A 72089-nucleotide genomic window follows, 5' to 3' on the forward strand; every position below is an offset into this window, starting at 1 on the left:
TATATTCCTAGTTCCAAAGGTATTGAGTCTACATTTGATGCTAAATTCCACTCAAGAAAAAGAGCAAGAAATCAAAGGCCAATCAATCAAGAAGTGAAGAAGAAGAAGAACGTTCTGACAATAATCTTGAATTTATAGGAGCCCTACTTGCAAGAAAATATTCCAAAGTTAGAGGAAAGTACAAAGATAAAATCCCTCTAATTTTCTTTCCTTATGAAGAAGTTGGTCATATTGTTGCTAGATGCCCAAACAAAGAAATCAAGGATGAAAAAAAATAATAAGTAAAAAGGCAAAAAGGAATTCAAGAACTACAAGGACAAAGGTAAGAAATCTTGTTTTATGGCTAAAGATTCTGATAACAGTGAAGATGAAATGGTATATATTGTTGTAAAAGATGAATCTAATGATGAAGGAGATAAGATGGCACTTATCTCTTATATTATCAAAAATGATACATGGATTATTGACAGTGGTTGCTCACATCATATGACTCGAGACAAAACAAAGTTTGAGTACATGGAATATTATGATGGTGCTAGTGTGAGATTTAGAAATAATGAACCTTGTTGCATAAAATGATTAGGATGTATTTCATTAACCAATGAACTTACATGTGATAATGCTTACTAGGTTGAAGGACTAAAACATAATGTACTTAGTATGGCATAGTTGAACACCATTGGATTCAAGCTAGAATTTATGAATGGGAAGGCCAAACTATTGGGTGGAAAAGGAAATCTGATTAGATCTAACGAACAAACAAAAGGCAACCTATTCTATCTTGATCTCAATGGAAGTTCATATTTTATTGCTGAAATAGAAGAAAGTTTCTTATGGCACAAAAGATTATGTCATATAAAATTTGATAACCTAGTCAAGATAAGCAAACACAAAAGAGTAAGAGGTATTCCTAGCTTGAGGAAACATGATGTGGGTCTATGCAAAAATTGTCAAATTGGTAAGATGGGAAAGACTAGTTTCAAAAGCAAGAACTATCAGTCTAAAGAAGTATTAGAGATTGTGCATATAGACTTATGTGGACCTATTGGAATAGAGAGTTATAGTGGAGAAAAAAAATTCATTCTTTTTATTGATGACTATTCTAGAATGATGACGGTAATGTATCTAAAAGAAAAATCAGAAGCTTTTCAAAAATTCAAGGGGTATTTTGCAAGAGTAGAAAAAGAAACTAGAAAGAAATTAAAATGTTTCAAATTAGATAGAGGTGGTGAATTCATCTCCAATGAATTCTGCATAGAAAAATAAATTAAAAAACAAGTATCAAATCCTAGTATACCTCAGCAGAATGCTATAGCTGAAAGAAGGAACAGATCAATCATAAATTGTGCAAGAACATTGATGATAGAAAAGAATGTTACAATCAAATACTAGAAGGAAGCTATCAGCACTATAGTTCATACTTTAAATAGAGTACAACTGAAGAAAGACAAAAATCAAACTCCTTATGAACTATGGTATGGCTAGAGGATTATAGAAGATTTTTTTACTATGAACCTGATACCCTGCTAAATCTATCTGAAAGAAAGGAGGCTTCACCTCCCAAATCCCCAAAATCTCCAACAGTTATCGAGTTGTAGATAGTGCAACCCAAGTCATAGTCTGAAGGACCTGCGTCATAGTCAAAGGCTACCGAGCTAGAGCAAACCAAGTCTGATGGACCTAAGTCATAGACAATGGGACCTAAGCTTGATATTGAAGTTCATAATGAAATTAGTGAAACTCTTTCCAAATCCAAAGAACCTATGTTAGCAAAATATGTCAAAAGACATCATGCACCTGATCAAATCATTAGAGACAAATCATATGGAACAATGACAAGAAGCAAATTGAAAGGTACATGTTTACTTGCTAAATTTGAACCTAGAAATTATAAAGATGCTTTAGATTTTGAAAGTTGGATTGAAGAAATGAATGAAGAAATAAAATAGGTAGAGAAGAATAAAACTTGGACTCTTGTTCCTAGACCCAGGGATAAAAAAATAATTGGCACAAAGTAGGTATTCAAAAAAAAGCTGAATGAAGATGGAAAAGTTTCCAAAAACAAAGCAGGGTTGGAATGTAAAGGTTTTTTTCAAGAAGAAGGTATTGACGATGGTGAAACTTTTTCTCTTGTTGCAAGATTAGAAGGTGTTAGAACTTTACTAGCATGTGCATCTCATAGAGGATTTAAAGTTTATCAAATGGATGTAAAATCTACATTCTTGAATGGAATTCTTGCTGAGGAAGTCTACATTGAACAGCTTGAAGGTTTTGTATATCATAGCAAAAAGAACATGCTCTAAAAGTTACACAGGACATTATATGGTCTCAAGCAAGCTCCCAGAGCTTGGTATGAAAGAATTCATTACTACTTGATACAAATTGGTTTTCATAGAACTAATGATAATAGTAGTCTGTATATCAAAGAAGGACTAGAAAAAAAATTGTGTTGGTAGAAATATTTTGGCAAAACAATATTACCACATTTTCTTCATGCTTAATTGATTTAGCAAGAATATCATCAACATAATCTTCAAGAATCTTATGTATGTAATCATGAAATATTAGAGTCATGGCATGTTGATAGGTTTCACTTCTATTCTTTAATCCAGAGTCATCATAACCCAACAAAAGGTTCTCCAAGGTGTTATAAAGGAGGTCTTGTATTGATCTTAAAGTTAAGAATAAATATTTGATCATAACCATAAAATCCATCCATAAAAGATAAAAAAGAATGTCTAGTAGTAGAAGTCACTATCATGTTAATATTAGATGAAGGAAAAACATCTTTCAAAGAAGCTTTGTTCATATCTTGAAAGTCATTACACATGTGAATCTTATTTTCTCCCTTGGAAACAACATGTTTGATATCCAAGGAGAATAATCAATAGAATGAATGAAACTAGCCTCTATTAATTTTACAATATCTACTTTAACAAGAAGAGTGATACTTGGATTCATCTTTCAAATTTTTTGTTTAATTAGAATTTATTTCAAGAACAATGTTATATGTTACAAACTTAGGATCTATGCCAAGCATATCACCATAAGACCATACTAAATAATATTTAAATGCCTTCAATAGATCACTCAATTTTTTTCATTTTTCATGAGTCAAGAATTTTCTAATTTTAATCACTTTTTTAGAATCCACTGAATCCATCCAAACATCAATAATTTTTCTTATGAGTAAATTACTTTTCATAGGATCTTCAAGAGGATGTGTTGTCATAGTTTGTATCTTCTCCAAAATAACCTTTGGTATTTAAACAATATGGAATTCACTTCTTGTGATGAAAAGAAGGAACATTATCATAAAATTCTATTAAATCCATAAGAGCTTCATCATCAAGGAAAAGATTCATTTCCATTCTCTTATCAAAATTGAAAAGATCAGGACTAATCAATTTGAGAGATCCACCATAAATGTGATTAACATTCAAAGGGAGAAATGAAGGTTGCTTGTAAGGATTAAATCCCAATGTAAATGTATATTTATGAAAACCACTATCTAGATGAGCTTTTATTCCTTGTTCAAATTTCCCACAACTTTTTCCATTAAATCCATATTTTTGTAACAAAGTGTACCCCAGACTAATAACAATTAGCCATGTTTTCAAGAGTTAAAGATTCTTCATAAGTCTCTATTTCATAAAAATCAAGCTTAATGGTTCCCATAGTTTCTTAATGAATTTGTTTCTCAATTCACTTATAAGTGGACAAGATATTTTTTTTCTAGGTTCATCTTGTTTTTTCATTAAAAAATAAATTAGATACCTTATATTCTCCAATAAATGTATGATTAAAGTCCAAAGTCCCCAAATCATCCTCAAAAAGAGAAGAATAAGGGTTTCATTCTTAGTCATTTCTTTCTTAGTTTCTATTTTCACATAATCTTTTGTAGAAGAAGTTTGAGTGTATTCAACATTTAAGAAAGGGTTAGGTGCATCATCTGTATGAAGAGTATACATGACATTGTTATGAACAAAATGCACCCTCTTATGAAGTGTAGAAGGAACAACATCCATAGCATGCAGCCAAAGTCTTCCTAAAAGAAAGTTATAATTTTGCAAACCATGCAAGACATAAATCCACAAATAGGCACATAATCAGGTTGAATAGTTGAAAGATAGGATTTTATATATTTTAACATATCCATGCCATAAACATTCAAGCCTAAACCATTACCAATTAAAGTTTTATTTATGATGTTTATATTAATAGACACAGCATTAATAAGAGAACTGTATTTGTTCTAAATCCCTAGAGGAGGAAGATCATCTTTAGTGAAGACAATAGGAGGAACAAGTGGCATAGTATACATACAATCCAAAAAGGAATTATTTGTATTTGTATTAGGTGATGGAACTAGAAGAGTAGATAAAACCTTTTGCAAAGCTTCATGGGAGGTAGGTGAAGTTAGCAGCAATTCCTATAGAGAAATCTTAGAAGGAATAACTCACATTTGCTCCACCAAATCATAATCTTTGAAAGAAGTAGTTGGTAATCAAGGTGGTTGAGGAAACATAGGTTGAAAAGGTGTTAAAGATAGTAGGTTTAGGATTATTTTGAGTGTGATAAGCATGAGAAATAGAATCTTGATAAATAAAATAATTCAAAGGGCTTGTAGGTTTCCCCTTAACAACAAGATTAGGAGATTCCTTAACACTCATTAAAGGCCTTCAATAACATATATGAGGTGCATCAATAGAACATACAGTTGTAGAAAAGTGAAACCATGCACATAAATTATCAAAAAAAGTACTTTAAGATGACATGGAAGAGTGAGAAAGTAGATTATGGGATGCCATATCCAACCCATACTCCTTAGAAAAATGATCCTTATCTAAGGCATCATTTCTAAGACTATCATCAAGGTATTCATAAAGAAAAACAAATATCTTGAATGAAAATTGCATGCAATGTAATATAGATATATAGATAGATAGATAGGTAGGTAGGTAGATAGATAGATATGTATATGTATGTGTATATATATGTGTGTGTATCTATATCTTTATATATGCGTATGTATATGTGTATGTGTATATGTGTGTGTGTGTGTATGTATATATATATATATATATATATATATATATATATAAGTATATATATATATATATATATATATATATATATATATATATATATATATATAAGTATATATATGTGTGTGTATTTATATATATATTTATGCATTTATATATCTATGTGTGTAGATATATCTATATATATGTGTGTGTATATATGTATATATACATGTATATATATGTATATATACATGTATATATATGTCTGTGTATGTATATATAGGTATATGTGTGTGTATGCATATATATAGATATATGTATATATATAATTATATATGTATGTGTGTTTGTGTGTCTATATGTATATATATGTATGTATATGTATCATTGGAAATATAAGAGGAGTAATTGAGAGGGGAGGGGTGAATCAGTTACCACTAAAATAATTTCAAATCCCTTAGATGTCAATACAAACTTCCTTTTAACTCACAACTCGATTAGAACTAGATATTCACTATAACTCAATTAACAAAGCAATCTTGAGATAATGATGTGTATTGACCTTTAGTAACTTGGCTACAGAAAGATAAAGCAATAAGAAAACAACATGAACACATGAGACACCAATATTTGACATGGAAACACAATTTGGGAAAACCACCAATGCAACTAGTTATAACTTTGCACTCTTCTAAAGTGAGCCTTGTTAGGAGCCAGCCCTGTTAAAGGTTACAAAACACATTGTTAGGTGTGACCCTATTAGACGATTTATATCACCCTATTAGGAGTCGCCTTGTTAGAGGTCCTAATAAACTTCAATCTATGAATGTCACCTTGTTAGAAGATTTACAAAAAATAAGTGTTAAGTCAACTTTGTTAAGAGATTTCTTCACTACTATAATTGTTAGAGATTAACAATGATTGACCTGATTGACAAAGCAATTGAAAATTTGAAAATTTAGATCAATGTTCTAACTTATCCTTTGGATCCTCCCTGATCAAAATATTCTGTGCAGATCCTTGGATAATCTTCTCTAAATCAAATATCCTTCTTTATTCGCATCTTATCTTCTTCTTCACTTTCTCATTATTCAATCCACATCTTGACCTTTCATATATATGAAACCCAATATCAAGTTGGCTTGAATACCATTTCAAATATTGAGTCAGCTTGGATAAACTAACTAATAAATAAAACTAATCTATTGTAGGTCAACTAAAACTAAAAACTCAGTCACTCGGTCACCATTGAGTTCCTAGGTAACTAACCTAACTCAATTCATGTTGAACTCCTTTGGTAACTGACTTGATTTAGTTTACATATAAATCCCTAAAATTTTCTTTTTTTGAATTTATGCTCGGCTAATACTAGAGTCTTTTGAAGTTGGTTCCAACTAGCAATTCTCAGTTAGAGTATAACATTTGTCTAAGATCAATGACAATATACAATTGAATAATTGTTATAAAAAATCTCCCTCTTTGGCATAGATGGAAATGATTTAAATAAGATTTTATAATATCCTTAGTTTCATTTTGGTTCTCCATCCATCAATGAGAACTCCCTCTAAGATTCTCCCTCTACCATCTTATCTTTAGACTCCATCAAATCAAGTTCTCCCTCTTGCAGATTGTCGCCTCTGATTCTTCTCTAATTACATCAATATCTCCCTTAATGAATATATGACATCATCTAATTCTTCTAATTAATGTATGACATGATTCTCTCCCTCTTTTACATCGAATGTCAAAGACTTGACATAGTGATTTAACAATGTACCTAATGTACTAATTCATATGTAATGCACTCTGACTTCTTTGCATCAACTTGATGGATTTTCAATGTAGTTTGGTTGATGCATAAATAATCTATACATTAGTGAGCATCAAATAGGGGAATGGCCCCTATCTTTCCTCATAGATACAAAAATGCATCCTTAGGTAATGGTTTGGTAAATATGTTAGCAACCTACTCCTTTGTGTTAACATATTATAATCTATCCTCTATATCTTGAACTAATTCTCTGATAAAATGATACTTGATTGCAATGTGTTTTTTCTTGGTGTGTATCACTGGATTTTTAGATATATTTATTGCACTTCTTTTATCACAATAGATAATGATTAGATTATTGATTTCTTCCTTCATTCTTAATAACAATTGCTTGATCCACATTATGTTAGAGCAATTAACTATTGCAGCAACATATCATGATTATGTTGTAGACTGAGAGATGCAATAAGAAAATAACATGAACACATGAGACACCAAGATTTAATGTGGAAAGCCAATTTGGAAAAACCACCAATGCAAGTAGTTACAACTTTTCACTCTTCTGAAGTGAGCCCTGTTAAGAGTCAACCTTGTTAAAGGTTACAAAACACACTATTACATGTGACCCTATTAAAGGATTTGTATCACCCTATTAGAAGTGGCCTTGTTAGAGGTCTTAAGCCACTTCAATATAGAAATAAAACCTTGTTAAAAGATTTACAAAAAATGGTTGTTAAGCCAACTCTGTTAAGAGATTTCTTCACTGCTACAATTGTTAGAGAGTAACAATGATTGACCTGATTGAGGAAGCAACTGAATTGCAGATTTAGGTTACTATTCTAACTTATCCTTTGGATCCTCCTTGATTAGAATATTCTTTGTAGCTCCTTGGATAATATTCTCTAAATAAAATATCCTTCTTTGTTCACATCTTATCTTCTTCTCCACTTTCTCATTCTTTAATCCACATCTTGACCTTTCATATATATGAATCCCAATGTCAAGTCATCTTGAGTAGCCTTTCAAATAAACAAATAACATCCATTGAGTCAGCTTGCATAAACCAACTAATAAATAAAAATAATATGTTAAAGGTCAACTAAAATTTAAAAATGGGTCACTCAATTACCACTGATTTCCCTGGTAACCAACCTGACTCAGTTTACACTAAACTCCTTTGGTAATTGACCTAACTTAATTTACATGGGAATCCTTGAAATTTTCTCCCTGTAAAATTATTATCGACTGATACTAGAGTCTTCTAAACTCAGTTCCAACTGGAAGTGCTCAGTTAAAGTATAATATTTGTGTAACATCAATGACAATATACAACTGAACATTTGTTATCAACAATATATATGTGTATATGTGTGTGTGTATGTATATCTGTGTATATATAATTTATATATGCATACATATATACATACATATGTGTGTGTATGTGTATATATAGTATATATACACACATATCTGTGTGTATGTGTATGTGTATGTATATGTATATACATATTTGTATTTTTTAAATAAGGAACATGTAAGACAAATGGAAATAGAAATAGAAATAGATATCAAAAGTGGAAATGTTATAGGAAGGGTTTACCAAAAATGTGTACGAAGAAATGTGAATCAAGGAAACTAATCCTAAGTTCATCACATAACCACACACACCTCAAGAAGTATTGAGTCCAAGGAAATAGATACTTTCAAACCAATCCTCAGTGGTGTCAAACCTTAGTAGGTTAATGAAATCCAAGGGATAAAGGAGCATCAATGCAAGATAAGATCTAACAATTATGAACATAGGGAAAAGAATTCCACTTTCTCTTTAGATATTAATTAATTAATTCTAGATCTATGAAAGATACACATTGTAAAATAAAACTAATGCTAAATTCATAAAGAGAGAAAGGGGTACTTATCTTGAAGATTGAAACCTTGATTTCTATGTATTATGCTACTATTAGAACAAAGTAGAACTGGATTTGGGCCTGAAATTGTGAGGTGGGAAAAACTCAAAAATATTTTAGTGGTTGTGAGGGGAAAACTAGGCCAATCAAGGGCGAAATGGGTCATCAAGGGTGCAATATGCCACTGATGGACAGTGAGTGACATTGATTCTGATTTCATAGTTTTGGTAAATGATGAAAAGGGTATTCTGATTCACCACTGGATTTTCCTTCCAAGATCTATTGATATCTAAATTTTGGTATGTCAAGTGGATATGTAGGGGTTTTCTTTATTCAAGCCCCCATTTTGGTGATTTCCAACTCCATAGATAGCGGATTCGTAAAATGTAATGTGTGTGATGCTTGTTTATGATCTTTGAGTGTGTAATGCAAGGATCCAAATAATTAGATTAGAAACCCTATCATGAGGTATTGTACTTGAATGTGGATGAAATAATAATGCATAGATCTATAGATAACCTAGAAATCATACCAAGTCCTCAAGACTAAAGTAATCAAATCCATACTAATGATTGGTATTTTCTATTCCATGATTGAATCTTGAATGTTTGAATGATAGAATATGAGGAGGAAGATGAAGAGATAGCTTTCTTCAATGGATTTTTCTAAGCTTCCCTACTTCAACCTTGCAAATATACTTTAACAAATTGGGATGTCCATAATGGCTTGTCTACATGAGAAATGCTTTCTTGATCTTGCTAGAGTGTAAGTGTGTTTTCTTTCTTGATTGTCCACATAGATCACCCATGACAAATGAAGAAATTATGTGAATTTATAGAGGATTTAGATTTAAATTTCCTACTATAGACTGACTGTGACTAGATCAAGGGCACATTGTGCACCTAATTGGCTCATCAAGAGTATACTACACCCCTAATTGTTTAGTGTGTACTTTTACCTTGATAATTAGGTGCAAAAACCATCGAGACTATCTCAAGATGCCAATATAGGTACCAGAATCTAGAAATTAGGTCCAGATTCTGAGGAAATCTTATTTCATTGCAAAAAGGATTTATGTTTGTTAAAGTGAAATAATAGGGGAGGAACTAAGTAAATAGATCCTACCTCAAGTTTTGAATTGTAAAGTAAGAATACTAAGGAGGCCTTATTAGGTCCTAACTAGATTCCATTTAAGAAGACAATAAGAGAGAGATATGGATGAATCTTAAATGAAAGTTTATCATTAAATTACATTGAATATGTGTTGAACGGTCATAAATTGAAGTGACTAAAAATTAGGATGTTACACCATTACAATTATTTATTCCTTGACGAAGTATCTTATGTGTCCATCAAGATCATATTTCTTTCCTTCAGCTCTATCTACACTATAGTTTTTATTCAAATAGTCCTATAATTATTCAATCATAACTGAGCCAATTTAAAAGCCTAAAAATATAACAATATGTGGCATGAATATGCCTTTCTTTCTTGGAAAATTATACTCTTTCTTAAACCACAACATCTTCCAAATGAAATTTAGACTTTAGTCAATTTTCTTAGACACAAAACATGGTCTCTTGTGGGGTCTTTGTTTAAACTCATAAACCCTTATCAAAGTACAATTATATTTGTAATTTATATTGACCAAATTATATGTAAAAAAAACTTATTAGGGTGGTCATCCATCAGTATCATAATGCCTATCACATGAGAAGGAACTCTTCTAATTATTCACCATGGAGATATTATTATCCACTCTACAAATGAATTATGGAAAATCTTATTGCTATAATCTCTACTATTTTTGTCCCATGTCCTAAGCCATAGTTTAATTGGGTGACTTGTTCCACTTCCTCCTATTATAATTAGCTTCATTTAATGTTAGAAGATATTACAATTTCAAAATTAAAAAACATGGCATAAAAAGGGAGTATTTTTTAAAACTCTTTTCTAGTTTTCCACTCCACAAATAAGGTATTTTTTAGTGGAAAATATTTATAATTTTGCAAATTTTAGAAAAAAATTTGCTAGTAATTTGGCTAATAATTTAAGATTTAATGCAACCTAAATCACCAATTTTTTATTAAATATAGTTCTAAAATATTTAAAGTCACTTAATAATTTATTTTATTAAAAAAAATTAACCTCAGAGATTTACCACAATATTCGATACATGATTAGATTTGATTCACCTAAATATTATATATTATCAAAGAAATTAAAATTAATTCACCAATAATTATCATAATTATTAGTTACTTTAGGGATATATTGCCAATATTTAGTTTTCACTATTGATTTAAAATATAATGTGATTATCCTCAAAATTTCCATGAGATAAAAAATGTTCAATTTTTATTTGTAATATTCCATGAAAATTAGCAAACTTCCTATTATTATTGAGATTCGCCAATATTTTCTACTCAAAAATTATGATTCCAAAATAATTGCCAAAGTAAATAATATTTAAAATTTAAAAAATTGAGAGATTCGTCAATAAAAATAATTTGATTTTTCAAAATAATGAAATATTCACCAATAATTTATATCTTTTTCATCCCAAACTATTACTTGTCAATTCTCAATGCTCTCTCTTCTACAATTTTGCAAATTCAAAAGATTATCAGAGATTTTCTATGGAAAGGAAATTTGTCAGATGAAAAGAAGCTTCCTCTTGTTTCTTTGCTTGAAATGTTTCATGATAAGGCATCTGGGGGTGTGGGGTTGCATGATATTGCTACTAGAAATAAGGCTTTTGGGGGCAAGCTTGTGTGGCAAATGTATACAAAATCTCATGCAAAATGGTGTTCAATCATGCAAGGAAAATACTTAGATTCTCCAAGTCCTCCCAAAATTTTTACTGTGTCTAATCCTCCTTTAGGTTCAACCATATGGAATTTTATGATCTCTTCAAAGGATATTGTTTGTAATTATGTTACTTGGGAAATTCACAGTGGAGAGAAAGTAAAGTTTTGGGAAGACTCATGGAATGAATTTCCCCCTCTATGTAGACAAGAAAAGTTGGATGAAGCACACCAAGTCCTAAAAGCTGAGTGGGGCTCCTCTTTTTGGGACTATGTTTTAGCTATTGAAATTCATTCAAGAAGGGTTCTCTGGAAAGAACCTCCAACACATCTTCTTAGTCAGCCAAGTCTCCTTTCCTTGAGGGACTCTCCTACTAAAAGAATTGTTTTTCTTTCTAATAGGGAAGATATAGTTATATGGGCCCCGTCCAAAGGTGGTGATTATTCAATCAAGGAAGTTTATTATGGTCTTCAACAAGCATATAATTCAAGCAAGAAGTGTAGAGATTTTTCCTTTTGTTGGAACTCCACTATGTTGCCTAAGGCTGGATGTTTTGCTTGGCTAGCCCTTAGAAAAAGAATACTCACCAGTGAATGGTTGTCCAAGCTAGGTATTGCGAAATCTTTTATTTGTAAATTATGCAACAATGAGCTAGAATCTATAGATCATCTTCTTCTCCAGTGTCCCTTTGCTTATGAGTGTTGGGTTTTTGTGTTGAACAAGCTTCAAATGTCTTTACCTTTGCCAAACAGTCTTTGGGACCTATTTCAATCTTGGCCAGTTCTATTCTCAAGATCTCTATTTTCTAGTATTTGGAAGTGCATCCTAGCTACTATGGTGTGGGCCATCTAGCGGGAACGTAAAAAGATCATTTTTCGCAATGAAAAATCAAACCTAGAATCTATTCTAGATGGGATTGAGAATGCAATTTCAGAAAGCGTAAATGCAAATATGTTCAATTATATGAATAATATTTCAATTTCTACTTGGGATTACCTTCTTCTAAAACTCTGGAAACAAACTAAGTTACCTCCAGGTTTCTCTGCAAACTAGAATTATAATCATCAATCTAATCGGCTTCATGTAAAATGGTCTCCCCCCTCTAGAAATTTTCTAAAGTTAAATTTTGATGGTTGCTCTCGTGGGAACCCTGGTAAGTTAGGCTTGGGTGCTTGTATTAGAAATTGGCAAGGTGAAGTAGTTGCAATCAAAGTAGATGTTTTACCAGTTGGTGCTAGCAACCTTGCAGAAGCTCAAGCCCTATTGGTAGGTCTAATTTTGGCAAAGAGATGTAATGTTTCCACCATCCATATTGAAGGTGATTCTCAGGTAATTATAAACTCTTGTCTCTCACGATCTTCTCATACCTGGAAACTAGTCTATATCCTTCAACAATGCTGGGATTTAATTGATTCTTTTCAAGCTACTTGTTTCTCTCATAATTTGATAGAAGGCAATAAACTAGCTGACTGTCTAGCTAATCTTGGTTGTGAAGGCTCCATATTTGAATCTTATCATTCAGAGATTATTTTTTCAAAATTCCCATGCTTAGCAAAGTGCCATATTTGGGACACAAAGAAGATGAATGAAGCTTAATAGAAACTAGTACTATATTTGATCGACACATGGCTATTAGCTTGCACATTCTTTGTGCATGTTCACAAATGCTCCAATTTGACAGGACGTTCAAAGCTCTCTTGATTTTAGTTAAATCTTTCAGAAGGAGAGGTTTTAATGGCATAATTGGACCCTGATCATTGTTGAGTATTGATATATATCATATTTTGGGTACTCTTGCTTAGTGCAAAGAAATTGTATTTTGTTGTAGGTATGCCTAGTATGACATATCAGTTTTTAACACTTTTGTATTTCGGCAATGATTTAGAGTTTTCTTGCTAGTTCTTTCTCTGATGAGCCCTTGAACTAGTTTATTAATAAATATATTATATAAATGCTATGTCACTTTTTGATTTTTTGATTTTTTTAAAATTATATCTTTTTCTAGAGAGCGGTTTCTTAAAGTTTACCCTGTCCACAAATTTCTTATGAAGAATTTCTCAAATTTAGTAGCTATATCAAATTCAAAGCATGGATTTGAATTTTGAGTCTTCATTGACATTACATCAAGTCAAGAGAGATCTTTTCTCTAGTATCTTCACCAAACACCTATGCCCACCCATGGTAAGTATTTTAAAATAAACTCACAAAACTATTTGTGTGATATAATGACCCTTATTATCCCCCTACAAGTCTACTAGAATTTTTCATTCTCATAAAGTAAGAACCCTCTTCATAGCCTATACTCTTCAATACTATTTCATATTCAAAGAGGAATTACTCTCTATCGACCTTCATTGGGGCTTGTTTATTTAGTCCAAAATATTCTTGGATGCATGACTTGGTGATGACCACTAAAGGGTTTCCATCTATCAATCTCATAATTCTATTGTCAGGCTTATAACCTTTTGCCAATATTTTTATGAGCTTGTATCAAAAAAATATTGGGCACTATTAATTTACCCAAGTCTAATCTCCATGGTTATATCCTAGGCCCTTTCCTTAGCTTATTCTCATAGAAAACAATGATCTATCTATAATTGGAAACTGTAACTCGCTACATTCTTTTCATATGTCTGAAAGTATATTTTTATTGCCAATCTTCATCAAATTAGGTAACAAATTCAACAATGTCTATTTTGAAGGGATCTTGGGTGGACCCTAAACTATGGGTTCTTCTTTCCTCTTGCTAAGAGTCATCTTATTTTCTAATTACGATGCCATTTCACCAAAGAATAGAAAGAAATTAAACTTACTAGTTATCCTCTAGATATAGTATTACAAGAATCTATAGCTCCCCACCTTATATTTACTCATTTGTGCTTCCCTTCCAACCACCTACAATATTACTTCACTCCTTTGTAAGTAAAAACTATTCAACGAAATGATCATGTGATTATTTTAGAAAGTATCATCATTTAAATGTATATATTCCTCCAAGTATGTCAATGAAATGATCATGTGATTATTTTAGAAAGCATCATCATTTAAATGTATATATTCCTTCAAGTATGTGAAATTTAATTCAATGTGGTTGGACATCATATTATTTAATGGATTAATGACAATGCATTCGATTATTCTTTTTATAAACCCACTTTTTTTCATTTTCCACACTACCCTTATTTTCACTAGTGAAATAGTAATGAGTCTTAAGATGTCTCTATTTTGAAAATCATCTTATTTTCAACCTATGAAACAAAAACAATGTTATTTTCTAATTCATTTTGTTAAGGATTAAGATTGTTTGTTAAAGATTAAGATTGTCTAGAAGAATGCAGAGAAGAGCCTTTCTAGAGCCTTCCATTGTACAGTCCAAATTAGATGTAGAACATTCGAGGATATAGAATACTCTAGAAAAGGAGTTTCTAGATTTCTTGTATTACATGTATAAATATGTGATGGGCACTTACAAGTTGTGCATTGTTAGAAGACATTTGAAGGTTTGTTGTATGTAAGCAAGCTAGATTAATATATTGTTGTTTATCAGTTATCTATCTCTATTTTTTTTTCTTTGTTTTTCCTTGATTTCTACATTACAATAGTTATTACTTTGGTTTTTATGTTATTTATAGCATGTTTTAACACATTCCTCTCCCTTTTTGTAACATTGTAATGGTTTCTTCATTTTTCTATACCCTTATTCTTCATACTATTAAATAGTGAATCATTGGCTAGACTTTTCTCTGAACTATATTAAAGACAAATTTACTTTCTAGAACTAAATTTTATTTCCTTCAATTCAACATTTTTCAAACTACTACTCAATTTCCACTCTAAACCAATATAATAGGTCAAAGGTCACACTCTTAGATTTGCCCCAACAATACTAATATAACCAATCTTCCATATATTGATGTACTAAATATTAAATTTCTACCATTCTATTAGATACATCTAAACTCTTATATATCTATCTATTTCTTCTCTAGGGGTTACTTCAGACAACCCTATTATGATTATTTACAATAGATTTTATTAGTTCCTTACACATTCCACCATTTTCTTTCTAAAAGATTGGATGGAAATAAAAAAACACATTTACAATCTTACAATTGAAAAACCATCAAAATTTTATCAATAAAATTAAATAAATGCATGCATCTTGTTATTATATCCAATGTTTAAAATACGTTTTTCATATTTAGGTTGGCTAGTTAGATTGGTTAGAATAATGCCCATATTTTTTATTTTTTAGTACTGCCTTATTGAAATATATAGACTTATATGTGGAAGTTTTACTTCTGAATTTTTCATTTTTATCATTGTACCTTGGTAAAAAAACATTTTCTAATGATTATTTTTATCTGTTGAGTTTGTTATTCATTCCCTTTTAACTTTTTTTTAATTTGCTATACATTCCCTTTTAATTTGTTTTTTCCTTCAAAGGTACGAATAGAAAAATATGTGTTAAGGGAAAAACTAGTAGCAATGACAGACATGACTCAATTTAATGGAGTTTTAGAGTAGCTGAATGAGTCCAACATAGGCAAAGTGTGAGCAGATCTAGAGGCATCAGAGGGTACAACTCAGCTCATAATTAAAGGTATTCTAAGATAGTTTGATTCTTTGTAGAAACTTGAGTTTAGAAAATGCTTTGCTGATTTATTTCAATGGAATTTAAATTAATTTGAAAGATTTTCTCTCTATCATACTTAGATCCCTACAATAGACGCATTTATAATTTTTACAAAAATTATGCTTATCGTGATGATGTCTGTCAATACACACTTAATTGAAAGGTTATATAAGGAAGCGAAGTCCCTTAAAGCCTCAAGGAGGTCAAACCCCTTGTCAAGTGCAAAGTTGCAGTGGATTACATAGGACCCCTCCACAAGACACAGCCAGTGCAAAGCTGGACTGGTAAGAGCACATGCAATTACAAGGGTTGAAACATCAATGAAGACTTATCCATATAAACAAAACTCTATATATGTGTTTGATGGAATAAATCTATTGTCTTATTCTATTTTCTCAGGGTTAACTGTCCACATTTTCCAAGTCTATGTTGTGTTCAATCCGTACTCATGGAAAGTTATTTCATTCCAGCTTAAAATATAATCATATCTACAAATTTTGTTAGCTTTATTTTTCTAAAATTAATGAATTGAATGCTATAAAAATATATGAATTTAGTTAGCAAGTTAGAATTAGAAAATTAAATGTTGTAAAAAAAATTAATAATTGTTTTAATCCTTTAAGAGACTATTTTATAGTTTCTAAGTTTTATAATGTTTTCAGAATTATGTAACAGTCATATTTAATAGTATATTTTCTTTTTTTTAATGTGTAAAATTCTTTTGTATCCTACATATTTGAATGCATGTATGTATTCTAATAATTTTGTAATTAACACATTAAGTTATTATAAGTCTATTATGTAGAATCACCTCTTAATAATCACTAACATACATAAAGACAAATACTCGTGAAAGAAGGAATTGTGATATCATCAATAAATGTCATATTAGCTACATACTCATATATGATTGGCAATCAGGTAAGTACGTGAACATCATTGGTTATAAGTCATAAGATAACTTCATGGAAAAAGAGGAAAATACAAGATATATACTTATCAGTGAATGTCACTGATAGAGAATAGAAGGAAGTTGTGTAATGAAAGATAAGAAAAATACATGAATTAATATTAGCAAAATGAGTTTGATCCACTTCCGCAAAAACAGATATGATCCCTTCCAATAGAAACTATCCGATATACTTTGTAGCAGAAAATATCTCATAAAGTGGCTCTTGTTTCATGGAAATGGTAGAGGTAAACACTTTTATATGAATACTAGATTAGTAACTGACAAGTATCAATGCCCGCCAAAAAAAACATTCACTTCGTACTCATGTCATTGAAAATACAGCAAACATTAATCAGGAAAATGCGTTTAGGTACTAATATATAACAGGCTTCTCCGCCTATACGTTGCAGCTGGCCTTTGAAGGATACAATTAAGAGATGAGTGAGAAGACAAAATATTTGCACACATAAACCCTCTGGATAATGACTAAATATTGCATGACTACAGCTCCAGTGACAATCCATACGTCACACAACACAGAAAGCAAAATCTAAGAGTGTGGACAAACCAAATTTTATCTTATTGCAATATAGGAAGAAAACAGACGTTCGATTTCAAAAGAGTGCATGCAGGGATATGATTCGAAGAGACAAAAGAAGAAAACCAAAAGAAATTGATTTCAAACAAGGCAGAAAGTGACATGCAGAAGCCACTAGTAATCAAAAGTTGAGAATTTTCTGCCAAATGTTAGGCATATTTGAAGCCAGTTTATTGGGCAAACGAGGAATTTGAGGCAGACTTCACGGATTATTAAAGTTTGGGACTGTTACGCTTGGAAATGATTGAAATTGTAGGGCAGAAGTTAAACTCCTGCAGTGGCACTAAAGAGCCTGAGCAAACCATAAGTCACCAACATCCCAAACCATCCACCAATCAGCACTCTCACAGTCCCTTCCACAATAGAAGACCGCCCAAAGTGAGCCCCAATAGCGCCAAACTCGAAACACCAGCCAGAACGCAAACCCTAATAATATAATCACTGATAAAAGCCGTAGAAATCAAGGGCAGAAATGCTCCCACTGCAAACGCAAGGGCGGATGCGCAAGCCGCCTGAATTGGGCTTGGAAGCCCCTCTTTTTCTTCCCTTGAAATCACCAACGGAGACATTGTGTTCATTCTCACGCTTCCCATTTCGTTTAGGATTTTTAGGGCTTGTTTTTCTCTCTTTAGGTTGGCCAATTCGACGTCCCGTTGCGTTTGTACCGAGACGTACTCGCCAGTGGCCATGCTACATGGGCCCGCCACCAGCGCCGCCAGTCCAGACATCACCGTTGTCTTTGCATCTGTTTTGACGGCGCCGACACCCATCATCAGCGAAGCTGTGGTGACCAAGCCGTCATTTGCTCCAATAATGGCGGCGCGAAGCCACTGAGCTCTGTTATGATAATCGAAGTTTTTCTCATCTTCAACCTTTGAAGGACTAGAAATCATGTTAATGAAAACACTTGAATTTTGTGGCTTTCTAAGTGGAGATCCCTCTTCAATCGACTCCACTCTTCCTTCCTTCACCTCTCTCTTTGATTCCAATTGAGAAGAAGAAGAAGATGGGCTGAATGCTGATTTCTCTTCCATTGTTTTCTTCTAAATACCAAGTAATTCTCTCACTTGCTTTAGATTTAGAGAATGCTAAGATGGAGTGTGTTGTCCACACTTATGACTTCCTTTTGTAGGCCTCTCTTGGGACACTGATATTGACTTCCATTATTAGGAGGGATAAACTCTTAGCTTCTGTTCACACCTAATGTCTTGTCTTTTAGGGTTTTTAATGGGATTTTGATATTCAGTGGGAGATCTTTGTGGCGTGTGCCATGAGCGTGGCAGCATACTATTTTCCCTTTCTTTTGGCGTTATTGGGATTTTTCATGAGTGTCATTTACTAATTAAAGAAAACAACGTCAGGGAACACGAATAGAATGCTCCTGATGTTGAAATAAGGACGGATGAAGAACAGCAGCATCGCGCGATTCATGAAATATGTGAAAATCATCACTTGCAGATGAGATCTGGTCTCTTTGTTCAAAGATTATTGTCTTGACCTTTACGCTAGATTGGATGCAATTTGAATCTTGAGAAATATAGACTGGATGGGATGCAATTTGAATCTTCAGAAATATAAACAATGACTGCAAGTTTGAGGTCTTAGTAGAAATATAAGATAACATTCTAGGCACTAGCATTGAGCCCATCGTTTAAACATTGCATACTAAGACTTAGTTTCTTAAATAAAATTAAAATAAAAGTGTTAAATAGTTCAAACTCATTTTTATTTTATTTTTCAAAATCTTCAAGATGACCATCACAGATTATAGAATTATAAAATCTTCAAGATGACCATCACAGATTATAGAATTAGTTCTAATAGTTATTCATTCTCGCTAGAAAACCATCAAATTTTGTTATACCTTTTTTTAAAGTATTTGCTTACAGCACTCAAACAACGTTAATGTTATTTTGAATACCATTTAAGTATATTTATATTTTAAATCATACTGTTTAAATCAAATTTATTTTCTGCGAAATTTGCCTTATACATTAAGTAGCATCTTGCAGTCTGAATAGTGAATCTAATGATAAGTTTTATATTTCAATGTGATTGAGAAAGGAGGTTCTCAAATAGCACAGAAGAGGTCCAAACACGAAGGCAAAGAGAATATAGAATTCTTCCAGCGGCTGTTTCATGACGACTGATCACAGTTTCAGTTTGAAGAAAGACAAATATAATATTGATTAGGTCTTTAAAAGCTGAGCATGAAACATGGTTGGAATAACACTTTTATATCCGAGTGGATTGTAGAAAGCGGATTCGCTGGAGATGATTTGAATAATGCGTGAATGGCACGAGGACAACCGCCCGTCCATTGACTATCAATAATAAGCTGAAGTTTGATGCGCAATATATAACGGTAGTGCGTAGAGGAAATGAATGTGGCATTGGTGGCTACATTTGAACAGTGAGTTTGCAAGATAAGTATGATTTGACTGTAAATAATTGATTATAGTAATGTTAAAGGCAATACTATTGTATTGACTTAATCAATTAATTTCTACCAATTATAACATACTTATAATTTTATCAAAGTTAAAATTTATAATTCTTTATTTTTCTATTTAAAAAAATTATTTATCTCAGGTGTCATTGGTTGAAATGAATATAGGCAGATACACAAAAACATTCCAATTTTTTTTTGTTTCTTCTTATAAACTTGTTCTTTGTAGAATTTACTATGTTGATAATAAAAATTTTCAACACTTTTTATATTACTCTCTTTCTATCATAATATTATAATATTCTATTTTATTCTATTTATATTTTATTTTATTTTATAAAATCACAGACTTAATGTCACATCTCCAAACAACAAAATTATCTTTATTACATGGTTATTACTACTTGCAAATAGGCATAATCAACTTTACACATTCTAAATAATATCTTATAATAAAATAAAATAATAATTGTTATTATTTTTTATAAACTAATTATGAATAAATTTTATTTCTTTTGTTATATTTTTTAAATTAATTTTAACAATAATTATTAAAATAATTATATGAAATTATTAATTGTTACATTACAATTATTAAATCATAAATATAATTTTACATTATAACTTTTTATTATAAAATAAAATTTAATTTATAATATAATTACAAAAACTTAAAACAATGAAAATTTTATATATAAAATACTTAAATTATAATTACTTATATAAAGTTAAATATAATAACATTATAATTAAGTTTATATGCAAAATTAGAATTATATTTAACTACATGACTAAAGGCGAGTACTATGTGACTATGTAGCACTTGTTAAATGTATATCTAAGACATAAATCTATAAAAGCATAAGTTTAATTATCTCACTTGACAATGCAATAGGGAGGTTGGTGAAAAGAGAGAAAAAAATATTTTAAGCTCATTAAGAGGTCATTCAGGTTTTATGTATTTTATTTTTTATTAAAACAAATATATTGAGAAGAATATTGGTAAGTTTGTAAGATGGGTTTTAAGTTTGTAAGTACAGGAGGAGTAACTATGGTTTTCATAATAGATCAAAGATAAATGTTACCTTTATTGTAACAAGTATGGTGAAGTAAATTGAGGTCATAGCATATTGGCATCATACTAAAGATCATTTTTATTTTCAAAAACCTTTGCCCCATAGTCCTTTTATATCAACCTCCTACCCTCTTAACCCTTCTCCAAAGGAAAAAAAAGGAGAAATAAAACCTCTCCTATATAGACAATGTATTACCCTATTTTTTGTCCATTTTAAAGCTCCAAAATGAATGCACGTGGTATTATGTTGCCGCAAAAATGAAGACCTCATGGTATTATGTTGCCCCAAAAATGAAGAGCTTATGGTAACAAGCTTCTTATATTATTTCAAAAAAGACTCTTGACATGTTAAAAATAGAAAGAGGACATCTAGATTTATAAATATTTTTTCTCCTTCCCAAAAAAAATTAAATAACTTAACTAAACCTTCCAAATTTAAAAATTGGTAAAATAAATTATACTTCGCAAGACCAATTGCCATACAAAAACCATAATTTCATGTTTGAAGATAATAGAATGAAATGTAGTAACTTTTGTCTTATTCATCTTTTACAAGTTCTTATAAGCAATATAGTTCTTATAATAACTCTAAGGGGAGAGAGAGAGAGAGAGAGAGAGAGAGAGAGAGAGAGAGAGAGAGAGAGAGAGAGAGAGAGAGAGAGAGAGAGAGAGAGTCTTGGAATTAAACCCCCTAATTCCTTCTAGGCTTCCCTAGTGGATAGATTCCAAATAAAAATAGCTGGATGGAAAGGTTCACTTCTTAGCCAAGCTAGAAAATTATAATTGATAAAGTCCACTATTCAAAGTCTTCTAGTTTACGCCTTAAGTCTGTTCAAAATTTTGGGAAAGTTTCAAGAATCTATAGAAAGAACCCAAAAAAAAAATTATTTAGTCAAGAGTGGAAGAAAATAAAAGATTAGCTCTTGTGTCCTAAGACCTATTTTATAGGCCTAAAAGGAGTGGGGGTCTAGGACTAAGATCTATAAAATCCATGAATCTTGCTCTCATGGCTAAGAAAATCTAGAGGATCTATAGAGAAAAAAAATATTGGAGTAGTATTATGAGGATTAAATACTTAAATTCCTTTTCTTCTCTGGATGATTTTCTCAAAAATCATGATAGGATGTTGGGCTCTACCTTCTGGAAGGGTATCTAGCAAGCTAAAATGGTTGTCAATTTTAAATCTAGATGGAAGTTGGGAGATGGACAAACAATTAACTTTTGGAAATATTGTTGGCTTCTGGATAAACCTCTATCTTTGGTAATGAAAAAAAATCAAATTATAGAGAGGTACATCCAAGTTCTAGGTACTAAGGTGGCTAATTACTAGAGAGGTGGTAAGTGAGTGAGAGTTATTGATATTGACCCTTTTCTAAACTATATTCAAGTTAACCTCATGTTGGAATTACAATAGGAAAGGTAAACTTCTAAGAGTGGGCGGTGTATTAGTAGTTCAAACTTTTAACCCATAAAAATAGTCACCACAAATCCATCTCACATATTCAGTAAGTAAATTGAAATACCATGTAAAGCATGTAAACAAGTAATCATTCACACATATATGACATAAGATATGATTACTCAGAAACCCTCTAATGAGAAGATAAAAGTAGGGTAGGGATGACACCCACAAATCTTCACTACTATAGTAATAAAGTGCATCCAATGAAGGTTATAATGTTTGATCATGAAACATGATCTACCCTGTGAAAGGTCTACCCTATAAAGTCTTACAAAGACTATTAGGTCTTATCTTGTTAAAGGATTTCAACACCCTGTTAAAAGTGTTCCTTGTTAAAGGACTTCAACTCACAATTAAGTAAGGACCTTGTTAGAGGATTTCAATATAGCCTGTTAGGACTACTCTATTAAGATATTTAATTGATTCACCTATTAGAATGTCTCAGCATTGATCTCACAGTTAGCACTTTGTTGCTTGATGATAGATCACCTCTAAACTGATGTATTGTTGATAGTTCTTGATCAAATGTCTTTTTGTTGTTCACTATTTCCTTCTTCTATTCTCCTTTAACTAATTTTACAATATAATTTTAATTCACAACTCCTTAACCACCATGAATATACTATTTGTGCATGTAAACTTCTTTCTTCGCTCTTTCAATACACTTACAATGTTTAGGGTTTATCCTCCTTAAGAAGAGCTAGGTGACTTAGGGTTAGTTATGAATCAACAGCTGTGACTCGTCCATTTTGCCACTTAAACCTCCCCTTTACCTTATTGGATGCATGTAATTCCTAGGGATTCCAACTTAAGATTCATCCTTATCACAAAAATATCATAATTCAATTTGAAAGTTGGCTCAAAAATGGTTTACATAATAGTTTGTACCAATACAAATAACTTTGAGAAAAATGTGTTACTCAGGATCTAAAGTCTTTGATGCTCAGCATGTACTAATTTCTATACTGTGACTCAACATGCATTTCTTACTCGACTCCTGAATCACTCCACATTTACTGTCTACTTGGCACTTAAATAAATTGGAATATGAGTAACTTGGCACTTACTATTGACTTAGAATGCTTTAACTTATACATGTTGTGCTTGGCATATACTACTTGTTTGGCATGAACTAAGTAAATTACTTAAGTGTATAGACACTCACTTGTCAAAACCAATCTGAAATCAACAATCTCCCCCTTTGACATGAATGTCAAAAATAATTGGTCATGCATTAATACTTTTATTCTTATGAGCATAACATAACTCTTATTCAAATTTTGTACAAAATTTCAAAATATCAAAATTTTGCAACAACTTATACCTCAAAATCTTATAACTCCCCCTGAGTTGTTTGATACGTTTTGTTCTCAAAATCTTACTCCTACTAAGTAGATGTGCCTCAACTAATACTATTTCACTTGCTTCTTGTTTTCTCATGCTTTCTCACCCATGCTCTTACTCTTCCTTAGCTTAGCTCTTTCTCCCCCTTAGCTTAGCTCTCTTTCACCCCCTTTTTGACATTGATGTCAATGGGTTATACACTAATAGTATGTTTGTCCAAAAAGGATTTATGAAACTCAAGAATAATCTTAAGAGTAGCATCCCAATTGTCACAAGCTACCTCCAAAGATTTAATTTGGATGGCTAGCTCAATAGCAAGGTGAACTAGGCCATCTAATGTAGAAATATTGTGATCTTCCTTCATAAGAATTTCTACATAGCCTAATTCCTAGTGCAAAATATCCATGTGAGGAGTCAATATAGTTTGGATGCTTATTAGTTTGGCCCTTATGTTGGCTTCTTCTGCAGATAGTGCTACTAATTGACTCTAGGTTTGCAATAAAGTCTTGTTCAAAATGCTTCTCACTTTGAGTTTGAGTCATGGGAAATTTAGCTCTAAATGACTGCATTTGACTTTCCAAGCTCAAGATGTGATTCCTTATTTCTTGTGTGAAGAGTGTGGGATTACATAGTTTGGTGTACAGTAAGAAAATGTTCTCAAGTACCTTCTTCACACTATTTATCTTAATTGCCAATGCAACTTGTGTAAGTGCTATATCACTAGATATCTTTTCATTCACTTTATGTTGAAATTTTTTCTCAGACCATTCTAATAATTTTGCATTGGTATGCATCACTTACCTTTTCCACTATGTTGGTCAATTGTTCAATAAGTGGCTTTGTTTGATCTGGAGTAGGTAGACTCAATGTATCCAAGAAGATGTCTTTAATATCAAGCAAATCTTGCTTCTGCCTATGCTCCCTTCTAAATAGTTCTTGATATTTCTTTCTAGCCAAGGCTTCTTGAAGTATACCCATGTACTCAATTGTTATTGTTGCAAGATTAAATTTTGGAAAAGTAATTTCTTCATCTAGGATTACATCTTCATATGTTATTACCTCTTCTACCTTTGATGAACTTGGACTCGGCATTGACAATTGCAAAAGTGTTGCATTTGTGCTCAGCTTTTGAAGAGTGTGACTAGAAGGAGTGCCAAATGTTGGTAAAGTTACCAGTGCTTCAATGGCTACTTGCTCCTTTGGCTTGGGTGTCAAATCAATCTCTTTAGGCTTGTCCTTTTCTACCTCATTTCCTTGAATTGCACCTTGAACTTGTGCTGGACATGCAAATGAATCTATCTAACCTGTTTGACTTTGTGGTTTGTTAGTGACTTGTGTTTGCACTTTATCTTCTCCAATTTTATCAACCTTTTCTAATGCAACTACTAGCACATTCTCTGAAGATTGTACACTAGTGACTTGAGGGGTGATGATAGGTGGTTCTTGTGTTTTCATCGCCTCCCTTGTAGTTTTATTCACTGATTGATGAAGTTCATCTTGTAAGGAAACTTAGGTGCAAAAATAGCTTCCTACACTAATCTCTTAAGGAAAGTATGGTGCAAATCCTTTAAAAAAATTTCACTTACAGATTTGTAAACAACAACAATATTGTGGCCAACAATGCATACATAAAAATAGATAGAGAAAGAAACACATAACACAAAGATTTTTCGGTGGGAAAAACCTTTCGGTAAAACAACCCCACCCCTCCACAACCTGCACAATGTATTATTTTCAACAAAAGGTTACAATACACTTGCAATGCAAGCTCAACAGTGACAACAGAAGACTCCAATAGAAACTCACAGTACCAACAATACACTCTCACTCATCACTTCTCTTTGTAACCCTAAAAATTCTTATAACATGCGCTTCACTTTAGGGCTACTCCCAAAGATAAACCGTATTAGGGTTTTACCATTCTCCAAGAAAATAGGAACCCTAAAAAGGGTAGAGTGTACAGTACTTCAATTTATCAGTTGCCACATGTCTTCACCTATCATTTAATCTTCCTAACATAGCTCTTGCATGTCATAGGAATCCATCATAGCCGTTTTAGCCATGATCTCCTTACACACAATTCAAGATGTTGACACATCAACATTATTTGCAAGAAATACATTTTACAAAAAAAAAAAAAAGAATAGGAATTATACAAGGTTGAGACACCTTATTCCTAACATTCTCCCACTTGTCGAACACCTTGTAAGAGAAACAGGAACATAAGAGGAAGTAATCGCTATAGGCCAAAAGGCCCATAGACTCCGAACACCATCTGAACTTCTCAGTGCCCACTGGTTTCGTTAATGCATCTACAAAATTCTTCATAGTATCTACCTTTTCCAAATTTACCTTTCCATCTTCCACCATATCTCTCACAAAGTGATACTACACTCAATGTGCTTTGTTCTGGCATGGAAAGTTGGATTCTTCACAAGGCAAATAGCACTCTGACTGTCACACCAAATAGTAATCTGTTCTGCATCAACACCAACATCATAACACAATCTCTTAAGCCAAATGGCTTCCTTACAAGCATGAGTAGCAGCCATGTACTTAGCTTTTGTAGTGGACAAAGCAACCATAGGTTGTCCCTTGCTCATCCAACTGATGGCACCACCAAACATAGTGAACACATAAGCACTGGTTGATGTCCTACAGTCAATATCACCTACCCAATCTGAATCCACAAACCCATGAATACAAACTAAATGCGGAGATCCAGAAGAGTTACCATGATAACATATGGAGTAGTCTGATGTACCCCTCAAATATCTAAATACTCACTTAACTGCATCCCAATGTATCCGTCCAAGATTAGCCATAAATTGACTCAGGACTCCCACTGCTTGGGCAATGTCTAGTCTAGTACAGACCATAGCATACATAAGACTACCAACTGCACTAGCATAAGGTAATCTACTCATGTCCTCCACCTCACTAGGAGATTTTGGACAATCATCTACAGATAACTTTGTTCCCACAGGAATAGGAACACGTAGTGGTCTACAATCCACCATGTTGAACCTGTCCAACACAGACTTCACATACTTACTCTGACTCAACCAAAGTTTTTTGTTAGACCTGTCTCTACTGATTTCCATACCCAAGATGTACCTAGCTACCCCAAGATCTTTCATCTCAAACTGTGCTGACAACTGAGATTTAAAATTAGAAATTATACCCTTACCCTTCCCAAATAGCAAAATATCATCAACATATAATGCAACAATAAGAAGGCGATCATTTTCAATTCTAAAATAAACATAATAATCTGATTTCGATCATACAAATCCAATTGGCAACACAAAGGCATCAAAATTAAGGTACTACATCCTAGGAGATTGCTTCAAACCATATAGAGATTTCTTTAATCTGCAAATGAAGGATTCTTTACCTTTAACAATGTAGTGCTCAGGCTGTGACATATAAATCTCTTCCTCCAAATCACCATGAAGGAAAGTTGTCTTCACATCCATCTATTCTATCTCTAAATCATATGATGCAGCAAGAGATAACAAAAATCTAATAGATGTCAACTTTGCAACAAGAGAGAATATTTCACCATAATCTATTCCCTCTACCTATGAATACCCCTTTGCAACCAATGTAGCTTTGTACCTTTCAACACTGCCATCTGCACAAAATTTCTTCTTGAACACCCATTTACAGCAAACAGATTTTCTCCCTTTAGGCAAAGGTACAAGGTCCCATGTTTTTTTTTCTCTAATGAAGCCATCTCATCATCCATAGCCTCAATCTAGGAACTTGCATCTTCCATGCCCAAAGCCTCTTTCACAGATCTAGGCTCATCAGTGTTAGTAATCAAAGCAAAAGCACAATTGGAATCTAACATAGAATAACCAAACCTTTCTGGTTGCCTTCTTTCTCTCGTGGATCTCCTTAAGGGCTGAGGTTGAGGTTGTTCTTCCTCTTCTTCTGAACTATCAGAGCTGCTAGAGCTCTCCTCATCATTAGACCCAAGATGGTCTCTCTGTTCAGTCTTCTGAGGGGTAGGAGGCAACTGAACAACATCTTTTTCCTTTTCTTTTTCATCTAGTTGTAGCACAATAGGAGAAGATGTTAGCTCTCTAAAAATAACATTTCTACTATACAACACCTTACTAGTCACAGGATTCCAAAGCTTGTATCCTTTCACACTAGCACTGTACCAGATTGAAAATACATTTAATAGCTTTGTTTTCCAACTTAGATCTTTTCTCCTTTGGAACATGTGCATAAGATTCACAAATAAAAACACAAAGATGTCTAATTGAAGGCTTCTTACCAAACCACACCTCCATGGGTGTCTTACCAACAAGGGCTAATGTAGGAGATTTGTTAACCAGATAGCAAGCAGTGGCCACAGCTTCGATCCAAAACCTTTGTTCTAAACCAGCTCCACTAAGCATACTCCTAGCCTTCTCCATCGGTGTCCTATTCATTCTCTCTACAACTCCATTTTTCTGTGGGGTATAAGGAGTTGTCTTATGCCTCTCAATACCTTGTTCTTTACAGAACTGTTCAAACTCTACTAAGCAAAACTCACCACCATTTTCAATTCTCACACACTTAATCTTCTTAAGGGCTTTAAATTCCTTGAATTGACTAAAGACTTGTGTCTTACTTTTAAGGAAATAAATCCATGTCCTTCTACTGTAATCATCTATGAAAGATATGAAAAATAAAGACTTGGAGATTGAAGGAACTTTTACAGGACCAAATACATCAGAATGAATAAGATCCAAAACATCAGAAGATTTGTGAGAACTAGAGTAAAACAGAACATAATTTTGTTTACCATAGACACAGTGTTCACAGAAGTCAAACTTGAGATTGCAATCATTTAACCCCTCAACAAGATTTTTATTATTCAGGATTCTAAGACCCTTTTCACCAATGTGACCAAATCTCAAATGCCATAACATTGTCTTTTCTGCAGGAAGCTTACCTTCCAAAGTGTTTGCATTGCCATCAGAACCAATAACCACAATATTCTTCAGTGCTTGTTTAGATGATGAGGATGAAGAACTATTACATAGAGGAATACATGCATCTAGCTGAAATAAGGTACCTCTCCTAGTACCCCTTGCAAGCACTATCGATCCTCTCATCATCTTGCATCCTTCTTTCGAAAAAACAACTTGCACACCTACATCATTTGGAATACTTACAGATAATAGGTTTCATGACAAACCTAGAATGTGCATAGCTCCATTGATTCCCTTTACTTGTCCATCAGGAAATTTGATAGTGACCCTTCCGCATCCAACTATCTTTAGGTGAGAATCATCACCCAAGTACACCTTTCCACCATCGAAATCTTCCTATCTTGAGAACTAGTTTCGATGAGAGATCATGTGAAAAGATGCACCTGAGTCAACCAACCACACATCATCAGATGCATGGGCTACCAAAGCTACGATGAATGCATCACCATCTTCTTGAGATTTTTTAGAACCAAAATTTGAGTCTTTCTTCTTCTTCTTAGGCTCTTTACAATCTTTACGGAAGTTCCCAGTCTTATCACAGTTCCAACATTTTGCCTTGGACTTATTGGAATTCTTTGACTTCCCACAGGATTTGGATCTACCCTTATTGTCAGACTTATTGTCATTTTTCTTCCCTCTTTCTATGGATCTCCTATGAACAACAAGGGCTTCTTTTTTCGAAATAGAAGCCTTTCTTTGCATCTCCTTTGATAGCAACGAAGACACCACATCATCCATTTTGAAGGTGACTAATGTGATTCCGAGAGCCATCACAAGATGGTCCCATGAATCTGGTAAAGAACACAAAAGTGTGTAGCAACAATCCTCCTCCTCTAACTTGACACTAGTTGATGTCAACTGTGCAGCTAGTAGATTAAATGTATTTAAATGATCCATTAAGGATCCACCTTCCTCCATTTGTAGAGAATATAACTTCTTCCTCAAGAATAACTTGTTCACCAAATATTTTGCTTGATACATGGCCCCAAGTCTCTCCCACAAACTATATGCAGTTTTCTCATCTAGAACATTCAAAAGAACTACATCAGTTAAATAGAGCCTTATGAGACCCTTAGCTTTATGGTCTTTGATATCACAATCTGCTTGAGCTACAGTTTCTAGTCTTGTAGCACTTGTAGTCGCTTCCCATAGGTCACGATCTTTCAACATGTCTTCCATCTTGAGTTTCCACAACTCGAAATTAGTGCCATTAAATTTCTCCACCTCCATTCTTCCATATGATGAACTCGCCATCTCAATCTGCAAATAAGATTCAGGATCCTCTGCACAAGACTCCCACTCAACTTGAGATTAGCTCAAAAAACCCTACCCAACAACTAGGATCAAAAGTTGATCAAGCTCTGATACCACTTGTAAGGAAACTCAGGTGTGAAAATAGCTTCCTACGCTAATCTCTTAAGGAAAGTATGGTGCAAATCCTTTTAAAAATTTTCACTTACAGATTTGTAAACAACAACAATATTGCGACCAACAACGTATACAAAAAAATAGATAGAGAAAGAAACACATAACACAAAGATTTTTTGGTGGGGAAAAACCTTTTGGTAAAACAACCCCACCCCTCCAGAACCTGCACAATGTATTATTTTCAACAAAAGGTTACAATACACTTGTAGTGCAAGCTCAACAGTGACAACAGAAGACTCCAATAGCAACTCACAGTACCAACAATACACTCTCACTCATCACTTCTCTTCGTAACCCTAAAAATGCTTATAACATGCGCTTCACTTTAGGGCTACTCCCAAACATAAACTATATTAGGGTTTTACCATTCTCTGAAAAAATAGGAACCCTAAAAAAAATTTCGGGCCAATACCCCGAACCCCACTATTGGGGTAGAGTATACAGTAATCCAATTTATCAGTTGCCACATGTCTTCACCTATCATTTAATCTTCCTAACATAGCTCTTACGTGTCATAGGAATCCATCATAGCCGTTTTAGCCATGATCTCCTTACACACAATTCAAGATGTCGACACATCAACATTATTTGCAAGAAATGCATTTTACAGAACAAATAATAAGAATAGGAATTATACAAGGTTGAGACACCTTATTCCTAACACATCTACACTCACCAATATAGGGTTGTTACATAGTTTAGCCTCTAGTGTAGATTGATCAAGTAACTTTTTCAAGTCTTCCTCTATTTGGGGATTGATGTTCTAAGTAGTGAGATTAGAAATATCCTTTACTATGATAGCTTCATTATTTACACTTGTTATTTGTGGAGGGCTAACATTTGATATTTGTGTATCTTTATACACTCTGTTCCTATTGTTGCTCTTTCTTAGTTGTTTCCTAGTCAATTACATTCATTTAAGTAGCTCCCTCAATTTTTCCTTCATCATTATCATCATCTTCATCATCTTTAACCTCAATAGGCTCTAGTTCTCCTACTCTGATTGTAGCTAGCCCATATGTAATTTTCCACATTTGTGTAGTCTTCTTTACAACATCTTTAATATTGTTATGCAGTATGTTGAATGCTCTATATTTTGGAACAAATCTAACAACATATTTCTTTATTGCATTATCTATCTATGTCTTACTAATTTTAGGCATAACTTGAGCAAAGGCAATCTCTCTAAGTTCAAACTTTTAACCCGTAAAACTATTCACCACACATCCATCTCACATATTTAATAAGTAAACTGAAATACCATGTAAAGCATGTACACCTAAAGCATGTAAACAAGTAATCATTCACACATATATGACACCAAATATGATTACCCAGAAACCCTCCAATGAGAAGGTAAAAATAGGGTGGGGATGACACCCATAAATCTTCAGTACTGCAGTAATAAAGTGTATCTAATAAAGGTTACAATGTTTGATCATGAAACATGATCTACCTTATGAAAGCTATGCCCTGTTAAAGGATTACAAAGACTATTAGGTCTTAGCTTGTTAAAGGATTTCAACACCTTGTTAAAAGTGTGCCTTGTTAAAGGAATTCAACTCACAATTAAGTAAGCACCTTGTTAGAGGATTTCAATATAGCCTATTAGGACTATTGTGGTAAGAGATTTAATTGATTCACCTATTAGAATATCTCAGCATTGATCATATCATTAGCACTTTGTTGCTTGATGATAGATCACCTCTAAACTGATGTATTATTGATCCTTCTTGATCAGATGTCTTTCTATTGTTCACTATTTCCTTCCTCTATTCTTCTTTAACTAATTCTTCAATTCAAATTCAATTCACAACTCCTTAACCACCATGAATACTCAATTTGCACATTAAAACTTCTTTCTTCACTCTTTCCATACACTTACAATGTTTAGGGTTTGTCCTCCTTAAGGAGACCTACGTGACTTAGGGTTAAGTATGAATCAATGACTATGATTCATCCATTTTTTTACTTAAATCTTCCATTTACCTAATTGGATGCATGTAATTCCTAGGGATTCCAACTTAAGATTCATCCTTATCACCAGAATATTGTAATTCAATCTGAAAGTCAGCTAAAAATAATTGTGTTGCTTGACATCTAAAGTCTTTAATACTTGGCATATATACTAATTTCTATATTGTGACTCGACATCTGAATGACTCGGCATGCACTACTTACTCAACTCCTTAATCACTTGATATATAGTATCTGCTCTACACTTAAATAACTTGGCACATGAGTAACTTAGCACTCATTGTTGACTTGGCATGCTCTAACTTATACGTGTTGTTCTCAACATATACTAATTTTTTAGCATGAACTAATTAAATGACTTAAGCATATAGACACTCACTTGTCAAAACCAATCTAAGATCAACACCTCAATGCCTCTATTATTCAGCTAGAAACTGATGATTCTTTGATTTAGGATGGGATGGAGATTCCTCAAGGGTCTTCTCTATTTCTTTATCAATTTGAGCTATGCAAAATACTGAAAGTCCACCTCCTATATGGGCTTCATTTTGGAACAACAATCGTATTCCCAAAATTAATATTTTTCTATCGATAGTCCTAGAACTAGAAAAATTTATGACTTTGGACAACCTTAGTAAACGAGGTATATGTTTTCCTAACAAGTTTTTTCTTTGTGAAACCCAAGATGAACTGATTAACCACATATTTATTGTATTCCCTTTTGCTTGGAACATTTGGATGGAAATCTTTAAGGCCTATAATTCGAGTTGGACAATATTGGAGAATATATTGGACCTTTGAAGGTTTTTTAAGGATTTTTAAAGGGGGCATTGAAAAAAACCTTTGGATGCTTGTGTTCCTTCGCATCATATTGTTCCTCTAGAAGGGAAGGAACAATAAGGTCTTTAGGGATAAATTCCAACCCTTCCAAGCTTTGGCTAATTGTATTAAGCATAGCGTAATAGAAAATTTCAACACAATGTGCAAAGTGAAGGTGGATTTTGGCACTAGAGGTAACCTTAGTCAAAAGAAGGATAATGAAAATGAGGTAAAGGAAAAATCCAAGATGGGGTCATCCTCCACCTAGTTAGATCAAAATGAACTTCAGTGATGTTGCTAAGGGGAATCTTGGGCCTACTAAATGTGGTGCTATTATTAGGGATAAAGAGGGTAATATGGTTAGAGCTATGGCTATTTTACTAGGTACCCAATCCAACCATGTTGTAGAAGAAATAAGTCTTCACCATAGGATCAAGATGTCAAGTAATATTAAAACTAAGAGAATATGGATAGAAGGGGATTCACTTAATATTGTCAATTGTCTTTCTAATGGAGTGATCCCTTCATGGACAATCAAGAATATAATAAAGGAAACTAAAAGCCTTCTTATAAATTTCAAGAAAGTATATATTTCTCATTTTTATAGAGAAGTGATTAAGATAGATGACTCATTCACTAACATGGTGATAAATAAGGCTATCACCTCATTTTGGAGTCACTAGGAAAATGTTAATCATGAAAACAAAGTGCTTATTAACTAAAATAAACATTTAGCAAAAGTAAAAAACATTTTATTTAATTTAGTCTAGGGAAAAATATTTTTGGGAAATAAATCATAATAGTTTTGACAAATGCTTGAAATGGAGTTGTGTGGTAATAATTAAATCACATATTTAATGGGTTATTTTAGTATTCTCTCTTCTTTGTGAATTTTCATTTAAATTTTCATATTCTATGGTTTTATTTGAGACTTTGACTCTACAAATTGTGAGAATAGGTGGCAAGTTGAGGAAAAAGGAACCTAATAATTTTTAGAAATTGAGGAAGGAAAAAGAAGTTTGGGAAAAATTAGGAGGGATTATGCCTTACATGAAAAGGATGAAACTTGCAAACTAGAAGTGACTGATAGGTTCATTATTGTTGTGATGTTGAGCCTAATTAGACTCAGAGGTTTATTTGGCATGATTTCCCTCTAGATAATTTCTATAGGGTTTTGGGGCACCACCCCAAGATGGGGTCAAGGGGCAACACCCCAGGTGTGCTCCCTATCACAATATAGGGTGGGGTTGAGGGGCAATGCCCTTGCGGGGGTTTTTTGGGGCAGGACCTTCGAAGCCAAAAATTCCCTTATATTGTAAAAGGTGTTAGCTAATATGTTTCTATTATTCTAGCCATAATTTTGTAAGCAGAAAAATCTTGTATAAAAGGGCTTAGGGTTAGGGATTCCATAATGTAATGGCAATATTGTAGCTTCTTACAATGGTATTGAATTGTAAGGGATTAAAAATTATAATTAGGTTGTAATCACTAGATAATAATAATATTGGACTTGTTATTGGTGCATATAGCCCAAGGATTGGGTTAACCACATTAAATCTTGGTGTCTTGTGTTCTCTTTTATGTGATCTACTATTTTTCGGTATTGGTTGTATTTGCATGTAACTATTATTTTTGTTTGAGGTTAATCCTAACAATTACAAGTTGGAACAATGAAAAAGTCAATCTCGAAGGGAGGAAGTTGAAAGTCGATATAGTTGTAGTGGTGAAAATAATAGGGTTTAGCACTAAAGGTAAGCTCTTCTTTTGAGCTATCAAGTACTCTAAATTGGTCGTGAATAAATTCCCTAAAGAAATTGATACTCAACTTATTAAAGGGGAGGGTGGTAGTTTTGTTATGTCTTCTATTAAATTTTTATGGCATCATGTTCTTACTGCAGTGATGGAGTATATAACCCCAAATGGGAGATATGGCATGGCCTATACCTACCGTTTTATGTTAGTAAATTACTCTAAATATAAGACAAAGATTGTGTTTCAATTTTTACTTATTTTTCTCATTGTCTCTCAATGTCAACACATTGAGGTCTGACCCTAAAAAACCTATCATGCATTAGCGATTAATGAGGTTGATTCATAGTTATGTAAAAAAAAAATTTTGACCCACTCCCAAAGAAAAGTGATGAGAAAAGTGATAAAAAGTTGACCTCGGGAGGAAAAATGGGCAAGGGAAAAATAATTTGAAGAGGATTAGGGCTTGAAACCCCCAGATCTAGCAAAAAGAAGAAAACTAAAATAAATTTAGAACTAGTTTTAGATACCAAGGAAAGTAATGGCTATCAAGATGAGAACGAGAAGAAAGTGGGTCAAGGTAAAGTGGACATGGAAATGTACATTTTGGAGGAAGAAGAAAATTTTATATGAATTGAAAGAATGTTTTGAGGTGGCATGGAGTCTCCTACTTCACTAGGCTTTATGCAAAATGAAATTATTTCCTCGGTGCATAAAGAAAAAGATACCCATATCAACTGTGAAGAGACAAGAACCCCTACTACTACAAAGAAAAATTATAAGGAGTCTTAAAATAACAATGTGGATGATGAAGAATGTAGAGAAGTCATCAAGTTGATATACTTTGATGAGTCGATTGACCATGATGTGTATATTTTCCTTACTAGTGTTTAGAAGAAGTGTATAGAATGTTAATCTAAGAAAAGAGATAAAGCTTTCTAGGAAGATAAATAAATGAGGAAGGTCAAAATATCTATACTACAAGTTGTCGATGAAGATGAGATTACTGTTAAACTTACTGAAGATGAAATTAGAAACCTGGTTGTTGATCCTCTGCATGGGGTGTTGGATATTGTTAAATATATCTCCATGTATTCACTAAGGCTAGATAAATGGACCTTTCACTCAATCAAGTTTCTAAACTTGAAATGCAAGGCTTTAGAGGGGTGAATTGATGAAATAGAAAATAAGAAAGATGGGAATGGGTAGAAGGAGAGTGTCACTAAGCAATAAGGGTTACAAGAGGTTATTGAAGAGATGAAGAAGAAGATAGACAATATGGAAAAGGCCACGAAGGAAGTGTTGAAAATTTTCCATGAAATTCTAGACACTTAAGTTGATAATCTAAACAAGATGAAGAGTCTCACAAAATAGGGAAAGGAGGTGAAATAGGTGTTGGATCTAGAGGGACCTGATAAGGATGAGGCAAAGGCTGAACCTAGAAAGTTTACTCATTCCAACACTAAAATGAAATAGAAGAAGGGGATCCATATTGATCAACATGACATCAAGGTGATCACTAAGAATATTAAAGGTATTCAACAAGAGTTGAAAGCCAAGGTTGAAGCTCTGGCCTAGTTTGCTTCACTCTTTTATTTGGCTTTTTTTTAATTTTCTATAGTTATTAGTTTTGGTGTTAGATTTAGCTAGGTTTAGTTGGAAATGGTTGTGGGTGTCTTTTTTTGTTAGAAAATAGTTTTATTTAAGGACTTAATGCTCTTTTTATTTATGTAAGACATTTGGGATTTTAGATCCCCTGTAAAAAGCTTATTTTAATCTTAATAAAAAAAAAATCAAATAGTTCCTCATATATCTTCCTACTAATAATGGATTGCCTCTTCATCAAGGGCAATAAATATTGTCACACACAAAAAAAATATTACCAAATTTAAGAACCAAGTATATAATAAGTTTAATCAATAGTACATGTAATTAACCATATAGACCTTGGGTTTTTTCTATCTACTCTATGCTAGCAACTGGAATATAATAGTATATAAAAGTATTGTCTAATTGTTTTTTTAGACATAAAAAGTACTAGTTTCCCATTATGTAGACTTCTAGAAAGGTTTCTTGTACTCACCTACATAAGAATAGTTGAGTATAAGGAATTATGATTTATATTTCTAAAGTTATAATTTATAGCAATCTTGTATACAATGCTAGTTTGTAACAATAAAAAGATAGAAAATTTGATCAATATCTTACGAATTCAAAATAATACTTTGAAATGGGAAAATACAAAATAAAAAATCAAAATAACTACCAACAATGACCACTAACAAATGTAGTTTAAAAAAACTAAAATTCATGGTAACTAATTCTAACACACTAATATTCCCCTTATTATTGTTTATGTAACTAATTATATTATATTGTTAAATATTGTTTGATTATAGAATTTTAATTATGTATCATCCTAAAATGAAATCACCCATCATTTAAGACCTTTGAGCTCCCATCCTTCAGTGATCTTATTTATCATGGATGCATTTGCTCTCAATCAGCTCTTTCTCCCACTTAGTTTCTTTTTTTCTAGTTTTGTCAACACACTTTTTGAGATGCCAAGGCTCTCCTTCTTCAAAATAACTCTAGTATAGTCAAATAGGTTGACCCCAAATCAACCTATATATGTCCATTTTCATACATGGGACTAGTTTTGTCTTAGAAAGTTAAATTTCAAATTTGAGTGATCTTGTTATCTTTCTTTGTTTTCAAGCATAAAAATTAGTATAAAAGGAATTATAGGAATTTAATTACATTTGATTTAAAGGATTAGAATTTAATCATTCAAGGTATTCAAAATTAAAAGATCCTTTGTGAGCATTTCCTCTTCAATATCTAGCGTGTAGTTGGTCATCAAGGGAAAATAGGTCTGCATTCTGGGATTCATCTTCATCTTCTTATTTGTTTTACATTTAAATCTATACATACATGATTTGGTTGTAGTAGATATCCATTTCATTTGTGGATATTTCCTACATCATTTATTGAAGATTTAATGTCTACGACATTCAAGAATTTCAAAGTTCTTATTGACAAGGGTTTCAATCAAGCGAGGTGAATATTTACATTTTTATTGATTTCTTATATGCTTTAAATTTCATTTACTTTAAGTTTTAATTCATAAATGAGAGATTTACCAAGGAAATCCCATTCCCCCCACCCCCCAAAAAAATAAAAATTATTGTGTGCACATTTAGGGTATCAAAATTATAAATTTGGATCTCCAAAGTATCAATCTAGGCTTTTGGGAAAATCTAAGTCAAATTTCTTTCCACACTCTAGGAACATGTTCATCATTTTGTAAGCTTACTAGTAGAATTTATTTTGGTCATAATGTACCTATATATTTGGGTTTTTTTTGGGTTAATATTCTAATTGTAGATCCATAGTCAGAATCTTGATCACAATTTTAAATCTATAGTTTATAGAGAAGAAAGGCATTTTCCCTTGCATATTTTAAGGTCAATTTTCCATCCTTCTTTTTATATATTAGCCTTGACTATTCATATATCCCAGTTGGGTTGATTTCATACATATAGCTGCTATATCTATTAAATATTTTTAATGTAATCATTTCATTCAATTTACATTCACATTGCAGATTTAAAGTTAATTAGCATTTCATTAAAGAGGACTTGCTTATGTACTTAGTATAATTTAGTTTTAATATTTGCATACCTTCATCTCATTTGAGTTTTACTAGCGTAACTTGAGTTATATTGAGAGTTATGTTTGGAAGCCCATCTTTGTGTTGTATTGAATGTTAGTGAAAAGTGGAAGTTTTATATATACACATCTTATTGAGAGCTTTTATTTAACACCAAAATATTTTGGTGAACCCGACACATCTCTTCTTGTTTTTTTAGTTATATTCCTTGATCTTTCTTATTTTCTATCAGTTTAACAAATTAATTTTTTTGTGAACCCAATGTATTCCCTCCTTTTTTTTATTCTTAGAGTAAGATTATGCTAGCTCTCTTGTTTTCATAGTGTGATCCCTTCTTTGTGAATTTATATAATTGCTTCTTTACGCATCTAGATCTACTTTGTATGCTCTTGTTTTTTGTAGTATTATTTAGAATTTATTAGCTAGATCTCTTTATCTTGAAATTTACATCACCAATTATATACTTTTTATGCCTTCTACTTCAAATGTCTATTGGATATTTCATACATTTAAATCACAAAATGGTTAGTTTGATCTACTACATATGCACTTCTCTTTTTCTCATGTTCTTCAATTTATTTAACCATTCCCCAAACATCATTCCATTATCTTTGACATTAACCACCACCCTCCTATCAACTTAGCTTTACCATGTGACCTTCTTCTTCATGAATATGATTAATAGATTGATATTATCCCTTCTCCTAATTTAGGCCTTGACTACTGGATAGATTAGTTAAGGTCAATGCTATATATCTTCTTTAAATCCTCCCACCTTTATGAATCCTACTTTAAATCATGACTATTCCTCTGCTACGGTATTCTTTATTGATATAGATTTTCCCTCCATTTATAATATAAGTATTTTGGATGAACTATAGATGATAACAATTGCTATTATTTTCCTCATGAAAAAGATAACATGATGATTGATACATTTTTGTTTCAACATTAAAAAACTTGATGTTTCGTCTTCTCCTAAAACATACTCCCCTCTTAGGGATATTTGAGAGAAATAGAAATAAATTATAAATTCTTTAATCAATGTGACCTTTCCTTCATTTGATGCTCCTAGTAGAGATGAAGCAATAATAGAAGTCCACATCCCTATTCTATGTATTCCTTGGAAAATGAGGATATAATAACAATCTCCTTATTTTTTTTTCCAACAAACCTCTCATCACCTTTAAGTGTTCTCCTTTGATAACTATAAAATGGGAACCTATTTATCCTTTGTATTATCATGAAATGTGTCACACCGATCACACAAGGAATAATAGTCTCCAACCTACTATGTCTATCCCACCATCTCAAACCATTCTTTCTCCTCCACTCAATCTTCCTCAAAATCTTGGAATGGAAAATGATTTGAAATCACAATTATGTAATAACCTGACCAAGATTTCTCTTTGGGAACTTCTTCAAACATTTCTTGCATATCATGAAGCCTTACAAAGAACCTTAACCTCTCTTCCAAGTAAACCACCTAATAAAGATAATATCAATGCATTTTTTCAATGCATGAATACTACCCCTATTCAACCTTAAGTTGTGTTTACTCATGATGATTTTCTACCTAAGGAGATTAATTATTTCTATTATGCCCTTGTGGTATTTTTCCTCATCAATTATTATCTAATTCATAGAACCTTAATTTCTAATTGGTTGAGTCTTAACGGATGAAACATAGACATGCTCAAAGTAATTAAAGTTGATCCTTCAAATATCCAACCTAACAATGACCTATACAGGGATTTGATAATTTTTCTAAGAAAAATTTAGTCATCATCACTTTACCTATCAAAGTAGATCCACATATTTTGAATAATCCCATTCATGTTATGCCTAGAATTCTTAATTATAATATTCTTTTGGATAGACCTGAGTTACATAACATGGATTTTATTCCTTCATCTCTTCATCAAAAGGTAAATTTTTTCTACAATAATATGATGTACACTCCCATGTAGATGAAAAGCCAAAAAAATCTGAATATTAAGGAAAAATAATATCAAGAATCTAAGGAGGATCCTCCTTCTACAAGTTCTTTCACAAGATGATTGAGGATCTTTATATTTTACACCAACTTGTATTAGAGAATATAGAATTTTTTATATTTTCTTTGTGTAATCTAAAACAACTCCTCTTTCTACTAATTTTTTTGTTGCTTCCATTCCTAATGAATCCACGAAACCTAGTCATGGAAACATAGATGTTGGCATTAACATGCGAAGATATGTGAACTTAGACATAGTGATGTATTTGGTTTTCATTGATGGAAACATAGTCATAGCATAAAGAAGAATCAATTGGTGAGATAATTCAAGAGATAGGTGAGTAGGTAATGTCTAAGGGACATGAACAGTATATAGGAGAAGTGACAACAAGATGGATATTTTGATGGAAGTCATGATATAGTAAGAATAAAGAGGAGTGGTCATATTTGAAGACTCTTTGATGCTTATATAGACTAATTTTATGATAGAAGAACTAAATCATGACATATGAGTAGAGTCTTACATGTCAAAAGGTAATTATAAAATAGTTCTTATGCTACCAATGGTAGATTATATATTATAAATTAATGTATGATGTATGAAATTTGAGTTTTATAATTTTCACAACACCATATTCTTCATCTCCAATAATTTTCTCAATTTTATGATGTCTTCTTACATACTTAGCTAGCACAGGTGGTTTCCTTCTTTGTTCTTCAACAAGTTCATCTTGAAAAATAATCATAGGCTCATTATCTCTTTCTGGTTTTGGTTCTAGTTTTGGTTCAGCATGCTTGGAATTTTCTATTTGATGGTTAGCATTATCTATCTGTGACTCGGCTTCTTTTGCCTATTTCTCGACATCCACTGTCTACTGCTAAACAATCAATTTTTGTACCTCGGCATTCCCTATCTACTAGGAAACTGTAACTTTGTTTTCTTATTCAGTAGGAGTGCTTGGAGCACCATCATCCACATATATGAAATATTTTAATCTTAGGTTCTTTCTTACATTCAACATCATTTCGTTCTACAAATTCATCAACTTTCACATTTTCACTTTCCACAACTTTGTTAGTGTTAGAGTTTAAACACTTGTAAGCTTTACGCTTGGTGGAATATCCTAAGAATATACCTTAATCACTCTTAGCATTAAGTTTCCCATTACTATTATCTTTAAGTATGTATAATTTTCTTCCAAATATTTTAAAGTATTTCACATTAGGAGCATATCCATACCATAGTTCAAAAGGTATAGCATTTGTACCTTTCTTGACTTGTACTTTATTCAAGGTATAGATAGTAGTACTAATAGCTTCTCTCCAATATTTTTGTGAAACATTCTTCTCTATCATCAATGTTCTAGCATAGTCCATGATTGATCTATTTCTTCTTTCAACTATCCCATTCTGAGGAGGGTTCTTAGGTGTTGACATCTATCTCTTAGTTCCTCTATCATTGTAGAATGTATTGAACTCATTGGAAATGAATTCACCACCTATGTCAAATATCAGACTCTTCCCTATTTCTTTTTCAACTCTAGCCAAATACCATTACAATAACTAAAAATCATCAAATTTAGCTTCAATAAACATTATAGTCATCATCCTAGAGTAATCATCAATAATAAAAAAATGAAATACTCTTCTTCACAATAGATTTGAACATCAATAGATCCACATAGGTCAGTATGAACCAATTTCAAAATATCACTAGATGTGTATGTTTTTCTTTTGAAACTAGACTTTGTCATTTTTCCCAATTGACATTGTTTACATGTAGAATTGTAGTCTCATTCATCTCTCCTTCCTTTCCTTTATTCTTTTTTTCCTTTCTCTCATCCTTGTCTTCTTGTTTAGGGAATCTTGTAGCAATATGACCAACCTTGTTGCATGAAAAAAAAAATTATAGGTAATTTACCTTTGTATTTACCTCTACCTCTTCCAAATATTTTGGCAATAAGTACTTCAAGTTCATCAAGTTCATCATCACAAGTGTCACTATCACTCTTCACATGTTTGTCTTTTCTTTTGCTAAGAACCAATTGTGACTTAAAAGAAGATTCAATGGTAGGATGTGTGTAGTTATCAAAATTAGACATCTCAAAATTAGTAAGTCTACCAATTACACCTTCTAAAGTCAATTTTTTACCTGGAGTGCATCTAAGCTCTTGTATTGTAGAAACCCTAATGGAATATACAGGAAGTAGAGCCCTCAATACCTTTCTTATCATTGTTTCATCTTCAATAATTCTATTTGCACCTCAAGTATCATTTACAACTTCCTTGACTCGTATGCAATATTGCACTATGTTCTCACCTTTTGTCATTCTCATTCCATCAAAATTTCCCCTCAAGATTTTTGATTTGGCTCTCAAAATATTGTCATCTTCTCCATATGTGGTCTCTAGTTTGTCCCACATTTATTTTTCACTGTCACAATCTTTTATGTCATCAAACTTGACATAGTATAGGACTGAAGCAATCTTGAACATTGCCTGATTATGTTCTTGTTTTTCTTTCATCTGTTGAGCAATCAAAGGAATGGTTGTTATCTTCACATATTCATTGTCCATAAATTTTATTTTGACATCACTAATATTGTCTTTATGTAACCTCATCATCAGTTTCCATGTAGGAAAGTTTTCCTTGTTCATCTTTGGTACCTCCCTTTTGTGAGTCATTATCTTTAGCTTTGAGTACCTTCAAACTTCTCTTTCCAAGAACCAATCCTCTGATACCAATTGTTAGAATATTTATAATAACTGGGGGGCTGAATTAGTTACTTAAGGTCCATAAGTACCAATCAAACAATCAAACACTTAAGCATTTACTATTTTTCTTATCCTACAACTTTGTTCTATCTCACTAGAAATATTTCAAACATGCACAACTTCTTTTCTTTCTTCTCCTTCACATCTCAACCCTTTTTTAAGTACACCTTTGTACCTCATTTAATAGAAAATTATGGTCATTTTCCATTTTTTACAATCACCATAGATCTTAGGGTTTATGGTCTAATCCAATAGATTCATTTTATCTATTCATCTCCATCTCTTGTCTAGAAACTTCTCACAAAATCCATTCATTAGGTATCTTACCTAATCCTCTCCTTGAATTAAACGATCCAATACATCAATCATTATCTTCAAAACACTTTCCATAACCCAATAAACCAACTAAGCTAGCTAGAAATCATGATTTCTCACAAATAATTAAAATATTATTCCTCAACCAATACTAAGGATCTGACACTCAGTCATCAATAAATTGCTTGATTTCTATAGAGCTTCTAGCTTGCCATCAACACTATCACTCAGTCGATACTGATACTAAGTCAAGACTAAATTTTCTCATCACTTATAATGGCTTGGTTAACACTAGAATCACTTAGCATAGACTTCAAAATTCCTTAATTTTTTACTTTGTTTCTTGGTCAAGCTTATGCAATCTTTCAATCTCTTCTCATGTCTTCATAATGTAAAAAATCAAATTATCTTGTCAAAGTCTAACTAATCAAATATCCATTGTAGATTCCTTTTCATAACTCAACCTTTCTTCTAGGTACTTTTTTAATGAGAAATTTCTTGAATCCTTTTCATCAATCAAATAGATATGACATTTAGATCAGATAGAAACATGTATCACCAATAGATTTGACATCGATGACAACACAACAATTGTCTCAATTATAGTTTCCAACATAGAGTACAAGGAATGATGGCATGTCTTAATTAGTTGGAGAAGTGATGAGTTGGTAGTAATGAGATCAAAGTGAGTATGGAGAGGGGATTTGAAAAGAATCTTGTAGAGGTCATACATGTTTTGACTATTCTAGGGGATTGCACAAGAAAATATAATATTGATCAAGGTGGTGATTGAAATCACATTACATGCATAGGGATATATTAATTTAACAAGATGTGATGTGAAAAGTTTTTAATGTGAATAGATGGTGAAGATTAAGTGGGAAAAATATGGTATTTTTATGATTTTTTTGAAGAGAAATATATGTAAGAGAATACATTGCAAAGAGAATTCATGTGATTACAAAGAGTGTGATTGAGTTTCCAAGAAAAGATTGAATAGAGATAAGATAAAGTGAATATAAAAAAACAAATATTTGATAGGAAAGTAGTGCTATAGATAGATCATTCAACTTTTTGTTTCCTAACAACTACAATGAGGGAAATACCTTAAATGACTAGACGTTAACTAGCATCTTTATGTAAATCCTTTAACTGAATGGACTCTCATAAGGAGTTCAAAATATTATGGTGAATCTTCAAATGGTTATCCACCATTAAACATTCCATAGAGAATTAGTGGTGTCAAGGAGGCTTCTATATTGATTTGGGGAGCGAAGTTAATAGATTATGTAGTAGTTGTTGATATATATTCTAGAAGCGTCCATTAGAAAGATCCTTCAGAATTACTCATTGGGGAAGTTGACAAACAGATGTTTCACAACTTAATTAAGGAGAGAAAGGTTATTTTGTCTAGTAGTGAGGATAAACATTTTTGGGCCCCAAAAAAGGATGGTATTTATAATAGTAAAGAAAGATATGATGTGTTATTATGTTTGGAAGGTTTGAAACCCATTCACAAAGCTTACTCCTTGTTCTAGGATGAAGATGTATTACCAAAGGCTAGATGCTTTGTGTGACTCACAGTAAGAGATAGAATTCTGACTAGTGATAGATTAATGAGGCTTTCAATTATGCAATCTTTAAGTTGTGTTTTATGTCATGACATGGAAGAAACCTCTAACCACCTATTACTAAGGTGTCTATTTTCCACTAAATGTTGGTATTATGTGCTTGGTAAGTTGGGGTATTATATGTCATTTCCTAGAAAATTATGGGATTTGTATCAATCTTTGCCTTAAATGTATACTAATACATTATTTTATTGTATTTGGATATGTGTCCTTGCCATAGTAGTGTGGGCTATTTGGTGGGAAAGAAATAAGTGCATTTTTGTAAGAATCTAATCAATTGCATATAGTTTAGAAGGGGATAGAGAGAACAATAGTAGAAGGTGTTAACACGAATTTAGCAAGAATTATAGGGAAATTTTATGTTACTACATGGGAGGGTAAGATGTTGAATATTTGGAAGGTTATCAAGATTCTATTTGGATCTACTGCTCAATGGAATATGGGTCAATGCGTAGATAGAAGGAAGATTAAATGGATGCCTCCTCAGAAGGAATATATTAAACTAACTTTTGATGGTGCATCCAGGGGAAGTCTAGGTAAATCAAGAATTTTTTTATGCTTATAGAATTACCACAACTAAGTTACTACAATCAAGGCTTGTCCAATTTTTCCATTGACTAATTGTATTCCAGAAGTTCATGCACTTCTTCACGGATTGGTTCTAGAAAAGAGAATGAGAATTACTAAGATCTACATTGAAGGTGACTCCATGATTTTCATTAATGCATGTACTAATAAATATGTGGTTTATAGGAATGTATCTTATGTCTTCAAACAAATATACCAATTATTAGAGTCATTCTTAGATGTTCATATATCTCACACTCTATGGGAAGGAAATAGAGATACAAATTTTTTGGAAATCAGGGATTGTGATGTGTGTGTGTGTGTGTGTGTGTGTGTGTGTGTGTGTGTATGTGTGTGTGTGTTGGACTAGTGTGTTTAGGTGAATTCATTTAAAATAATACTACATTGATGGATCTTGTGTATCAAGAGGCAGTTCACAATCTATGATGTTAGGAGCTTGAGTGGCTTTGTGTTTGAGCTAACACATTGTTCCAATATGCTACTGTCCAAATTTAGAAAGGAGAATTATGAATGTTTATGTTTCAAGTTAGTTCTACAAGATATTTCACCAATGTGAATATAGGGCATTTTTTCTAGGCTTACTATTATAGCTAATGCATGACATAGTTTGAGAAAGTTGCATTTTGATGAAAGGAAGCCAAATAGGAGTGGGGATGAGAATCCCAATATGGTGACTAGGTGAAAACTTAGTGGAACATAGAATAAACTTGATGGAAAACTATAACTCATGAAGAGAAAAATGGCTTAAATTATGGTACCTACCTCTAAAACACATTATGTCAATAGTAAATATATATGCTTGTAAGGAAGAAGAACCCTCATATATTACATCAGCCATGAATGAAAATGGTCATTTTGGATCATATATTTGGAGCAATGTGCTTCATATATGTTATAGATAGGTTGTAATTACCTATACACTTATGTAGGTGTATAAGTACTAAAAAAATTAGGATAAATGACTAAATATATAGCAATACTATATTTAAATATTATTACAAGAAATAGTATGCATGAAGACAAGCACATAATCCCTTCTTTCTCATGTGATTATAAATGTCATGCCCAAAATCTAGGGTAAAAACACACCAACATTTTTTCCTAATTCTTAAACTAGGTTAATTGCATACATATACTTTACTATAATACAACTATGTTGATAATCAAATTGAATGTTTATAATTTAAAAGATGAATGCCTAGTTTATCATGTTAGTTTTTAAGTTCTCATTGAATTTTACTAGGTAACTAAAACCTTTTGATAATAACACCTTAACAAGGGTGAAGGTTTCGTTCAAGTTCTCTAATATTAGTTATCCAATTAATACACTAGGTTTTTAATTCACTCTAAGGACAAAACAGATATTAAGTTTAGTTATCTAAATTGGAACACCCATATCTACTAAGTAAAACATTTTTTTTTTTTATTAAGAAGGAAGAGATTGGCAAGCCCCTAAAACCTCATACAATAGAAAACTCCTCACAAAAGAATAGAAAATAAAAACTTAGCTAAGGAAACAAGATACCAAAGTTGAGCCCTAGGGCTTTAAAAGGAACCCAAAACCTTGTAGGGTTTTCAGAAGGACCCCCAACCATAAAGGATTTTCCTAAGGATTCCAAACCTGTGAAGCCTATCAAAACCACTATGACTTCTCAACCAAAAAAAAATACTAACTAGCAAGTTACCTTTAAAATTGATAGTACACCTCACTACACCAATGGTGGGGCCCGCTGTGGGGGGTTATCCCCTCCCATGTTAATTATTATATTTTTAAAATATTTTTCTAAATGGAGGGTGGGTGTGGGTTTCTCAAAGGACCCCAAAAATAATATTTTTTAAATAAATGCCACCAACTAATGTGGGGCCCATGCATGCTAGAGGGATACTCTCCTAATTTTTGTATACATAAAATTTTCTCTTGTTTTTAATTAGATAATGTGTGGGATCCACTAATCCATATAATATTAAAATATCTTGTTTTTAAGGAGCAACCTAATTTTAAATATAATTTTTTTATTAAAGGAGTCAAACTCATGCTTTGAAAATTATTTGAGCATGAGTTTTTTTTCCCCTACTGCTATGTTTTACTTTGGGGCTATGTATATCTATCTTTTGAATCATAGGGAGAATATATATAGGGAAATATTTTGGAATATTTTAATCATTGTATAACTTTTTATGAAAGTCAAGATTTTTTGTTTTCCCAAAAAAATTTAAGAGAGAAAAATGTGCTATCCTAGAAAATGTATTGGGCACTTATTTTGCCAACTTTTTTATGTTTTCTTTCCACTTTATTTTTCTAACTCTACAAGATTTATCAAATTTATGTTTTCTATTTTAAGTGTTGATTTTGCTAATGGATAAATTTATTAATTTCTATGGTGGTCATTGATTTAATTACTTTGCCTATTGAATCAATTAAAGACTATGAATTTATGTTAGGAAGTGAAGAATACTATTAACTTGAAATGACTATCATTTCTAATCTAGAGTTTGCAAGTAACAAGGATATTCATCCAAATCAAATTATTCCTTTGTTCACTAATACAAGTAAGTTTGAATACCCTCACATACAAATTGAAACCCAAATATTTAGTACACTCTTGATATACTTCTACTTATTTACAAGAACCATTAAGTACAATAAAAGTAATCCTTTGGAGGGACACTTCAATGCATTACAATTCAAATTTCATAATGAAACCATTGCTACATTTCCTTTGAAATACATATGTAGTTTTATACAACAATGATTCCTTTCAAAATGAATCTAACATCCTTTACTCCATTAAAATATTTTTAAATACAAAAATAATAAAACTTCAAGCAATGTATATCACATACAAGTTTACAAAAAGAGATCTACTATCTTACATAAGAATGAACAAGGGTGGAGAAATCTTCATTACAAGTATGAAAATGAAATGCAATAATTTATCTTTCTTCATAAAAATACCAACATGGAGATCATTTATAAAACTTCTCCACTTAAACTTTAATTCATCTTACCTATAAATACATTGAATTAACCATAGAGAGTTCACCTCCAATCATAGGTCTCTAAGATACCACTCCCAAGCTTTGATAAGCAAGGCTAAGTAGGATACACATGAACCAAACTCAAATACAATAACATCACATTCAAAACATTGAACTCCATTACCATGAGCTTCACAATGGATCACATGTGGAGCCATCAACATGGGTGAAGGTGGGCCTAATAAAGGAGGATATTTCATACAAAAAATGATACCAAAAAATTTCATGCCTCTTCAAAGCTTCAATTACAAAATTTTCTCCATGCAATTTCTCCCATTATCACCCCAAAAATGTAATAATAATAAGATGGAAAGTATGTTCCCATACTCCATGTTCTCCCTCTCCTCTAAGAGAAGAGATTCTACACTTCAATGAGAGGCCCAACAAACCCCTTCACCCAAGGCCACTATTTCGCTCCCAAGGGTGAGTGATAACTTGTGCACTCAAAAAATAACATACATTTCAAAATCACACAAAAAAAATGCAAGATCCATCATACCCAATACATACAAAAACATGAACAATATAATTTACATAGAAAGAGGAATGTAAAGAAACTACATATTCATTTCCTACACCACCAAAAATAGAACTAAAAAATGTAGAGGTTTTGTCCATGGAAATAACACCTACCTTCCTCCTAAGAAAATGGAAAATGATATTTGAGAAGAGCCTCTTTCCTTTTCTTTCTCCTTATCTTTATAAAACTCCAAAACCCTAAGTGTCTGTAAAATTGGCGAATGGGTGAGAACTTACTAAGTCTTCCAAAGTCCTCTAAAAAGGCTTCAAAACCCACTACCAAAACCCTAGCTATAAATGGTAGTGACAAAATTCTATCTTTTATTCCACTATTGTCCCCCTACTATAAATGTAAGCTCAACAAAGAGTGGGTGCAAGAAAAGATGATTATGACTTCTCCATTTTTGCCACTTTTGAAAAGTGGCTTATTTGGAGGGTCATAAAAGTGTTCTAGACCTTCTAATGGGTAAAAGTTAGCCTCTAACTCATATAATGATTATATGGGTTGTTAATTTTCACTAAAATGACACTCTAGGGTTACTTTTTATCCCTCAAAAGTCCCCATGAATTTTTCATCCGAATTCCATCTTGATGGGACCTCAGATAACATCTATAAACAAGTGGGGTTAACTTAGGTATCCTATGAAGTTTAGTCTTAGGCTAGGCATTTCTTTTAAAGCCCTAATTAACATGTCACTTCCACATAGACCACGCAAGTGTCACGTGACACCATAAAATATGTTTCACAATACAAGTGGCATATCTAATCACCAAATGAATTTAATTGAATAACATATATCTAAATTACATTTATAAATAACATACACCAATAAAATTTTGAATCTAATCATGATTCAATTTCTATCATCAAAATGAATAGCTAAATACATATATAAATATATAATCAAAGCATATAAGATAGGTCCTAGTCCACATCATGAGTAAAATTAACATAAGGAAATCATCACATGGCATCAATAATATGAGTCACTATCAAATCAGTCATAAGAGTATCAAAATATTGAATCATAAGGTAAAAAAATGTAAATGTTTCAATTGTCCTATGATGGGTTGGGGTGGGATGTCACATCCTCCCCACTAGGCATGAACTTCCTCTTAGAGTTCAACAAAAAGGTATGGTTATTGTGATGCATCCTCTCATAAAGTTGTGACCTCATCATAAAAATCCAACTAGACTCTAACCTAGTCCAGTTCTCTTCCTTGAAGCAGAAGCATCTATCAGGCTAAAATGTGAATGAGCTCCAAGGCTAGTTGTTTTTCCAACTCCATTTGCAAGGCATCCCAATATCTAAATATGAAATTTATTATAAATATACTTCCACAATACAGAAACATGAAATACATTGTGGATGCATGACACGCTAGGTGGCAAGGCTAGAAAATATGCAATTTATCCTATCCTCTCCAAAATCTCAAAAGGTCCAAAAAATGAGGTTCCAACTTAGATATTTTTTCTGAAATAGATCGAACTATTGTGTGGAAACACTCTCAAGAAGACTCTAACTCCAATCATATAGTCTTTATCAACCCTCTTTGCATCTACATACTTATTTTGTCTATCCTAAGCCTCTCTAAGGTATTGTCTAATCAAGACTACGTGTTGCTCCATATCCTTGACTAACTTAGGTCCAATAGATATTATGTCCTCGATCATATCCTACAAGGTATACCATATAATGCCTGATAGGGTGGCATACCTATAGATTAATTATGCATATTGTCATAGGCTAACTCAACAAGATGTGAGCACTCTTCCCACTTGACTTGATGGTCCATCACATACATATGCAACATATCCTCCAATATCTGATTAACCCTCTTTGTCTATCTACTTGTCGAAGGGTGGTATGTTGTACTAAAATTGATCCTAGTGCCCAATGTTTCCTGTAACTCTCTCCAAAATGAGGGTGCAAACAAGAAATATCTATCTAATATGATCTTATGAGAAATGTCATGGATTTTGACAATATCTTACAAGAACACCTATGCAACTCTTGGTGTTGCAAAGGTGGTATGAATAGGTGAGAAGTGCACAACTTTGGTCAACTTGTTGAGCATCACCATAATAGCATTATGGTACTGAGAAGACATAGGGAGATCAACAATAAAGTCTATAGAAATAGTATCCCACTTCCACTTAGGTATCTCATGTATTGCAAGAGTCCACCTAGATTATTGTGATCCACCTTCACCCTCTAGCACTCTAGGCATCTAGCAATGATATTGGAAATATGCAATCTCATGCTTGGCCAATAGTACAACTATCTCAAATCTACATGTAACTTCTTAACCCTGGGAGGCACTGCATAAGGTGTTTTATGTACCTCTAAAACCATGAACTCATGGAAGTCACCGGCAGAATGTATATAGATGTGCCCCCTATGATGTAATAATTCATTAGACTCCAATGAATAATCTAAAACTCTCCCCTCTACGGGTCTCTAAGATGAACTACTTGGAAAAACTCTACATAAAATCCATCCTCTACAAATGGTGCAAAATATGCTCTCTCAAATTTGTATTGATAGTCATAGATGAAAGCTCATGTTGACTCCTACTCAAGACATTTTCAACTATGTTCTCCTTTCCCTTGATTTAATAAGCATCAAAATCATACTCACATAAGAACTACATTCATCTCCTCTACCTAGCATTAAGGTTTGGCTATGTGAATATATACTGCAAGCTCTAATAATCTAAATGAAGGTCAAATTGGTGACTTAGAAGAAAGTGTTACCATCTCACCAAGGCATGAATTGTTACTAGGAACTCTAGGTCATGAGTAGGGCAATTAACCTTGTGAGTCTTTATCTTCATAGACACATAATCTATAGTTTAGTCATTCTACATAATGATTTCTCTTGTTGTAAATGAAGAGAGTAACTAAGAGGGGAGGGGTGAATCAGTTACCACAAAAATAATTCCCTCTCCCTAGATGTCAACTCAAAATTTTCACTAATAAAGCAATCATGTCCATCTTAGTTATAATGAAGTTAATGTTGTATCTTGGTTAACAAAGCGTTCTCATAAATATTAATATGCTTTAACCTTTAGTAACTTAGTTGCAAAAACATAAAGCATAAAGAAAATAACATGAACATAGATGACTCCAAGATTTAACATCGAAACCCAATTTGGGAAAACCACCATGCAACTAATCACAATAATTTTCACTCTTTTGAAATGAGCCATGTTAGGAGCCAATCCTATTAAAGGTTATAATACATACTGTTAAGTACGACCTTGTTAGAGGAATTAGATCATCCTATTAGGAGTGGCCTAGTTAGAGGTTCTCAAACACTTCAATCTTGAAATGTCAACATGTTAAAGGATTTACAAAGTGAGTGTTAAGTCAACTATGTTAAGACATTTCATCACTGCTACAATGGTTAGAAGCTAACAATGATTTGACCTAATTTATGAAGCAACTTCCTTTGCAGATTCATATCTTTATTTTTGCTTGACCTCTGGATCCTTACTAATCAAAATATTCTTTGCAGATTATCTTGAACACACTTTCCTACTCTTCCTTGTCCTTCAATCACATATCCATTTTATTCCATGTATTATATTTACACATTATCCTCACTACTTTACCTTTCTTATATATCATTAGATTTGATAAGTTGGCTTGAATACCCTTTCAAATAATCATTAAACATCCAAATAGTCAGCTAGGGTAAACTTTAAGAAAGCCGCCTCCAAAAAAAGATATAAAATATTGGTGAATCTTTCATTATTTTGAAAAAACAAAATTATTTATATTGGCAAAACTCTCAATTTTTTATTCTAAATATGATTAATTTTGGCGATTATTTTTGAATCGTAATTTTTTTTTGTATAAAATATTGACGAATCTCAATAATAATAGGAAGTTCATTAATCACCATGGAATATTAGAAATCAAAATTGAACATTTTTTTACCTTGTGGAATGTTATGAGAATCATTACATATACTTTAAATCAATAGTGAATAATAAATATTATTTCGATTACAATAGTTCGATCTATAATATATTACATCAATAGCTCTATTCTTCTTGGTTTATGACTTCTTAAATAGAAGTCTTGGAGTTCCTTTTCCCACTCAATTCATATTTTTCTTCCATTTCAATTTGCATGGATTAGGTAGGATTCATTGCATCTAACCCATATTTTGTTTCCTCTAGAAGATTCTTGAATAATCAATTAGAATTCACCCAAAAATGGCTTACATAGGATTTTGTGCCAACAAATCATCATCCTTATCCTCCAACTTGTTCAAAAAATTCAATATAACCACTAAGTTAGCTTGGATTTGGTGAATCTTCATTTTTTTGAAATAATGCAGCAGCTTGGCACTACTGAAATACTGGTGCTCGGTACATACTGCGTTACTTGGCATCAACTATTTTTTTCCTGATGCTCGGCACTTAAAGATTACTCAGGACCAACTGAAAAAAATTCTTGATGCTCAACACTTAATCTTTTACTCGACACTTGAAGATCACTCGGCACTAACTAAAAATGTCTGTTACTCGGCTTCTACTAAGAATTTTCTTAGCTTCAACTGATTTGCTTGGCTTCTTTTGATGATCAAGGTTAAAGCTTTGCAGTCAACTTTGTTACAACTCCTTTTTTAATATGTCTAAATTTGACCATCCTCTATATCTTTGAGTATGTTATCAATACACTACTTAACCATTGTGTTAGCTAATCCTTGCACTTCATTACAACATCATAACTCAACCTTTCCCTTAGGTGCTCTTGTTACATCTTGTTGATCAAATCCTCTTCATCAATCAACTAAGTGATAGTGCTTGAATCTTATAAGAAAATATCATTCCTACAAATAAAAAGTTTGACATCAATGGAAAAACAATGATTGAAACATTTTTACAACAATCTCCCTCTTTGATCTTCAACAACAATGAGCTTTTCAATTAGATTTCCAGCAATCTCCCTTTTTGGCATTGATGAAAAACCAAGTTGATCAACCATCAGACTAAATTATTCAACCAAAACTAACAAAGTTGAAATAGTAAGTCAAAAGCCAAAAGTAAATTGTAACATGGAATCTCCTTCTACTATTCTGATTGCTTCATTTTCGGCTTCTCCCTCTTTGTTTCTTTAGCCTTGTTCTTTGTCTTTCTCCCTTTGTATTCTTCATCTTCTATTGTTTTGATCAACTTTTGAAATCTTCATCTATCTTTATTTGTTCAGTTGTCTATATTCAATCTTTATCTAAATCTTTTATCTTCAACAATTGTTGATCAGTTGTTCACTTCTCCCTCTTTGACAACAATGCCAAAGACATATTAGCATCTTTAATATGCAAATGTAGTTTTACAGATTTAGTCAATCTCTCCCTCTGTCACCTTTCTTGTGACTGATTTGAATTTTTCAGCACTTCTATTACTTTAGGCATGGATCCCAAAGTAAACATCATCTGCATCAATGTGTAAAATATTCAACATTTGGCTTATTTGATGCAGGGCATTCTTGCTTTTTCTTTAAGTAGCTTTAGCTAGAGGTATCACCCCTAACTTACCTCTAAGATACTCAAAAGCATCTTTAGGTATTGCTTTTGTGCAGATATCAGCAATCTTTTCCTTTAAGCTAACATATTCCATCTTCACTTGTTTATCTTCTACTAACTTTCTAACATAGTGATACTTAATTGCAATATGCTTGGTTTTAGCATGTATTACTGGATTCTTTGATATATTCATAGCACTTGTATTATCACAATAAAGTGTCACAGGCTCAATTACCTCTTCCTTCATACCTTTCAGCAAATGTTTGATCCACACAATATTAGTGCAATTTATAGCAACTGCCACATATTAAGCTTCAGCAATAGACTATGAGGTGCAGCTTTATTTTTTGCTTTTCCATGTAATCAACCTCTTTCCTAAGAAATGTGCTCCTCCACTGGTACTTTTTCTATCATCAATGTTACCTCTCAAATCTACATCAGTATAAGCTCTCAGTTCAAATTTCTCCTTCTTTTTGTAGTACAAACCAAAGTCATTAGTTCCTTTCAGGTATCTCAATCTTCTCTTTACTGCCATTAAGTGATTTTCTCTTGGATTGGCAGAAAATCTAGCCACTATTCCAGCAGCTAGTGCAATGTCTAGTCTACTATGTACAACATATTGCAGCTTTCCAATCATTGACCTATGTACAACATCTCTTCAGGACCACTTGTAAAAGTAGAGCCTCTGTGCTCTTCCTTCTCCTTCTTGAAACTCTTTTAATCACTTTATAGATTTGAAACTTATCAATCTATAAAACCCATTTGTGCCTGAAATGCCTATTTTTAATAGGATGTCTACTTTGTGATGATGACTTTTTTAAAGAATTTAAGAAAATATATTACATTAAAACCCCATGGCACAGTACAAAGACATTGAAGTAGTAATTTGGGGCATTGGAAGGAGAAACTTTCCATGGTCTTCAGGATTGATCTGAACAAGTACTGTATCAAAGCATTCTACTCGCAGTGTCAAATTGTTAAGGAACAAAATTCTATTGTCGATTTTGTTTTACAAAATTCTGTGTAAATTTTCAGTTTCAAACTTTCAAATCAGTGAATCAAAAAGCTTTTGATAAATTTTCATATCTATATTGGATGAGTGTGTTTTCCATTTTGAAATGTGTTGATATTTGATAAGAGGATAATAACTTACTCTATTTTGTGCTGAATGCTTTAGAAGTAGAGTACTAAGACTTTGAATTAGTAATTTGGGGCATTGGAAGGAGAAATTTTCCATGGTCTTTGGGATCGATCTCAACAAGTACAGTATCAAAGCATTCTACTCACTGTGTCAAATTGTTGAGGATCAAAATTCTATTGTTGATTTTGTTTTCCAGAATTCTGTTTAAACTTTCAGTTTCAAATCAGTGAATCAAAAAGCTTTTGATAATTTTTAATATCTATATTAGATAAGATGAGTATGTTTTCTATTTTGACATGTGTTGACATTTGATAAGAGGATAATAACTTACTCCATTTTGTTGCTGAAGGCTTTAGAAGTACAGTACTAAGGATCACCATTTATCTATATGATGGGTACGTTTGAGTCTTCTCTAATGTGTTATGTAATTATTTCTATGGCTTCAGGTCTTCCTTCTGCACTCTCTTGGGGAAAATATGGGCATTATATCATATGCAAAATTTCTCAGGTGACGATTCCTTTCTTAAAACTAGGTAAAGTAAGACTTCAGTCTATATTCTTCGGATTTGATCCACAGGGTCATGCTCGAATGTATTCCATATTTGTCAGAAACTTGTCTGCTTCTATTTCTTGTTTTTGTAATCTGAAAAATTGTCCTGCTGGTCATCGTATGTAAGTTCAAACATTTATGTTCGCTATATATTGAACTTTTTTCTATGAAATTTTATTATTTTAGTTAAAGTGTTTTATTCTATTAGTTGATTAAGATGGTGCGGATAATAATATATATTAATAAAAAGTTTTCCACCAAGATTGGACACCTGAATGATTATGATAGATTGGATCCTCCTTTACCTGACTACATATACTTCAAGTCGCCACACACTCTTAAATTTTCTCTTTCATGAATTTAGATTGTAAAAATTAATGGTAGAAGGCAAGTAATTTTTTTTATTTAGATATGTTTTTTCATATTATTGTAATTTATTATCTTAAGATTCACATCTATGCAATATAGTTTGTTTTCATAGACAAGGCAAAATATGAAGATTATTTTTAAAATCAATTCTATATGTTTGAGACCATCACTATCCTTTTGTTGGTGATAGATCATTAAATTGTGATCTAATATATCAATTCAAAATCATTTGTAATTAATTCAAGAAGCAATCTTATTCTAGTAGTAGACTACTGAATTATAATATTTAGAACATTGATTCAAGAAAATATACATTTAATTCAAGGAAAAATATTATTTTTGATGAATAGTCCCTTCCTTATATTAACAAAAATACAATAAAGTTAACATATTTATAAAAAAAGGGGCTAGGGGAGACACAATCCTTATCATCGGAGCCCCACTTGAGGGTGGAGTGAGTAGATGGCTCAGGGGGAGCCCATCCATCATTAGTAGCAACAACATTATCTTCATCTTTCTCTCCCTTAGGCCTGGGAGGAGAAATGGCTAAGTCTAGCTGGGGAAACACCCATTTGGGGTCTGAGTGAGCAAAGGGCCAACCGGTAGCAGGAGCAACAGGAGGAACCATTGGGGACCACTCCGAACCAGGCCTTCAAGGAGGCAAGATAGAGTGAATCCGACCATTAGAACCTCCAAAAGAGCGGCGTCGACCAAAAGCACCACTGCTGGGAGAGCGGTGCAGCTAAGAGCGAGGCATGTCTGAGCAGTGAGAAAAACTGCTATGTCCTCGATGGTGATTGCGAGGAGGGGTACAATTGCCGGAGGCCAAATCCAGCAGAACACTAGCAACCATACAAGAGGCATTTCCCTAATGAGCCAAAAGCTCCTGTAAGTGAGCCACCTCCAAAGCCACTTTATCCATTTGTACTTGAATCTGCAACATTACATTTTTATAAATACGTGCTTTAGCGTACATAGCCACATTAATGTCAAGTGTGTTGTGAGCATAAATGACTACATTGCGATCTTTCCAGATGCTAAATAACATCTCCAATCTGAAAGCATGCCATATCTAGGCTTATTTGAAGGGTATCAAAGTATTATCACCTAGAAGAACTATATGCCAAGAAAAAGGTTCTAGGCAGAAGGGGCGAAAGAGATCATGGATCCATCGCCAGTAACACTAAGCCCATCTATAGAACCAAAAAATGTGCAAAAAGGACTTTGGTTGACCACAGAAAAGGGCAACGGGGGTTAAGAACTCCCAGGTGCTGCAGCCGGGGGCCCAAAGGCAAGCCCTGGAAAAGAATACACTAGGCGAAATGCACAATTTTGGGTTCAATTTTTGCATGCCACACAGTGGAGAACCTATGACTCCAAGTGCGATGCGAGGATTGCAAATGCCAACGTTAGTTGAGCACATCAACCATGGGCAGGTGAGGAACTAGCCATCGGTAGCCCAGCCTAGGTTTATAGTTGGTTACCAAAGTGTTTAGATATCGCTTCCAATCCTTCCACCAAGGGTGAGAAGACTGAATGCCCACTTTATGTAAAATATGTGAAGGCACCGCAAAAACTAGAAGATCAAAAGTCTGCCGATCTAGACGAGTAAGCTGGAATTGCACTCTCATGTCTTCCCAAGACTGCAAGCTCATATTAACTCTAGAGAAAAGATCTTTAGGGGTCCTTATGCCACGTTTAAAAAAATGTAGAGTAGTAGCCCCGTGCACCTTAGCTAGGGGAACACCTTGGATAGAAAATAAAGATGACCACCAGAGATTATGCTGGTTCATGGAGAGCCCATCTTTGAACCCATTGCCAAGCTAGCAAAGCCAGGGCTTAACTACTTCCTAAGCTTTTCAAATACTCTTGGCAACAAAAGTACCTTGAATTTGGATAGGTTCAGGGGTAATCAGAAGGGTTTGAAACCCAATCCCCTGCCAGGTTGGTCAGTGAACTGAAAACCCTGAGAAAATGCAATGTCTTAACAAAATCTTCTAGACTTCATTGCCAAAAAGAACTTGAGTCACCCATTTGGCACATAAAGCAATACCTTGCTTTTGGGTGGACAGAAAGCCTAGGCCACCAGACTCCTTGGGAAGACAGTAGAAATCCTAGGCAACTCTATGAAAGCCCTGGTGAGAAGCGTCTAATACCCAGAGGAAGTCACATAAAAGGCACTCAAGTTTGAGGTATGAGGCCTTTGAAGGAGCCCAATAGGAAGAATAATAAACATGGGTGGTGGCCAACACTTTGGAGCAAACTTGGAATTTTCCCGCCAGTGAAAGAGGTTTGGTGATCCACTAGGGAAAGAGGTTTGGTGATCCGATACTCCAACTTCTTCTCTATTCTGGCAAGAACTGCATTCCAGAGCTCAGTAGCTAAGGCTTCAAAGGTGGGGATACCTAGAAAACAAAAGACTTCCCCATGTTGAACCCATTTCCATTGATATTTCTCAAGCCAAGTAGGATGAGGAAGGTAAGATAGCACGTAACAAAGGGTTTTGTGCCATTGAATGGTAGACCCTAAAGCAAGACAAAATGTGTCAAGACATTGCAAAGTGGAGGCAATATTCTCCTCATCCTCAATGAGAGTGAGGAAAGAGTCATTTGCGAAATGACCACTCACAAGCTAATAAGGGGAATCTAGGAGGGAAATACCTTGGACCCTTCTTTGGGAGATGGCATTTGCAAGAAAATACCCAAAACCTTCTGCTACTAATACATATAAAGAGGGCACTAGCGGGCATCCTTGGCAAATTGATCGATAAAGCCCAAATGCTTGAGACTAGCGGCCATTAATGGAGATGCAAGTAGAGGCATCTCCAAAAAGCATTTGGACTGACAGTAAAAAGGTACGGCTAAACCCAAGAGCATGAAGCATTGCAAGAATGAAAGGCCACTCAATCCTATCATAAGCTTTGGCAAAATCAATTTTGAGAAAGATGGCCTGTTGCTTAGAATGACGAGCCTATTCCATCCCTTCTAACACAACAATTATATTGTCCAAGATATAACGGGACTTTATAAAACCCAAACGCTTGAGACTGGCGACCATTAATGCAGATGCAAGCAGAGGCATCTCCAAAAAGCATTTGGACAGACTGTAAAAAGGTAGGGCCAAACCCAAGAGCATGAAGCATTGCAAGAATGAAAGGCCACTAAATCCTATAATAGGCTTTGGCAAAATCAATTTTGAGAAAGATGGCCTATTGCTTGGAATGACGAGCCCATTCCGTCCCTTCCCACACAACAATTATATTGTCCAAGATGATCTGAGGAAGAAGATGATGGATTTTGAGGGCGAGAGCCTTGGCAATGATCTTATAGGAGATGTTCAACAATGTGATAGGCCTCTAATTGCAAATGTCTTCAGGGTCGCCCGCCTTAGGTATGAACTTGATATTCCTTTTGTTAATAAGATTTCCCAGAGAACGAGAATTGTATGCCTCAATATAAACCTTATGTAGGTCTAGACCAATCTCATCCCAAAATGCTTTGTAAAATTCATAAGGGAAGCCATCACAACCAGGGGCCTTATCATCCGCCATGGAAAATACAACTTCCTTGAGGTCCTCTAGAGTGAGCTTTTGCTCACAAACTGCATATTGTTTTGGAGTGAGTCTTTTAGGCACGATAGCCAAACAAGCCTCTGGGGCCACCGCTTCTAAGAACTTCAAAACTTGGCACTTCAATAGCAATTACATTAGCATCATTCACTTCTTGGTCTATGACTCCTTAAATAGAAGTCTTGGAGTTATTTTTCTGCTTGATTCTTCCATTCTTTAATTTCAATTCGTATGGATTAGGTAGGATTCCTTGTATCTAACCCATATTTTATTTCCTCTAGAAACTTCTTGAATAATCCTCTTGGATTTGTCCAAAAATGGTTTACATAGATTTCTATGCCACCATCTCATCATTCTTATCTTCCAACTCGTTCACAAAATTCAAGGTATCCACTTTGTCGGCTTAGATTTGGAAAATCTTCGTTATTTGAAATAATGCAGTAGCTTGACACTATTGAAATACTAGTGCTTGACACATATTATGTTACTCGACATCAACTATGTTTTTCCTGATGCTCGGCACTTGAAGATCACTTTGCACCAACTTAGATTTTTTAATGCTTGACACTTGATCTTCACTCAGCATATGAAGATCACTTGGTACCAACTAAGATTTTCTTATGCTTGGCACCTGATCTTCACTCGGCACCTGAAGATCACTCGACACACACTAGAATTTCCTATTACTTAGCTCCAATTGAGAATTTTTCTTGGCTTCAACTAACTTGCTTGGCACCACGAATGATCTTAGTTTAAGCTTTGCAGTTATCCTTGTTATAACTTTTTTCTACAATGTTTCTAAGTGTGACCAACCTCTGTATCTTTGAGTATGCTATCAATACATCATTTACCCATTGTCTTAACTAATCCTTACACTTCATTACAACATCATAACTCAACCTTTCCCTTAGGTTCTCTTGTTACATCTTGTTGACCAAATCCTCTTCATCAATCAACTAAGTGATAGTACTTGGATCTTATGAGAAAATATCATTCCTACAAATAGCAAGTTTGACATCAATGAAAAAACAATGATTGAAAACATTGTTTTAACAACAAACTTCCTTCTTTACAACAATCTCCCTCTTTGATCTTCAACAATGAGCTTTTTAATCAGATTTCCAACATGTATGTATATATACACATATAAATACATATGTATACACAAATATATACATCCATTCATATATACATACACATACATACACATCCATCCATACATACATACATACATCTACATATATAATTTTGTCACCTTGAAAATTGTATTTGATCTTGCTAGCTTGGAACAATTAATTGTTCATTTTATTGTACCTAATCTGATGATAGTTCTACAAGAATTTGTAATAAACTCAGCTAATCAACAACTAGACCAATTTAACTAGGTTATGGCTTATTTCTTTCTAATAATATATTCTATGATATGTTTTTCTAAAATTTCTTTTTAACTCTACCCATTTTTCCTAGTCTACATTATTTTTGTGCAGGATCTTTAGCTAAGTCACCTAGCATGGGTTGAGTGAGTATTATTGTTTAATTATTTAGACTCTATAATATGTATGCTACTGGATAATTTTTCTATTGTGGCTAACATGTAATAAGCACCTTTAAAATGATCTCTCTGTATATATATAGACTACAAGTTGTCCAATTTGTCATGTATTGTATCTGCATTTCCTTTGCCATTGCTTATAAGAGTGTTTCAAGGTTGGGAATGTGCTTCATGTGTGGCATTCAAGTGATGCATCTACATATGAAATTTTATCACCTTGAAAAACTATGTTTGATCTTGCTAGCTGGGAACAACTAATTGTTTGATATATCATACCTAATTTGATGATAGTTCTATAGGAATTTGTAATCAACCCAGCTAATGAGTAACTAGACCAGTTTAACTTGGTTATGGCTTGGGCATGTGGGATTTCCATTTATCATATGGTTGCAATGTTGCAGGCATATTTTTTTTCAAAGTGGTAGTAGGTTTTGTATCATTGTTTGTTCAAGTCCTAATTTTGATGAAGTAACAAAGTGGTTTTCTGGGTGGAAAGGGTTGTATAATGAAGAGGAAACTTGAAAAATTGAATTTTGAAATGATGAAATGAATGATATTGAGGATCATTAACCTATGCTAGAGTTATGACACAATGTGAAGTTGATTTTATATATAAACAAAAATAAAAGAAAACATGACATAAATAATTTCCTATTTGTTTTGATTGCAGAGCGTTTCATGTGAAAGAGGGTAGAGAGCTCTGAATGAGGGTGGAGAACTCTAAACATTTTTGTGTCCTTGTCATAGGTGCATTTAATTTATATGATTGATTTTTTTTTTCATGCCCTTGGTGGAGATTAGTGGTTAGTGGAGATCTACAATTTCATTGACATGCCCTTGTGATCGATGCATTTCATTGTTGTGCCCTTGTGATCTCTACATTTCATTTTCATGCTCTTGTGATCTCCGTGCCCTTGCTCTACAATTTTTTTACCATTTTGTGCCCTTGAGATCTTTGTTCCCTTTTCACTATGACATTTGGGGTCAAATTGTGAGGACAATTTGTGACAATGGTGTAATTTGTGGTGTATTCGAGCCCAAATGTAGTAATGCTCTATGATTTTCTTCAAGGGGAGAAGAGGTACCTATGTAAATTTTTTTTTTTCCTTCTAAACATGTATCTCTTTATATATTCCCCATTAGGTGATTAGAAAATCTTCTCTTCATGTATATGTATGTGTATAGGCACACACACACACACATATGTGTATGTCTTTGTATATATGTATATATATATAGAGAAGCTTCTGTTCATGTTTATGTATTTATATATATACATACATACACACACATGTGTGTGTGTCTATGTATGTTTGTATGTATATATACAGAGATCTCTCTATTTATATGCATGCATACATAGACACACATATCTGTGTATGTATATATACACATATATACATATACAAAGATCACAAGGGCACAAAAATGAGATGCAAAGATACATATATACATACATAGATATACACACATATACATGCATACATGCATGCATGTATGCATACATACATACATACATACATACATACATACATTTGCATATGCAATTTTATCAGCTTGGAAAACTGTATTTGATAATATAATTTGTAAGTACATGTTTATGCATACTTAGTTTGGTATGAATAGTTTCAATTGAATTCATCTGAGGAGAGTGAGTCTACTCATGATGATAATGACTCCATGTATTGGGTCTCTAGAGGAGAGATACATAAGATTAGATGTTGTTTATGGATATGGGATGATTTGTTTGTGATACCAATATATCCTCTAGCATATTGAATTTCTATATCATCAAATTGCTGGATAGAGATCATTGGACTTGGTCTTCTGAAATGGTATAGGCTACTTAGAATTGTCAAACTTAAACTATTGAACTATACATTCAGATTGATGAACCAACACTTTGAATCACTAGTTTCATGTTTTGAACCTTTGGGCTTTAAAATGTAAACTTTGATTTTGAATTATGGTCTATGAACTATTATGAACCAAAATACACCTAAATGTTCTTGGAGATATCTGAAAGCATCTACATAAATTGATATGAACCATTCAATATAAATTATAGTCTTTTAATTTCTTAGTACTCTAATCCAAGCCAAGAGCCTTCTGAACATTGAAACCACTAAACTGTCTAGGACACTAAACTTATCGAACATATGAACCTCCTTGAACCAATGGAACCATTTTCAAATAGGTTCAATGGGGTTAAAAATCAAAGAGGGACTAAGATATAAACCTAAAACAAGGGTTGCGTGCTATGGTGGGGTAGGAGGAAGATGGTTATGTGAATGGCTGATATGGCAAGTTGCAGAAAATCAAGGTGTCAGTTGCAAGTAGTTTCATTAATTTGATAAGAAAATCATCTTTGAAAGTGGGATGATCAAAATTGGCATGTCCATCCTAAGGATAGATGTCTCTATCTCAACATAGGAAATTACCTCATATGACAAATGAAAAGTGAAAAATAATAAATGTATAGAAAATCATAAGAATATTCACCTATAATATTTTTGAAGGACAACAATATAATAAAAATATAATTTTGTGGCAAAAGCCATGAGCTATGTGGCTCCACATTGTGGCTATTCCATTGGCCAATAGTGGAAACTCTTCACATTAAATATGAAGATCTTGATATTAAAAAATATAACTATCAGTGATCTATATTTGTGTTTTAATGATAACAAATATACAATCGAATTTTAAGAGAAATAATAGTCTTAAATGTATATGATTAAAAAAATAAACAAGAGTACTAGTTGTAGCTATATAATTCTAGTATTACTAATTATGTTAAACAAAATTTTCAATAAACCAAGTATGAAGTAACATAAATAGATCATCTGATTGATCATATTATGACCTAATATGAATGCATTTGATCATTATCTAGACAATATTATGCATGAGATCTTTAGTCAAGAGATAAAATAATCAGTAAGTACAGATTTTTGCATACTTAGTTTGTTATGAATAATTTGAATTGAATGCAAGGATAATTTCTTGTGTGAATTCAAGACATGAATGATTAATTTAATTTAGCACAAGTACTATGCAAGTGTATACGTATGCATGTAAAGCAGTTCACATAGTGAACTGATATACATACATAAATGCACATATGCATACAATCATCATAATCAATTATCCTTGAATCTGACCAAAACTATTATATATGAACAAAAGATACATGTTTAGAAGGAAAAAAGGAACATTTGCATAGGTATCACTTTTCCCCTTGAAGAAAATCATAGAGCAAGGGCACGAAGACCACAAGGAAACAATATGACAATGAAATGTAGCGATCACAAGGGAATGACAATAAGATCCTATATCTCCACTGATCTCCATTAACATTCAAAGATCTCCACCCTCATTTGAAGCTATCCACCCTCTTTCATGTGCAACTCTCCAAAAACAATCAAAACAATTGGGGAATGATTAATGTGTTTTATTTTTATTTTTGTTTATAATCCTTAATCCAAAATCCACAAGATCTCTTTGTATACATACATACACACACACACACACACACACACACACACACACACACACACACACACACACACACACACACACACACACACACACACACACACACACACACACACACACACACACACACACATACATATATACATACATACATGAAAATAAAGATGCACTTTCTAAGAGTTTACAATTCTTAAACAAAATTAATGTTTTACAAGATAATGCACATTAAGAACTATTAGCTCAAAAGCAAGAACATGGTGGTGAAACAATACATAAAGTACTTGACATAACAAGAGGCATATATTCAGAAGTTTGATAATCAAAATTTAAGGCAAGAGAGCAAAGGAGAAGTGGCTTTAGAAAGAGAAGGAGATGGAGCGGCTTTAGAAAGAGACTCTATGGTAGAAACAACAAGTAGACAACATAGAGAATATTATGGGAGCCACTAGATATAATCTAGGAAAGTTTCATGGTAGATACTATGTCATTGGAAACACCAGTTAAATTGGTCTAGTTGTTGATTAGCTAGGTTGATTACTTCATTACTATATGATCCAATGATAATGTTAGTTATTATTTTGACATACATGAAAACATTATTATTATTCATTATTATATATACATACATACATGAAAACAACAATGCACTTTCTAAGAATTTACAATTATTCAACAAAATTAAAATTTTACAAGAAAATTCACCTAAAGAATCGTTAGCTTAGAGGCAAGAACATGGTGTTGAAAAAAATATAGAAAATGCTTGACATGAGAGGTCTGCAAGTGAGGGTGTTGACCTAATCTGATGAAAATTCTACAAGAATTTGTAATCAAATTGGGTAATTAGAAACTAGAGCCATTTAACTAGATTATGGCTAGTTTCTTTCTAAAAATATTTGCTATGATATGTTTTTGTGAAATTTCTTGTGAACTCTACCCATTTTTCCTAGTCTACATTATTTTTGTGGAGGATCTTGAGGTAAGTCAATTAGCATGGGTTGAGTGAGTTTTATTGTTTTATTATTTGGATTGTGGAATATTTATGTAGCTAGAAGAATTTTTCTATTGTGCTAAGATGTAATAAGCAACTTAAAAAAGATCTCTAAATATAAATGTTTAGTAGGAAATACAAAGAAATGTCTGTTTAGAAGGAAAATAAACCAACATTTACATAACTCCCTTGAAGAAAATTTTCTTTGAGTTAAAAGAAAACTATTCTTCTATGATTGTTACCATTTTTTGCAGAGTTATCAAACCTAGGTGTATCATGGGTGGTGAGACGAGCAAGAAGGAGCCATCTAATTGTAAAGAATAGAAGGAAAAATGTGTAGTGTGGGAAATTCTTCAAAAGGGAAAGGTTACTAAATATATTAAGAAGTTGTATGCTTTTAAACCACATATTACTTACTATTTTCTCAAGAATTGGTCTGGAGAGAGGGTTCTCTTCATGGGATTATTGTTAACTTGATAGAGGGTTTCATTGCTGAAATTACTACTATTCCCATGAAGGGTATGAACTTCAAGAAGGAAATTAGTATATCTAATGCATCTTTCAAGAAGTTTCCCAAAAATGAAGAGGAGGGAAAGAAACTAGTGAAGGAAGGGGATTTCTATGAGCTAGATCATATTAAGGAAATTTTAGAAGATGTCTAATCTTGTGTTCATGAGTACTTTATTTTGGATGGTAGGTTGAAAAGGGTTCATAAATTTCATTTAATTTTTTTCTAAACCATTTTTGGTATAAGGATAGGTTATATTTTCCCTTTGATTTGAAATTCTCCCTACTTAATAGCCTCCATGCCCATAGAAAGAAAGATAGTAGGCCTATTCTTCATGAAGGTCTTATATTGTTAATTGAAGACTATTGTAGAAAGAATGATGTGAAACTTTTTCCTACTATGGATAAGAAGATTAAGTCTTTTGTGAAAGATCGTCTAGATAAAATGAGTGCCAAAAAAATGAAAAGCCATAATGTGAAAATTGAGGAGGTTTGTACTGAGAATGAGAAGGGTAATAAGAAGGATATTAAGGCTGAAAATATTCTGAAGGTTAACAAGGATGCAATGGATTCTAGGAGAAAAGAAGAAGAGGAGGGTGAGACAGAGATTAGTGATCTCAATTCCAACTTTGATGGGTATTTTGGTTGTCGGGGAGCTTCTTTGGCTAAAGATAATGGAGAAAGTAGTAATGTTGGAGACTCAAGAGGTGAAGCTCTTAGTTAATTCAAATAATAAAAAGCCTTCCAATAAAAATTCCCTTGTGATTAATAATCAGAATTTGAATAAGGAAAACTAGGAGGAAAAGATTGACCAGGGGGGTTTAAACAAGGAAAATCAGTTAAAGTTGGGTGAGACCCAAGATGCTAATGACAATCCTAAGATTTTTTTTGAAGATGAGGCCAATGGAGATGGGAGTAACAAGAGAAAGCTTACTTTCCTAAAAAAGGATAAATTAAAAGATGATGTTTCTCTCCAGGTTGACTCTTAGCTCTAGAATGAGATTATTATTCTAAAGAAAAAGATGGGGGAACTTTAGAATAGCCTAGATGATCAGAGAGAAAATGAATTCAGATGGAGAATTAGATGGGTAATATCCATAAGAAGATAAAGGCCTATGAAATGGCACTATGTCAACTAGTTAAAGAAAGTGGTCAAAGGATGGATATGGTCACCTTGAGTTTGTGCATAGCTATTGCAAGCATCCGTAGAAGAAGAAACAATGAAATCATTTCCCCTGTTGTAGTTCATCTAATTGGTTTCCCTAGTAAGAGAACTAGACAAAGTACAAAGAAAGCTACTAAAGTTTCTCCTAATTTGGTGGTGGACATCCTTCAAGGGACTATGGCTACTGGTAACGAGATAGCTAAGGCAATCAAAGAGGTATCACAATTCCTAGCTCTAGTTTCTCGATTGGTTGTTGGTCTTGGATATCTATTTGTCTATTTCTTTTTCCATCTATTAGTTTTCTAATATTTTGTTAGGTTCCAGGTCCTTATAAAACCTTGTTTTGAACTTTTCTCAATTATCTTGTATGTTTCAGGTCCTTGTAAAACCTAGGGAACTTTTAACATTTTATCCTTTTTGTTGTTGTAAGGGGTTTTGGGTCCCATCAAAACCTACTTTTAATGTAATCTAAAAAAATCATGTTATGCATACAATTATGCAATACAACCTCATTTTTATCTCAATTTTATTCTATAATAAATATAAAACTTTTATGTTGTGCAAATTATATATGGCTTCTTAATCTTCTCTTTGTGACAGGTGGTGTGTTTGTAAATGACTCATTGGCTCATGGTTTGATATCATCATCAACATCTACATACTACTAGAACTTGATATTTGTTCCCCTACATTGTGCTAGATCTTAATATGTTAATTTCTCATCTAGGTCCTTGAAAGGTCCAATCTTGAGCCTTTTATTATGTACATTAAGCTCAAACAAATGTCTTCTTTGATTTTGCAACATGTATATATTCTAAGATCAACTTTCATTTTGTGAAAATCTATATTTAAAAAAAGTTTAAGCCGTCTTGGCTAACGAATTAAAAGATTATGATAAATTTAAAGGTCAACTAGTATGCATTTGTTGGGATTTTTTTATATATTTCTTAACAAATCAGTACTCATGTTTTGTACAACAATATTTTTGATCATCCTACTAAAAAAATTTCCTTTATTTTTGTAGCTCTTGGTCAATAAATATTTCATATGTAATGGATATTTGAAAATATTATGTATCTTAGTAATGTGATATTTTTTTCATGTTTTCCTTTGCTATGTTCTCTCTTATATTGTTAGGCCTTGAAATGCATGAAATTTTAGGTAAATTAAGTGTAACAAGAAAAAGACTATATTTATACTAGCCAAATATTATTGGTAGTGTGTTTATCATGCTTCTAGTAATTATCTTTGTTTGTTTTGAGTATTGAAAATTTTATTTTGGCTACATGAGTATGTGTAGGATCATGGTCAACCAAACTATGCCATTAAGTGACAATGAAAAATTAGCAAACTATGGTTATGTCAACTTGAAGTGCAATTTCCAACTTGTTATGGACTTTATATAAAATAGTTGAGAAAAAGAATCTCTAGGAAATTGAATTTAGTTTCTAAAATACTAGATCTTATCTAAAAAAAATTAAAAAATTAATTGGTCTAAATTTTGAATTTTAATGCAATAGTACAAATATTTCAGGACAATAATAAGAAGTAGATGTATGTCTTACCACCTTAATCAAAATCAAATGATGATATTTTTTAACAAGATTCTCTATATAGAAGTAGACTCATGCTTAGATATGACACATATTTTTGGGTATTTTTATTCTTAAAAAAAATTAATTATAAATTTTCTACTATATGATATTCAAAATATTAAAATAACTCTTGTGTCTGACCACCTTAACTAATTCAAAACTCTTCAAGATTTTATTTTTATTTTATTTACCTTATAGTAGAAGAAGCATAGAATGTGATGCATCTTTTGGATTTCAAAAATGTTCTACCATTTGAAATTTATAGTTATTTTTCAATCATTGTGTCAATCAACACTTTATACATAACTCCATTAGAAAATAAGTAATAATTACTTGTCAAACTTATAATTTGATAGAGATTACATTTATGGAAAGCTAAGAACATACTTAAGAAACCCTTTTCATTTCATCAAATTTGGATTAAAAATAGTTTTTAGATACATGTTTGAAGTAAAAAACATACAAGAACAGGCCAAAAACACATTTTTGGGATGTTTTTAAACTTGACCATGTAGGGTTGGTATCCAAAGATATACTAGGTCTTATAAAGGTATTCATTTTTTGGTTTGGCATTAGGATGACTGGGAAAAAAGTTCGAATAGATTTTGAAATGCTTTGAAGCATTTTAGAACTACATATTTTTCAAATCACCACTTTTTGGCACACCATGATCCTGCACATACCCACATATGGAAATCACCTTCTTAGTCCTCATTTCCAAATATTTAGTAAATTATGATGCTATTTAAAATTCCTTAGAAGAGTGACTCTTAGAAAATCAACCATAATTTCACCTTTTTAAATTAAAATATTCTCCTTTCTTCCATTAAAGAGTGTATAGTACCCAATTTGAATAACATGGTTCTAGAGATAGGTAGGTAGACATATGTTCACCAAAATAGAAAGGGTATAAGAAATTCCATCAAGAACCTAAGTAGTAAATCTTCTTATACTTAATCCTCTTATAAGAAAAAAGAATTTGGGAGGAAATTACCATTGCATGGATTATAATAGTGTTATAATATGTCCTCCTAAACTACTCAAGAAAGTGGGGTTAATCATTGAACTTGTCAAAAACATTGTGCTATAGATGAATAGTGTAATCACTACCTTCATCTATTGCCATAATTATCATTTTAAGGTGATCAAAGATTACCATTTATCTATCTTTTAATGAATACTTTGAATCATATTTTATCCATGTTAGTGCAAATACTATTAAAAATGAATAAAGTGAAATTGAAAAGATACCATGGTACACATAAAAAAAATGAAAAATAAGTGGTTTTTCTCATGGGATGCATACCAAACTAACATATCAAGGGAAGTTCATATGGAAAGTCCAAAAAAAATGCGACATGAACTTACTTTATGACCTATAGCTCTATGTTGGTATCCTTAGTCGAGAAGGAATATATCCTACAATAAATTCTAGTAATCTTTCCTCGTTTATGTACCATGGATAACCACGCTTTGATGCCCTTGATCTTGTTATGGATGGATATAGTCCATATAATAGGAACCCCTGACTATTATGATTATGAATAATAAATACAACTAATAACCTAACAAAATAAGGCATCCATAATTATTTCAGTATGTTAAGGATATGTAGCAAGTATGAAAAGAAAATAACAATCACTACAACAATTATAGAAATTGTCTCTCCTCATTCTTTTTAGTTTGAAATGTGTAACCCATTGAGATGATGAAATCGTCTGGGTGTCAAAACATCACCTATAAGATCCATGGGGTTCATATTCCAATAATGAAAGGTATACTACCTACTATTGACTACTACTCTAATAAAATAAAATTTCCACATCTTCTACTTGCCTTTGTAGAAATATAATTTTCTTGAACCTCACTCTTTTCCATGAATTCACTTCATCTTTCTATGTTAGGAAACCGACTCTTCATGATATGCTAAATGAAAATCATAGATTAGAGCGATTTTGGTCCATTACAACATAAAAAATACATAAATTTCCAAGAGGTCTTCTATATATAAGTCTTGAATTACATAAAAAGGTTTAGGGAAAACTAAGATTGCAGCACTGTTCTTTCATTATTCAAACTATGAAA

At 32.7% G+C, this 72089-nt stretch overlaps 1 pseudogene; it reads right to left on the reverse strand.

The window, feature by feature from the left end:
- Window positions 1-17966: 17966 nt before the first annotated feature.
- On the reverse strand, window positions 17967-18736 carry LOC149563580 (vacuolar iron transporter homolog 1 pseudogene; annotated as a pseudogene).
- Window positions 18737-72089: the final 53353 nt, after the last annotated feature.

The sequence above is a fragment of the Cupressus sempervirens genome, chromosome 4 (genome assembly GCF_028749045.1).
Source record: "Cupressus sempervirens isolate cs-2001-9-10 chromosome 4, ASM2874904v1, whole genome shotgun sequence".
Lineage (NCBI taxonomy): Eukaryota > Viridiplantae > Streptophyta > Pinopsida > Cupressales > Cupressaceae > Cupressus > Cupressus sempervirens.